General features: G+C 42.6%; 4 protein-coding genes and 1 gene segment (V, D, J or C); 1 reads left to right on the plus strand and 4 right to left on the minus strand.

Annotated features, from left to right (window-relative positions):
* Positions 1–3,830: 3,830 nt before the first annotated feature.
* On the plus strand, positions 3,831–5,197 carry LOC101902292 (T-cell receptor beta chain V region E1-like). The segment is given in 2 exon segments: positions 3,831–4,112; positions 4,387–5,197. Coding segments are annotated over 2 exon segments (384 nt in total).
* A 4,078-nt stretch (positions 5,198–9,275) lies between these two features.
* On the minus strand, positions 9,276–15,412 carry PRSS58 (protease, serine, 58). The gene is given in 5 exon segments (NM_001040509.2): positions 9,276–9,490; positions 9,574–9,713; positions 12,617–12,876; positions 13,319–13,457; positions 15,052–15,412. Coding segments are annotated over 5 exon segments (729 nt in total). The 5' UTR covers positions 15,092–15,412; the 3' UTR covers positions 9,276–9,340.
* A 3,572-nt stretch (positions 15,413–18,984) lies between these two features.
* On the minus strand, positions 18,985–32,824 carry LOC780846 (uncharacterized). 2 transcript variants are annotated; one of them, XM_024990916.2, is made up of 6 exons: positions 32,673–32,824; positions 26,353–26,481; positions 24,478–24,631; positions 21,689–21,939; positions 19,651–19,787; positions 18,985–19,257 (listed from the first exon to the last, which is right to left on the minus strand). In XM_024990916.2, the coding sequence occupies exons 2-6, from the start codon at positions 26,390–26,392 to the stop codon at positions 19,108–19,110; spliced, it is 732 nt and encodes a 243-aa protein (XP_024846684.1). In that variant the 5' UTR covers positions 26,393–26,481; positions 32,673–32,824; the 3' UTR covers positions 18,985–19,107.
* A 1,615-nt stretch (positions 32,825–34,439) lies between these two features.
* Positions 34,440–38,841, minus strand: PRSS1 (cationic trypsin). The gene is made up of 5 exons (NM_001113727.2): positions 38,773–38,841; positions 37,208–37,367; positions 36,042–36,295; positions 35,219–35,355; positions 34,440–34,684 (listed from the first exon to the last, which is right to left on the minus strand). Exons 1-5 carry the CDS (start codon positions 38,810–38,812, stop codon positions 34,535–34,537), a joined length of 741 nt encoding a protein of 246 aa, NP_001107199.1. The 5' UTR covers positions 38,813–38,841; the 3' UTR covers positions 34,440–34,534.
* A 23,193-nt stretch (positions 38,842–62,034) lies between these two features.
* LOC615026 (protease, serine, 1 (trypsin 1)) lies at positions 62,035–66,074 on the minus strand. The gene is made up of 5 exons (XM_002687008.6): positions 65,836–66,074; positions 64,300–64,459; positions 63,629–63,882; positions 62,807–62,943; positions 62,035–62,279 (listed from the first exon to the last, which is right to left on the minus strand). The coding sequence occupies exons 1-5, from the start codon at positions 65,873–65,875 to the stop codon at positions 62,130–62,132; spliced, it is 741 nt and encodes a 246-aa protein (XP_002687054.3). The 5' UTR covers positions 65,876–66,074; the 3' UTR covers positions 62,035–62,129.
* Between the last annotated feature and the right edge of the window lie 4,876 nt (positions 66,075–70,950).

Consider the following 70,950-nt stretch of genomic DNA (forward strand, 5'->3'; position numbering starts at 1 on the left):
AGCTGCTGGGAGCACCTGAGTAGCAGCTGGGGTGCAGCTGGGAGAAAGCACCTTTCTCAAGAGGACAACCGTACCACCCACCCTGAGCAGGGCAGGGAAGGTAAGGAGCTAGGCAGCCATCTGGAAGGAAGAGGCTTACCTTGGCCCTGGATAGGAACTGGGCCAAGAGCAGAGCAGGAGCTTGGGGAGGCACCGAGCTTGAAGAGCAGGAGCCTGGGGAGGAGATAACAGGGGTGTCAGAGACATGCTGATCCCAATCGCATTTGGGGATTAAGGCGAAGGGAAAAGGGAGAAGGGGCTGGGAGACAGGACAGCCAGGCCTGTAAACCGAGATGGGCCCAGGATCCCTTTCCCTGCAATCTGCTCACTGGCCAGAGCACTGGCCTGGGGAGAGCCAGTAACCACTGCAACGGAGGGGATCCCTGCTCCTGGGTCCCCTCTGTGTGGCTTTTCATGAGGCTTTTCTCTACTCTTTCTCCCCTTTTCCCCGAATTACCATTTTCTCCCCTCTCCCAGCCCACTTTCCTCTCATCGTCTAAACCCCAGAGTGACTCTTATGGGAGCAAACATCAGGATTAAGTGCTTGAGTCTTGTGAGGGTGAGCACATATCTTGGCATGCCTGTTAGCCTGGTATTCAAGAGGTGTGATTTTGGCAATGCTTCCCTAAGCTCATTTCTCTCCTTCTCTGGAGTCCTGATGCTGGGAATAGGTAAGGGGGCTGAAGGCAAGAGTGACTCAGCACAGGAGATCAGAGGAGTGGTTACCTGAGAGAAAGGACATCAACAGCACGGTGATGGATGCTTACCAGACTTGTGATCACTTTGCAGAGTGTTCAGGTGTTGCATTATAATGCTGTACATCTGAAACAGGTCTTCCCAGGTGGCTCAGATGGTAAAGAATTTGCCTGCAATGCAGGAGACCCAGGTTCAATCCCTGGGTCAGGAAAATCCCCTTGAGAAGGGATGGCAGCCCACTTCAGTATTCTTGCCTAGAGAACTCCATGGTCAGAGGAGCCTGGTGGGCTACAGTCCATGGAGTCTCAAAGTGTTGGAAACGACTGAGTGGCTGACACTTTCAGGCCTGAAACTTCTGAGAAATGGAATATTTCCTGCCATGTTGGTAAACAAAGGATGTCACAGTCATCAGAAATTTCAGCCACCACCATATGGTGAGCTGGTGAGCTCCAGGCTACTCAGAAAGAATACCTTCTATCTAGCAGCCTTCAGACTATAGCTACTTCCTACCGTGAGCCCTGAAGAAACTCAGGAAGTGAAAACACAGGATACTGGCCCCAGATAGCTGAGGTGGACTTCAAAAGAATGATTTCCAATACAAAGAAAAGTGCTCAATTCCTTAACTCTAGATAGCTGGTTTTCTTTAATTAACTATTACCTATTGATGCTCAGTGGAGAAGGCAATGGCACCCCACTCCGGTACTCTTGCCTGGAAAATCCCATAGGCAGAGGAGCCCGGTAGGCTGCAGCCCATGGGGTCACTAAGAGTCAGACACGACTGAGTGACTTCACTTTCATTTTTCACTTTCATGTATTGGAGAAGGAAATGGCAACCCACTCCAGTGTCCTTGCCTGGAGAATCCCAGGGATGGGGAAGCCTAGTGGGCTGCCGTCTATGGGGTCGCACAGAGTCGGACACGACTGAAGCGACTTAGCAGCAGCAGCAGCATTGATGCTCAGACTACCTGAACTTTGTTGCAAAACTCCAAATACCTTGGCTCCCTCCCTTGCTTCCCCCGCAGCAGTTCTCAGGGTTACTTGAGATGTACCCTCCTTGGCTTGAAGTCATAAAAATTCCCATCAAATGAACCATAACTCTCAACTTTTAGGTTGTGAATAATTTTGTAGTCAACAGTTAAATATAAAAAAGGTAGATCCTTCCCCAACAACAAAAAAAGGGGGGAATCAGCACATGTTACTTAGAATATAGTGCAATTCACATTTTGTGCACATTTAGATTATGCAAACTTGAAAGTGTGATATAGAAAATATTAATGAAGTTACTTTATACATGTTGTTGGTGTTGAGTAAGTAAGTTGTATCTATCTCTTTGCAACCGCATGGACTGCAGCATGCCAGGAGATTAAAGACCAATATGGGTGTGTGCTTAGTTGCTCAGTCATGTCCAACTCTTTGCGACCTCATGGACTGTAGCTCACCAGGCTCCTCTGTTCATGGGGATTCTCCAGGCAAAAATACTGGAGTGGGTTGCCACGCCTTCTCCAGGGGATCTTCCCAACCTAGGGACTGAACCCAGGTTTCCCACATTACAGGCAGATTCTTTACTGTCTGAGCCACCAGGGAAGCCCACAAAGACCAGTAAAAGTGACTATAATTGTCATATTTTTATTGAATTGGAAGTGTACAATTGCAATATTAGAGGTCAACTCCTACTAAGTGAGTCTTAGTAGGAGCTCTATTCTAAGAAATGTTCATGTATTAACCCACTTACTCCTATGAACTAGCTTCCAGGATTATTTCCATCTTACAGAGAAATGAACTGAGATCCAAGGCCATGCTGCCAGAAGGTGGCAGCACTGTGATTTGCTGGGAAAATACAATCAAAAATAAGACTGACAGTTAAAGTCGTGCAGTCGTGTCCGGCTCTTTGTGACCCTGTGGAATATACAGTCCATGGGATTCTCCAGGCCAGAATACTGGAGTGGGTAGCCTTTCCCTTCTCCAGGGGATCTTCCTAACCCAGGGATCGAACGCAGGTCTCCCAAATTGCAGGCGGATTCTTTACCAGCTGAGCCACAAGGGAAGCCCTAAGAGAAGCAATAACTATTCCTCAAATGAGAGGACTTGGCAGTCCGTTTTGGTAATCCACAGTCCATGCTGAAGTCCCTTGGGAATTGGGGTGTCTATCTGTGTTTGCTAATCGGCTTTACCAAGGAAAAATAAATGTCATGGTATTTTTCTATTTTTTTCGCCACCCCCTGTGGCATGTGGTATCTTAATTCCCTGACCAGGGATCAAACCTGGGTCCCCTGCAGTAAAAGTGCAGCATCTTAACCACTGGACAGCCAGGGAAGTCCCTATATCATATCTTTATGAGGAAATCATTTTGCAATGTGGTGCCAGGCATCTGCTGTAGACCAAGTTAGGCTTATCTTCTTTGATTATTTTATTCCAAAGAAATGGTTGCAGGTCCTTGAGAAAGACATGCCTGGGTCTTAATACTGGAAAGAGGTGATTTAGCTTTTAAGGATTGTATGGTATGTACATTTCAAAGAGACAGAGAAAGAACTTAGAAGTTTTCTAAATAAATGCTCTAAGAAAATGGAGGGGAAGGAAGTCTGTTCCCTTATTTTCTTCTGTTTTGTTTGTATTTGCTTTTACAGAGGAAAACACAGGTCATCAGAGATGAGTGTTCCTTACCTACCACCAAAGTTGCCCTGCAGGAGCCTCTATGTATATAGGAAAATGTCTGTTCAATCTACAAGTTTGACTTGGTTGTTGTTTAGTTGCTCAGTCGTGTCCGACTCTTTTGAAAACCCTATGGCCTATAGCCCTCCAGGCTCTTCTGTCCATGGATTTCCCAGGCCAGAATATTGGAGTGGGTTGCCATGCCCTCCTCCAGGGGATCTTCCTGACCCAGGGACCGAACCTGTGTCTCCTGCATTGGCAAGAGGATTATTTACCACTGAGCCACCAGGGAAGCCCTGTGACTTGGTTTTATCGAGTTATTTTAATTCCTTGTGAAGATTTGAGACACAGATTCAGTGTCATGTTTCTAGGAATCTCTCTGCAAAGCAGCTGAGAGGGTGCAGGTCCAGGTACACTCACCGAGGCCCCCGGGGTGAGTGTGGGGAGTGTGTACGTGTGTGTGAGTGCGCTCTGGTGTGCTGAAACAGGAAACTCCAGTTTGAGGTTTGAGCTTCAGTGAGAAGATGAGACAAGATACTGAGTTTCCTGGAAAAGCCACTCCCTTTTGAGTGTCAGGCCCGGAGAGTCTCAGCCTCTAATCAGGCTTCCCAGGTCAGCATCTGCTCTCCTGCCTGGTGGCCCCATCCCCCTGCCCTGCTGGAGAGGCGAGGGAATGGCCCCGTTTCCCATCCTGTGGGGCTGGGTGCTCCTGGCTGCCGTGAGTACAGGTCAGGGGCCTGGCAGAGACAACCAGTTGGTGGACTTAGGGAGGAAAAGGGGGCTGGGTCACGGGGGTGCCTGTAGGTGCAGAAAGTTCTGCTCCCTGACTCCAGCCTTGCCAAGAGCGCCCTGCAGTCCCCTCACCCTGTGAAAGGACCCCTTCTGCAAGAGCCTCCTCCGGCACTACTCATGGGATCCCTCTTCAGGTTTTGGCTGCAGCTAGAGATCTGGTGGTGACCACTGCCCCCAGGAGCTTCAGCCTGGCTGGCCTGTGTGTTTCAGATGCAGCCACGAGCTTGGTGGAGCAAAAGCCCAGGTGGGTCCTGGTACCTCGCAGACAGGCTGAAACCCTGCGGTGCATCCTGAAGGATTCCCAGTACCCCTGGATGAGCTGGTACCAGCAGGATCTCCGGGGGCAACTACAGGTGCTGGCCAGTCTGCGGCGTACCGGGGATAAGGAAGTCATAAACCTCCCTGGAGCGAATTACCGGGCCACGCGGGTCAGTGAGAGCGAGCTGAGCCTACACGTGGCCAATGTGACCCAGGGCAGAACGCTCTTCTGCACCTGCAGTAAAGACACAGTGAGACACCCTAACTGGGAAAATGAATAAAAACCACCCTCTGGGCGCCAACCACAGACCCAGCCTCCTCCTCCTCTTCCCCCTCTGCCCTGATGGCCCTCCCCAACCTGGATCTTCCCTTCTGGCCTCTTTACTACAAACAGACTCTCCCTGTGCTTCAGAGAACACTCAGCCCAGTGAATTCAAGCTCGATCCATGGCCCCAGCAGCCACTTGTGACTCTGGGGAAGACTTCTTCTCCTTGAAGCTTAGGTTCTGTGTCTGCAAAGTACTGATGCTAACTCCCGACTCAGAAGGGTGCTTCTTGGATTAAACAACCCAGTTCAAGCGAAGCCTTTAGGAAAATACAGAGTCATGTAGGAAGGACTTGATCACTGTTGGCTATTCTCTCCACAATGGTGGTATTGTGCTAAGTTGCTTCACTCATGTCCAGCTCTTTGTGACCCCAAGGACCATAGCCTGCCAGGCTCCTCTGTCCATGGGATTCTCCAGGCAAGACTACTGGACCGGGTTGCTGTGCCCTTCTCCAGGGATCTTCCTGACCCAGGGATCGAACCTGGGTCTCAACGTCTCCTGCATTGGCAGGTGGGTTCTTTACCTCTAGTCCCACCTGGGAAGACTTAATCACTGTGAACTATTTTCTCCACATGTATAAGAAGCATATTGCATTTTAAGACCAGTATCAATGCCCAGAGGAAAGAAGGACACCCAAAGAGATCCTGGGAGCTCAGAAAAGAGGTAGAGTGAATATCTCAATGTATGACACACACACACACACACACCCCTCCACCACAAACACTGCTTGCGTAAACAAGCATGCACACGTTTTCCCAATTAGATCTACATTCTCTGCACTCAGCACCTCCTGAACTTCTCACGCCTCAATCTCCAGTTGACCTTTTTAAAAGCAAGATCCACAGAGAGGGCCTGACCTAGAAAGAACCAGGGTCTGGGTTCCAGAGTGGAGGGCTCACCAAATATTGACCTAAAGCCATGGCTCAGAAATGGATCTGCAGCCTGAGGAAGGGTACTTGTGGACTGAGGGCAGAACAGCAGGCTCAGCCCCAGATGAATGGCCGGGAACCACAGGGAGGGGTGTTATGAGAAAGACGCCGGTCCTGAGACCCCTGCAGAGAAGGGAGACTGGACTGCCGTTGACCCACCCCGCTTCCAGCTCAGAGCTTCTCCATCCCAGACAGTGTGGTCCACACAGCAGGTGACTGGGGTGCAGGGTGGGCGTGAGTGAATGCGGAGGCATTTCAAAGGCAGCCCCATCTCTGATGGCACAGTGGGTGGGTGGTTTGCCAGGCAATACTACCAGCACCTACCTGCTCTTTCCTCGGCGCTTATGGGGAGTGAGAAACTTTCTCCACCAGGGGGCGCCATCTGCCCGCGGATCTCCATGACCCGCACAGAGGTCATGACGGCAGCCTTAGTATTGGTCTTCTCTCAGCCCTTCTCAGGTGTGGTGGTGAACACCTGCCTGGCTCCAGAAGACAAGGACGACGAGGAGGAGGAGACCGACAGCCTGGCATTTGGATACCCGAGTCCTCTCTCTTTGGCATTTTGGTTGAATTTTGGTCAGAGCAGTTGCCAGAAATCCCAAAGTGAGATAATCAAGGTGCCTAGTACTGCAGTGAGTTTTCAAAGGGTCTGGAGTGATGGCCTTGGGATTCCTCAATCCCTGGCTCCCCATCTTTAGCTTCCAGTGGATGATTTTTTTTTTAATTTAAAATTTTTATTATTGTCTTGTTCAGTTTCATCAAGAACCACAGCTTTGTTTTCTTTTGGTCACACTGTGATGGCATGTAGACACTTCCCTGATAAGGGATCAAACCCATACCCCTTGCATTGGAAGCATGGAATCTTAACCACTGGATCTCCAGGGAAGCCCCCAGTAGGCAATTTTATTCTATTCCAGTTGTCATAGCTGATGACTTTAAACCAGGGCTTTTTTCCCACCCTGGTTTCCTACTGAGCAGAACTCATTTTACGGTTTCTCAAACCCTCCCATCCTTGAAGGAAATACACAGAGGAAAGAAACTCTAAATTCTATGAAGTCTTTGAAAGCCTCATCATTGCAGTAGCTGCTGTTTATTTCTGTGCACAGGCTCAAGCTCTAGCCTGATCTTCACCTGGCTTTTGTATGATCCTGGCCCATCCAGTCACAGCTTTGGGGATCATAGCTTTTCAGCCTGGACAATGGTGTTTATAGGAAGTATCCCCTTACTAATCAGCATGATCTTCAGATCCTAATGTCTTATTAGGATCTGAGGAGGCTAATAAGTGACACCCCTATTTTCTTTACAGAAATTCTGAACAAAGTGAGAGAGATAAAGGAGGAGGCAGATGAAGAGGGAAATTTCTAGCAACGTGACTTACAGAGCTGATAGAGAATATGGCTCAGACACGTGACAACAGCAGGCTTCCTAAGGCTGTGACTTACAATTAGAAAGACTTATCCCACCCTTCGGGATACTGAGTCATAGATGCCATCCTATTTTCTCTTAAAAATCCAACATGCAAATGAACAGAGAAGGCTTGAAGAAGAACTTTGCAGGGGTCACATTTTCTCCTCGTATCATTTAGCTCCTACTAAAGAACTTTTTTGCATTTTAAAGTGTAATAGCTTGCTAAATGACTGAAGTGACTTAGCAGCAGCAGCAGCAGCTTGCTAAAGGAAAATAGACAATGTCAAGTTACTCATTTCACCTGCTTCTCCAACTCCTAAAATGGAAATGAATGACACAACACGGTAATGTTTTGAGCCTTTAAGAGGATTCTTTCAAGGACTCTCCATTAAAATGGGATCCCAGGAGAGAAGCTGACAGTCAGGTCAAGCTATTTGACTGATAGAACCAAAAGTAAGCCAAAACAACCCCAACAGATTTGATAGCAGTGGAGTGATGTGAGTCAATAAGCTGAAGTATTCCAGCCTCCTTCTTCACTTGCAAACTTGTTAGTTATATTAACTGATTTAATTCCCTTTGAGCCAAAGAGAGCCTGGGTGCCCTAGAGCAGGGGTCCCCAATCTCCAGATCTCCAGCCGATGATCTGAGGTGGAACTGATGTAATAATAATAACAGAAACAAAGTGCACAGTGAATGTAATGCCCTTGAATCATCCCCCAACCATCCCTGGGCCCTGGTCTGTGGAAAAATTGTCTTTCGTGAAACCAGTCCCTGGTGCCAAAAAGGTTGGGAACCACTGCCCTAGAGAACGGATCCTGTGCTAAGACTGAGTCTTCTTTTAAGCCTATAAAAGAAGAGCCCCTATTTACTTGGTGACTTAGGCAGGCTAGGTTGCTTCAGTCATGTCTGACTCTTTGTGACCCCATGGACTGCAGCCCATCAGGCTCCTCTGTCCATGGGATTCTCCAGGCAAGAATACTGGAGTGGGTTGCCATGCCCTCCTCCTCTTGTGATATTAAAACTCCTCGGAGAGATGCCATGAAGGAAGAAGTAGAATTGAATTCTTCTCAGGAGCCAGAAGATCAATCAACATTATCTAGTTCTCATTCCTGAGATCAAGATTAATGTGAATTTCTTGACAGTGGCTGATGCTCTGCCCTGGTAGACACTTGGAAGGAGCAGAATGGGGACATGGGGATAAGCTATTTGAGGAAGAATTAATGTACTACAGTTTTTCAAGGTCAGTTTGGAGGAGGAAAATATGGTATCCCTGAGAATTCTCACCAAAATACTCTCACTGCAGAAGACTTGAATGAGCAGATAGACAAGCTGACCTGTTCTAAAGTCCTTCTTCATTGTTCTCATTGTTTTTAAATGGCTCCACAAGCAAAGTGAGCAATGGAACCAAATGGAGCATGTGCAGAGACTTCTTGCAAAGACCTAATTTGCAAAAATGTCACTGACCCATCTCACTCTTAACATAATACGGGTCAAAGGCCACTCCCCATGGAAATCGATCAAGTAAAGCTCTCAGGTGGTAACTGGAGCTGCAGAAGTGAGATGAAAAGAGAAGAAGGAAGGAAGAAAAAGGCAAGAGTGTTTAACCGGGGGAGAATGAAGCTCCTGGGGCAGCTGGCATCATAGAAAGAGTACACTGGGAAAATCCATCCTGTGTTCTCTGTTCATCTGCTGTGTCCTAAACCCCAGTTACCTTTGGTATTAACCTCTCAGAGCTAAGTCCCTACTGAGAATGCTGCAAAATGAATGTCCAGAATCCATGTCTGGTGCTGAGAGTTGTGTGGGTAACACATGTCCCCCCTTAAACCCTCTTTCCTTCCTGGGAATTCTATTTAGTTTAATCCTTCTCAGACTTCCAGCTGGCATGTATAACTTGCCCAAAGCACATGTGATTGAATCAGTGCAAGTAGTAGGTGTTTTGTTACCCAAAATGGCAATCAAGTAACCTTTTTAAATTTTTTTCCCCAGTAAGGCAATGATCAGTTCATTAGCGAGAACACAGTCGCCACTTCATAAATTCCAAGAGGTGTGGAGTTTACCATCATCGTCAGTAGGGGAGGAGGAAGTGCTGCCATGCATAGTCACATACAGGGAGGTACCAGCCACCCACCCTGTGGGGCAGGAGTGAGACAGACGTGTGGGATGCAATTCAGGACACCTGGTTAATTCTGAGGCTGGATTTAGGAATGGGTGTTGTCACAAGGTCTAGAATTCCTGCCATGAGAACTCAGTTGTTCTGGATGGTATTTTCAATCCAGGGTATGTAGTTAATGATCCTGGTATAGATGCCCACATCGGCTCTCAAAACACACCCATCCGCAAACGTCAGGATTCCTTGAAGTATGCCATTGCACACCGCTGGGGCAGCTGTGACTTCCTGCCAGGGAAAAGGAGACCGAGTTATTTTTCGGGCAAAGGACGCAATAAGATGGGGACATTAAGGCACAGAGAGCACACTACCTTGCAGGGCTGCCTCCGTCCTGGCACAATGCCCACGCACATCATACTGTCTCTGATGTGCATGTATTTATAGGCTTTGAGGCACTCAACTTTGGAGATTACAGATATATTCACATTCTGCAGTGAGTCAGGGTCCTTGTCTGGAAGAAAGAAAGAAATAGAACTTCCTTAAGAGTTATGAGATACCAATCTTCCTTCTTTCCTTTCCTTCGTTTTCAACATAGTTCCTTTCCTGGTAGAAACAAAAAAGAGTTCAAACACAGAGAAATCAAAACCGTGGCCACTAAGACAGTAGGAAGTGATCAGATTAACAATTTCTCATGATACAAAGCGTCTATTTATAAAAGAGGTTAAATTCTTGGAAGTTAGATGGGAATACAAGACATTTCTGCAATGAAGTGAAATAAATTACTTACAATTTTTTCTGGCAATTCAGACATTTTAAAAGCATCCTTTACGTTGGAATTTTTATTTATTCAGTTTAATTTTATTTTACTTTTTGAGCTTTCAGGTTTATGATTTGTCCCACAGTTTACACTCATCACCTATTCCGTTCTAATTTTTCAGTTGAAACACATTGACATGAAACACTGCATAAATTAGGTATACAGCATATTGATTTGACACATTTGAATATTGTAGTATTGAGTCAGAGGTAGATGCCCCCCCCCACCCCCACAATGGTAAAATGATAGGAGATTCATTCTCTGTGGACCAAAAACTCCAAGAGGAGAATAGTAGGGCGATTAAGGGAGGAGGCTGGGCCACATATGCATAGAAAGTTTCCTTAGAGGTCAAAGTGGAGTGATATCAAGGGATGCTCTACCCATAGGCCTTTGTGGTAGAATCCATCTTGGTTAAGTGATGCATGTCCACACGTAGGAGAATCCTGAGATATACCAAATATGGACTGTGAGCCTGGCAAATCAAAATGATTGGCCTCAGGGAACCTGGAAAAAACGCCCCATACAAGTGATTTAACTTGCCATGAGGTCTCAACTCTCTCTTTCCCCGTCTGAGTCTGCCTGTGTGGCTATGAACACGTACTGTACTCTTTCCTCCTAACACTTTACTTGTTTCACTACTTTCTGTCTTTGTGGGAATTCCCTTCTGGAAAACTGAAGAGCCACGGTCCTTGTCACTGACCACTGGTCTAGTGGCTAGAATTTGGTGTTCTCACTGCTGCAACCTGGCCTCACTGTTCAACCTGGCTGGGAACTCAAGCCCCACTTCAAGCCACTGGAGGTCAAGACCACTAGAGATCAATATGATTGGCCATAGTCCCCCTCTATCACCTCACAAAATTATAATTTCTTTTTTTCTTTTGTTTTGGTGGGAAAAATTAAGATCTAATCCCTCGGCAAGTTTGATTATAATACAATGTCTCTATCTATATTCACTTTGTGTGCTTAGCTGCTCAGTCTTGTCCAGCTCTTTGCAATCTCATGGACTGTAGTCTGCCAGGCTCCTCCTTCCATGGGAATTCTCCAGGCAAGAATAGTGGAGTGGGTTGTCATGCCCTCCTTCAGGGGATCATCCTATACTGTGTATTAGATTTCCAGAACTTATTTATCTACTAGTTGCAAGTTTGTACCATTAGACAATGTCTCTCTTATTAATATTTTGAGAGTCTGAAGGAATTTAGAAAGATCTAAGCCTAGTTTTTCATTCATCAGATCAAACGTATCCAGTATCTGCTTAAAAAAAATCATGCAAAAAGTGGTTTCTCTTAAATCCATAAAACTTTGATTTTAAACCAGGTCTCCTCATTTCTAATTCAAATTATTTCCTTTATATCAATGGTTCACACATATTGTGAACTCTGAAGATCCATAACAAAATTTTTCCAACCTGCAACAAAATGAGAGAAATAAGAACAAAGAAGTTTCTATGCACATGTTGTGTGTTCTTGCCAAGGATTCTTCTTTGGGAGGAAGTATATTATTTTGAGATTTTGCTTTTTAGGGGTGTGTTTATTTGAGTATCTTTATTTGAAAATAATATATTAATTTTTTAAAAGAAAATGAGATTCTTTGCCTTATTTTCTAGTCTAGCAATAACTGTATAGCTCAACTTTTCTTTTGGAAAGGCCTTTTTAAAAAATGCTCACTTAACTACTTCATGAGCCAGATCAAAATAAACTGCATTTTTTGGTAAGTTATGTCTCTTTTTAATTAAAATGACATAACACAGATAAATAAAACATACTGCTTAACAGAAAAGCGTTTGCCTATTTCCAAAACTCAAGTTGTCTCTCAAAGGACAAGGAATTTCTACTTTTTTTTTTCTTTTACTGGAATACAGTTATTTATAATGTTGTGTTAGTTTCAGGCATACAGCAAAGTGAATCAATTATACATATATCCTTTCTTTTTAAGATTCTTTTCCCATATAGATAATTACAGAGTACTGAGTAGACTTACCTGCGCTATATATATATAGATCCTTATTAGTTATCTATTTCATGTATAGTAGTGTATATGTCAATTCCAATCTCCCAATTTATCCCTTCCAATTTTCTGATGAAGTGAGTGAATATTCATTTTTAAAATGTTACCAGTTAAAAATCTTAAACTTTTGTTGATCTGTATCACAATTTTGCATAAAGAAGTTCTGCATGATTTAGCACAATATTGTGTATTTATCTTGTGTTTACTACATAAACATAATTTTGCTCTATTTCAGGGCTTTAAGTTTCTTTAATGCCTGCAATGGTTTGAAACCATCTAATGTAGTTTATGCCTCATTTCTGAATTAAGAAAATTAAGGCTTCAAAGGTAAAGTGACCAATGAGCTGTCATACAGCAAATGAAGCCCAGAATACAAATGTCTTCTTCCCACAAACACATCTATCAGATATGGAAGCAAAGATGTAGAAAGATACAGAAAAGAGGTCAGGACTCCTACAGTGAGACTCTGGAGAAGGGAAAGGAGATGAAAGGATGAATGGAAAGGTTAGAAGAAAGCTCAGTGGGAAAAATGGCAGGAGCTAAGGAAGAGTGGAAGTCGGAGGGGCGCGTGTCTGGTTCTGAGAGCCACCCACAGTGGTCACACAGGTTGTAGGCCCAGGTGGAGACGATGCACGTGTCATCTTCAGCGGCAGGCTCTTTGGGCAGGCTGACTATTTTCACGTAGTTGTTGAGTTCAATATGGGTTTGCAGCTTGATTAACATGAGGTTGTGCTCAATAGAAGTGATGGAAAATTGTGGGTGATGAATCATCTTCTCATAACCAACCACTTGTACATATTTTTCTTCATCTATATTGGATGGTTTTGTAACTCCCAGTATTAACTGAAGCCTCCTAGAACAATAGAGATGTTTGTGAGAAGACTGAACAGACATGGATTATCCATCCTTCTGGACTTTTATGGGGCTTTCCTCGTGGCTCAGATGGTAGAGAATCTGCCTGCAATGCAGGAGACTTGAGTTCAATCTCTGGGTTGCAAAGATCCCCTAGAGAAGGAAATGGCAACCAACTCCAGTTTTCTTGCCTGGAGAATTCCATGGACAGAGGAGCTTGGTGGTCCAAGCTCCATGAGGTCACAAAGAATTGGATATATGACCGAGCAATTAACACACTATAGGCCTTGATGAGCTTTTCCACAAAGCCTTTTCTCTACTACTGAACATCCCCAGGACATCTCTCAAATCCCATTTAACTGAGTGGACCCCAGGGAGGATTCTGGTCTGTGCCCAACCTGAGAACTCAAAGCATAGGGTGATGTTGGAGGCTTCTTACTCACGGTAAGTTACAGTTTGCAGCTGTGATCACCCAAAGAGGGTGGATCAGGACTCCAACACAAGGCAAGTAATCAGACTTCAAGTAGATCAGGTAGGGGGGAGTGATGTCGTCTTTGTAGTTTGGATCAAAGGTCAAAGCAACTGGACAGAGACACATAGAGCACAAATTCTGAGATTGTTTTTCAGGTATTATTTGAAAAAAACAAAGGAAGAGAACTCAATAGACACATTGCCCCACCCTTCTCTCCAGGAATTTTATCTGTAAGTTGAATATGTAAACTGGATCAGTTTGTTCTAAAACATGAAGAAAATGATAAAAACATATTTATTTCATAAGATGAAAGGTGTTTTCCCTTTTAGTTGTCATTATGTGCTCTTCAAAGTATTGATCAAATACAACCTTCCTTAAATACCTTCCAAGATTCAGTAGGCATATGACACATCAGGTCATGGAGAACTTCCTATCTTTGCCATGTTTAGAATGCTTTGGCCAATATTATCCCTTTCTCCTGAAAATGCAAGGCTGAATGATAACGTTTCATTTGAAGAACAGAGCAAATGCTAACAGAGTCTGACAAGGGAGGTAACCATTCATTCAACGAATAAATATTGAGCATCTAGTATGTGGCAGGCTCTAAGGGCTTGGGCTACATAGTGAACAAAACAGAGATATGCCCCTGCAGTCCTACATTCTGATGAGTGGAGACATTCAGTAATAGTAAATACAGGAATACATCAATGGTATAGTATGTTGAGTGGCAATTAGTGCAGGGAGCAAGGGAGGGGAAGTATCAGAGGTGTACATGCATGTGGGTATGTGGGAGCCATTGTGCAGTATTGCATCAGCAGTTGGGAAGACCTCAGGGCCAATGTGAGAGGTCAGCGATGTAATGAAGACGTGGGAGTTAATCGGGTGTCTAGGGAAAGGAATTTCAGTGAGAGAATATGTCTGGAGCAAGAGTCCTCAGGCCTGTTTAAGGCACATCAGAGAGGCCAGGGAGAGAGGCAGGAAGGAAAAGAGGCCATGAGGTGATACAAGATTTTGTAGAGTGTTGTAAGGACATGAACTTGTCTCCTAAGTGACACATGGAATCGCTTCAGGGTGTTGTGTAAAGGATGATAATTTCCTTACAGAGAAGTGTGGCATGTAGGTTTATAAAGCAAAGAACCCTGTTAGGAGAATGATTTGGTAATAAAGACAGAAGAGGGTGTCTTGAGCCATAGCGATCCATGGAGGTGGTGACATGTGATTTGATTTAGGAAATGTTTAGAAGACAGAGACAGCAACAGGTTCCCAATCAGGTTGATATGGGATATAAGAGGGGGTTCATGAATACTTCCAGGGTTTTTGTTTGAATGACTGGAACCATGTCTGGACAAGACCTAAACCCCTGAATGTTCTGCTTTGTCCATTAGCTGGACCCCTGTTTTCCACCCTGGACTCCACTTTTCATTCGCCCATACCAAGCATCAGTCCTGTTCGCCACAGGCCCAGAGTCAGGCCCCTGTCTTCCTTAGAGAGTCTAGGGTCAGGTTTTAGGGTCCATGCCTCCCCCAAAAGTACTCAGGCAATCACCCTAAGGCAAAGACACAGGAAGAAACCTGGTGGGGAATGCTGAAGAAGAGTCAGTCCTGTGCTTGCAGTCTGGAACCTTGCTCCTGTCTTCACCCATCTTTCGTGATTCCCTCAGGATTTCTCTTGGGCAATTAAGGAGAAAGATATGCAGTTACTCACCAGGCAGGTTCAAGAGAGCCCACAGAAGGATTAAATTCATAATCATGTTGAAAGCCTTTTCAAAAGATGAGGTTCAGTGCCTTGAAAAGGATGCCAAGGAAGGAGAGAAGAACACTAAGATGAAGCTGGAAGCGGTTCTAGACTTGGAACAACTGTCCTCTGAATTCTTTCAATTGCAGGATTGAGTTCCAAAAGAGTAGGATGTGGTGCCAGATATTAGAGGTCCCTCAACAAAGACCAGATGACTTGGTCTTCAACACAGTGGAGAACAGATCTGGAATCCAGCATTTCTCTCCCCCTTTTCAGGGAAAGATGCACCTAATTTGAGAGATGCTGAAATTCACAGTGCTCCCTGCTGTGTAAGTCTCTGACACCATGTCTCTCTCTGAACTACAGACTGGTTCCTCCTACCTTTGTGATGCTAACCCTCACCTGTGTGACACTGACATTTATTTCCAGTGACCATCACCCCACCCTCGGGGGCTGATCTTGACCCATTTCCCTGACACTAAACTCCTCATTGAGATACGTGAGTCCTTTCTTCCATGTCACTACTTGTCCATTTATTTTCTCAGCCAGCCGGTGATTTACACTATGTGTCTGATGTGTGCGGGCTGTATGCTGATGTAAGAGGTACCCAGATGTGAAGACACTGCCCCAACTGCAAAGAGTTATAGACTAGTGGGAACAACAGGTCTATAAACAGGCAATTGCGAAACAAAATATTCAGAACTAAAAATCTAGATATACCCCTCTCTAGGGAGAAATATTTGCCAAACATGTATCTGTTAAATGATTTGCATCCAAAACATACTATGGAATCTGAAAATTCAACAACATGAAAAACAAACAGCCAGGTTAAAAAGTGGGCCAAAGATCTGAACAGTTTACCAAATACATTAGCCTGCCCAAGCTGCTATAATGAAATACCACAGACCAGGTGGCTTCAACAACAGACTTTTATGATCTGTTACGTAAAACATGAAGAAAATGATGGAATCAGTTGTAGTAATTCAACACGCATGATCAAGGTACTAACACATTCAGTTCCTGGTGAGAGCTGTTATTCCAGTTTGTGGCCAGCAGCCTCTCACTTTATTATCATATGATCTTTTCTGTCTATAAGCAGAGTAGTAGTAATAGTGCTCAGTTGCTCAAAGAGTGAGCTGCTCATGGGGTCATGTCTGACTTTTTGCAACCTCATGGACTATAGGCCTCTAGGCTCCACTGTTCCTGGGATTTCCCAGGCAAGAATACTGGAGTGGGTTGCCATTTCCTCCTCCAGGGGATCTTCCCAACCAAGGGACCAAACCCGTGTCTCCTGCATTGGCAGGTTGATTCTTTACTACTGAGCCACCTGCAAACGCCCGGACTGAAAGTTACATGAAGTTAACTGAATCACTTTGCTGTAGGCCTGAAACTAACATAATGTAGTAAATCAAGTATGCTGATGCTGCTAAGTCACTTCAGTCGTGTCCTACTCTGCGATCCCATAGACGGCAGCCCACCAGGCTCCCCCGTCCCTGGGATTCTCCAGGCAAGAACACTGGAGTGGGTTGCCATTTCCAAATCAAGTATAGATCAATTTAAAAAGAAAAAAGTAAAAGAAGTGATCAGATGAGCATTTTATTAAAAACTCTGGAACAAATAGAGATGTGATTCAATAAAGAGTGCTGGGAGCACTGGAGTCAGAGACAGGAAGCAGGGTGTAACTAGAGACAAGCCCACTGGAGAAGACAAGCAAACAGAGGGGCTTGTGGTTTAGATGGACCAAAGATTACAAGAAAAAGAAGCGATGTTGAATTAAATGGGGTTAGTGTCCAAAGTGTCCAGAGTCGGACACGACTGAAGCGACTTAGCAGCAGCAGCAGTGTCCAAATTTGAGAATTTGGTTTTCCTGTATGTGCCAGGATAAGCTGTGGTGTTCATCATAACCCAGCCATTTTTTTTCTGTTTTGTTATTGTTTTATTTTGTTTTGCTTTGCTTTGATAGGAGAAATGCATCCACACTCAGAGGGTATCAATATAAAAAAACCAAACCGTCTCAGCAATCTCTGCAGATACAGATTCACCATGTCCCTCATGAGATGAACTCCAAATCTCTTTACTCTTTGCAGTCTTTTTCTCCTCTGGGGTGAGTCTCTCTGCTCATCTCTCTGTTCCTTTTTCCCTTTTTAACAGATAATCCCATGTCACGCTGTCCTTCTCCTACATGTAACTCCATGCTGCTGCTGCTAAGTCACTACAGTCGTGTCCGACTCTGTGCGACCCCCAGAGATGGCAGCCCACCAGGCTCCCCTGTCCCTGGGATTCTCCAGGCAAGAACACTGGAGTGGGTTGCCATTTCCTTCTCCAGTGCATGAAAGTAAAAAGTGAAAGTGAAGTCGCTCAGTCGTGTCCGACTCTTAGCGACCCCATGGACTGCAGCCCACCAGGCTCCCCTGTCCATGGGATTTTCCAGGCAAGAGTACTGGAGTGGGGTGCCATTGCCTTCTCCATGTAACTCCATAGCCTCTCATATGTAACTCCATAGTCTCTCATATATCACTCGATCCCCTATTTTTAGGTCATTTGACATCTTGTCAATTCTGTAATTTTAGGTGTCTTGGTCTATGGGTTGGGGATGCTGTACATTGCCACTTTATGCCAGTGTGAGAGATGCACTTAACATGGATCAAAGATCCTCCCAATAGCATAGAAATTTACTTAAGTCTGCACTTACTGCCTATAAACACAGAAACCGCCTCATTGTTTCATTATCATCAGAGATCCAGATCTTTGCTAGAAATGGCCACCTCTATTTCCTTCAAGGATCTCAAATATAGCATGCCCCACCTTGCTCCTGATCCATTACAGATGGAAACATTACTTCTCTTTATATTACCATCTAGCGTTCTTGCCTGGAGAATCCCAGGAACAGGGGAGCCTGGTGGGTTGCCGTCTATGGGGTCGCACAGAGTCAGACACGACTGATGTGACTTAGCAGCAGCAGCAGCAGAACCACCATCTACCTTGTTGTTCAAGTTAGAAACAGGGGTGATCCCTGACTCTGCCCCTTCTGTTTCTACTCAGTCACTGTGTTTAAAGCTTACAGACTCTGTGTTCTTACATCTCCCAACTCAGACATTTGATGTTCTATTTACCATGGTGACTTTAATGACTAAGCCTCTGATGCCTACAAGATAAAAAAAATCTAAATTCCTTTACCAAACAGGTCAGGCCTTTTGCTATCTAACCCTTACCTGCATAAATAATACTTTTCTATCACATTCTCTCTTCCCTTCTATGAACAATTTATTTTCCACCTTTCAGTGTTACTTATTTACATGTATTTTCCAAAACATAATGGTTTGTATGCTTTTCTTTTACCTAACTATACCTCAGTTCTATAATACTCTCCTCTAATTTGTTGGCCCCTTGATGGTACCTCCTGTGCCTCTGACACCCTGATTTTTTCCTATATTCTCATGGAACTTATTGCTCATCTCCACTGTAGTAATTATCACCAGGTAATAGAACTGGCTAATTGATGGCAAAGTCTGCATTATATCTACTCTTGTACCCCTAGCATATGTGCATGCAGGCATGCTCAGTTGCTCAATGATGTCCAACTCTTTATGATCCCATGGACTGTAGTCCTCCAAGCTCCTCTGTCCATAGGATTATCCCAGCAAGAATACTGGAATGGGTAGCCATTTCCTCCTCCAAGGGATCTTCCCCACTCAGGGACTGAACCCGCATCTCCTGTGCCTCCTCCATTGCAGGTGGATTCTTCGCCACTAAGCCACCTGAAAGCCCCAGGCATATGCAGTACCTACCAAACAGCAGACATTTCAACAATTTTTGAATGAACAAATGGTTGGGAAAGTTGTTAGATTTCTCATCATGTTTACAGTTTATATGATAAAGAAATAAGTTTTTAGTGCCACAGCGTTTTAGCATCATTTCTTTTTAATAAATTCTGGTCAAGAACAAGAAACATAATAAAAAGGGTTGTAGATCCAGGGTGGAAATCATGAAGATACTGCACTGAGGGGATGGAGGACCAGAGACGCCTCAGTAGCTTTCAATGATGCTCATGATCCATCTTGAATAAGAACTGATTTCTGTGAAGAATCCTTCATTTCCAAGGGTGACACTTCCTTTTGCCCAACTCAAGATTCCATGCACCCTCCCACCGCAGATGGCCGGAGCTGCCGAGACTTCCTGCCAGAGAGAGGGAACAGGGGGTCAGCGTTGCTTTGTTCCTCATCTAACAAGGATTTATTCTAAGAAGTGGCACATTGTGATAGCAGAAGCTTCTACCAGACTGGAATCATTTTCTTGAGAGGGGAGAACCCTCTCTTCACATCCATGCAGGTCTCACCTCTCTAGGCTTGAATTTGACCAACCTGAGTGCAAGTAGGAGGAGAAAGGACAAGTGACTCTCCCCGGCCTCTCTCCCACTCTAAAGGAAGGCAGGGGACTGGATGAGCAATCCACAGACTGAGGAGGCAGAGGCAGACCGCAGGCCTTCTGCTTGGATCCCGTTTGGTCTCCTACGGGCACCTTTCCCCGAGGGCCCCTTGCTCTGCGCTTGTCTGGCGGTAGCAGAGATACCTTAGCATCAGACAGGGTCTTTAGAGGCTGCCCCACACACAGAACGTTTGCTGCCATTCTTTCGTCTTGCATGTTCTGGCACTCATCGTAGGGACGAGTATATTGGTTTATCCAAGTCAGTATGTCAGGGTCACTAACTGCGGGAAAGAGAGAAGTCCAGGGTGACTCTCCTTATCACATATACTCTTGTGATCAGCCTCTGCTCTGTGAATACATTGTATGTATTTATAGTAGGTATCAGACATTCCATCCTTCTTAGAGCCCCTTGTTCAGTATCTCTGTGTCTGAGCAGTGGATTCAAAGCGTTACATGAGCCTTACATCAGATATCATCAGATCTACAATTCTATCTGTACTGCACATAACTTGGAAAGCTTAAAAAACCCACAGGAAAATTATGAATGCTTGTGAGGAGAGAGAGACAGAAAGCTGTTGTCCATAAGAAACCTTCCTTTTGGGGATCTATTTCATCATCTTTACATTTAATCATAAAGGGAGAAAATGATTTTTAATGTGTTTTAAACTGCATTTTTTATAGTGAGATCATTTATAAGTGGATTATTTATAAGTATGTATGTATATGTATAAATATACATATATAATTTCCCCTAAGAAGTAACATTGCTCATCTTACTTATTGCAGTTGTTACTATACTGTTAACCTCAGGATGTAAGGAGTCTAACCAACACATTATATAATTTTAATCTCTGGTGGAGAGTAATAAGGAGAAAGGAAGCAAAAAATCAACTAGAGATCTCTCAAGTTAAACCTAGCATTACTTATAAAGCAGAATATTTTAGATACATTTCCAATCTAATGTTTTAAATCAAATCAGACCAGGAAGTGTCAGGTCAGAAAATGATGAGAAGAGTTATGTTCAGTTTTAACTTTTTTGGAAATCTAATTGAAATACTTAGAACAAGTTAGGTGAAAGTAACCTACTTACTTGAAATAGTGAATTCTTAATAGATATTGGGAGGCTGGCCCTAGAGAGCTTATGGAATTGATTTGTCACTGTGATTCTGACATGACATGCAGAGCCTATGTGATGAAACTTTTTGTAGTTTTATTTTGTTTTCAAATGGTGTGTCATAAATTACTTTGTAAAATGTGAAGTAGTTACTTTGAATAAGATTTAAAAGCTTCAATTTGTTCAGAAAATATATTCACTTAGATTCTCTAGAATGTTGCTTCTAAATTGAAGTGAAGTTGCCAAATTTCATTGGCACTGAGAATACAAAAGTTACCTTCCCAAAACAGACTGAGAGACCAAAACAGCATCCTGCTTTTTATTTGTTTTTATAGAACATATGAATTGTTCTGTAACCACAGGAGAAAGGTTTAAACCTGATTACTAGCCACAGCTTGCCTTAGTGAGTAGGCTTTAACAAGCCAATCAGTGTCAGTCTTTAACGTCAGCATGTTAGACTCCTCCAATAGATAGCAGAGTGCCAACCAATCAACAACACTCTCACCCAGGTAATCAAGCCTCCACAGATGACATCAACTCTCTTCAGCCTCTGAAAGTCCTCCAAACTCTCAACGGAAAGCTTCCCACAAACCCCGTATAAGCACTGCTTAGTGCTCTGTACTGCTCACTGAGATGGTGTCTGCTCAGCATTGCTCTTCTATAATAAGCAATAAGTTCAGCTTTATCATTTCAGATATCAAGTGGTGGTTCCAGTATCCTCTGTTAATGAAAGGGAGGATAATGGTGGTATAAGGTAGTATAAGCTGCATCCTTCATGTATGTGTGTGCTGTATGCTCAGTCATGTGCGGCTCTGTGACCCCCATGAACCTGCCAGGCTCCTCTGTTCATGGGATTCTCCAGGTAAGAATACTGGAATGGATTGTCATGCTCTCCTCCAAGGGATCTTCCCAACCCAGGGATTGAACCCTCGTCTCTTGCATCTCCTGAACTGCAGGCAGATTCTTTACCACTGAGCCGCACCTGAGAAGCGCTTCAGGTATATCCCTCCTCATTTTCCCCAGCACCAAAACCTTCTCAGGATGAAGAACACAGAGTCAAACACTTACGGTTTTTGTATTTACTCCAGGTCCAGGTTGGGATAAAGCAGGATTCATTAAGTGATAAGGGTTCCATAGCTATGGCTATGGTTCCCACTTGGGTGGTGACTTTAGCAGCCTCAGACAGTTTTATCATCATCAGGTCATTGCTCAGATATTCTGAGTTGAAGTCAGGGTAGGGCACAGTCATTGAGTAACTCTGGGTCTGCTCGTGCTTATTTTTGATGTTGGGTTGATAAATTCCCAATCGGATTTTAACACTATGGAAGGAAAGAAGGCAGGGAGATTAAAAAAAAAAAACAAAACACAGGGGTTTACAGAATGTCAGAACCACAAGAAGTGTCATAGGTGACTTTCTTTAATCATCTAATCATCTTCATTTTATTTCTTAGACCTGAGAACCCAAGTGACCTGCCTTGGCCTGTAAAATAGTAGTAACAATAGTTGATAGGATTGTTGTATTAGATTCAATGTAGATACATAAAATCTGGCATGGTATCTGTCACCTAGAACGTACTCAGTGGAATCTAGTTGTTGTCGTTGATGATATTAATGATCACAACGACAACCTGGATAATCTGAATGAATAGGTAACAGATATGGCACCAGAATCCATTATTCCAGAGGTCTTTGCCTGCCCTCCACTGTCTGAAACAACTCTGGAGCAAGTATATTGTACCTGCTGTTTCTGGACAGTTCTAGGCCCTTTCCAGCTCCTTTTGGGCCCATATCTTTGTATTTATTGCAATCTGCCTACATTGATTATAGATTCAAAAGACTCTTAGCAGTCTAACAGGACTCCCACTGACCACTTTCTACGATATTTCCTGGACAAATTCAAACCCACCCCCTTCGATTGCCAGGAGTCTGGTCATGTAACAGACACAGGAGCCACTGCCTGCCAAAAGACAGTTTGTGCATTAGGTCTGGCTGAGAGAAGAAAATCCAATGTTTCAACGCCAGTTCTTGGAGTGGATGGACTGTATTTCCTGCCTATATTTCCTTTGTATTTCTCACTGACACAAAGCAGGGGTTAGATCTGTGTTTGAATGAACTGTCTTGAACAACCAGATGGCTGAAAACTCTGAGTTAGAAGTGACCCTTGTACATTCCTGAAACTGCGACTAGGTTCCAATTATCTAACACTTTGTCACACACAACAGAGATACAGGTTTGTAAAGGACAGCATCATCTCATGCAGAGCTTCTTCATTCTTCTTCTCTTACCTGTATCACATGGCTTCTGCCTAACACTTCAACCTCAGCCTGTGAACACCCACTCCTACTCATGAGATTCTCTGTACACTCTTCCCTCTGCCTGGAATTTCCCCCAGAATTAATTCAACCTGGTTGCATCCTCCTCTTCGTGTAGGTCTCATCTCTTCAAACAGACCTGATATGATCACCCTAACTAAAGTAGGTATCTTGTTTTATTCCTGTATTTTGCAGCTTGGTACTCCTTTCAATGTTTTATTTTGGAACTTTTATTTGCTTTGACATATTTCCTCTACCAGAATGTGAGCTCCATGAGGGAAGACTAATTACCATCTTGCTCCCTTGCTGCTTTTTCAGTTCATTAAGCAGTCCCTGGAATATGGTAAAAGTTCCAGAAGTATGTTGGATGAAAGTTGAAAGTGTTAGTCATTCAGTTGTGTCCAACTCTTTGCGACCCCATGGACTGTAGCCTGCCAGGCTCCTCTGTCCATGGAATTCTTCAGGCCAGAATACTGGAGTGGGTAGCCATTCCCTTCTCCAGGAGATCTTCCCAACCCAGGGATCGAACCCAGGTCTCCTGCATTGCAGGCAGATTCTTTACCATCTGAGCCACCAGGGAAGCCCTCAAGTAGGTTGGATGGATGTCTATTATTTATTTTCCACGAGAAAGAGACATCTGACATCTTCCTCTTCATCTCCTCCTAAACTGCCCAAATGTGTATCTTTTTCCCCACTGGGAAGATGACTCTCTCTCCTCCTGGGTCTTCTGATTCCCTGGGATGCTGTTAGAACTTGCTAGGATGCCTCACAAGACCTGCTTTTAAAATTTATTTATTTATTTTTAAGTGAAGGATAATTGTTTTACTAATACTGTGTTGGTTTCTGCCATACATCGACATGAATCAACCATAGATATACCTATGTCCCCTCCTTCTTGAACCTTCCTCGCATTTCCCATGTCTCATCCAAACTCAACTGGGTTGAGGTCCCTGAGCCATATAACAAATTCCCATCTGTTATCTATCTTACATATGGTAGTGTATATGCTTTGATGTTACTCTGTATTTGTCTCACACTCTCCTTCCTCCCCTCACCCCTGTGTCCATAAATCTGTTCCCTATGTCTGCCTCTCCATAGCTGCCCTGCAAATAGTTTCATCAGTACTGTCTTTCTAGATCCAATAAATATCCATTTATGTACGGTATTTGCTTTTCTCTTTCTGACTTCCTTTACTCTGTGTAATAGGCTCTAGGTTCATCCACCTCATTAGAATTGACTCAAACATGTTCCTTTTTATGGCTAAGTCATATTCCATTGTATATATGTACCACAGCTTCTTCATTCATCTGTTGATGGACATCTAGGTTGCTTCTATGTCCTAGCTATTATAAATAATGCTGCAAGGAACATTTGGGTACATGTGTGTTTTTAATTTTGGTTTCCTCGGGGTATGTTTTAGCAGTGGGATTGCTGAGTCATATTGTAGTTTTATTCCTAGTTTTTTAAGGAATCTCCATACTGTCATGAGACCTGCTTTTGTTTAAATAGATCCCCCCTGGCTCCCAAGAGCAGAGAAATACTTACGGAGAGGGGCAGTGAGCAGCGGTCAGTACCCACTGTGGGTGAATGAGTGTCCCCACACAGGGTTCTGGGAAGGACTGCAGGTAGACCATATAAGGAATAGTAAAATCTACTTCATTCCTCTTCTCAGTGTTAGAATCTGCTGCTAGAATGACTCCTAAAGAATCAGTGGGTCACAGGTAGAGAGATACGGCAAGAGGTGAGAGTTGGCCAGGATAGTTTTTCCCACCCTAAGGTTTTCAAACTAAAATAGTCTTCTGTTGCTAAGTCGCTCAGTAGCGTCTCATGGACTGCAGCCTACCAGGCTCCTCCATGCACGGGATTTTCCAGGCAAGAGTACTGGAGTGGGTTGCCATTTTTTCCTGTTTTATTTTAATTGAAGGATAATTGCCTTACAGTGTTGTGTTAGTTTCTGCTGTACAACAACTCGAAGCAGCTATAGGAGTACATACGTCCCTTCCCTTTCGATCTTCCCTCCCCCCCACCTCCATCCTGCCCCTCCAGGTCATCGCAGAGCCCTGAGCTGAGCTCCCTATGCTATACAGCGGCTTCCCACCAGCCGTCTATTAATATTCACACATGGCAGTGCGTGTATGCCAATGCTACACTCTCAATTCGTCCCACCCTCTCCTTCCTGTAGTGTCCACAGTTCCTTTTTCTGTGTTTGCCTCTCTATGCCTGCCCTGCAAATAGGTTCATCTGTCCCATTTTTCTAAGGGAAATCATGCATGTCACCCAAGCTTTACTGCTGCTGCTACTGCTAAGTCGCTTCAGTCCTGTCCGACTCTTCGTAACCCCATAGACGGCAGCCCACCGGGCTCCCCCATTCCTGGGATTCTCCAGGCAAGAACACTGGAGTGGGTTGCCATTTCCTTCTCCAGTGCATGAAAGTGAAAAGGGAAAGTGAAGTCGCTCAATCGTGTCCGATTCAGCAACCCCACGGACTGCAGCCTACCAGGCTCCTCTGTCCATGGGATTTTCCAGGCAAGAGCACTGGAGTGGGTCGCCATTGCCTTCTCCAACCCAAGCTCTACACACTAAGAAAACTGACACGTGTCTTTGCTTGAGTTGGAGGTATACTGAAGTCTGTGAAACTAACGCAAAGGCGTATCTGAGGCTGATCATAAACCCTGATTGGCAGTGCTGTGTATAATGAAAATGTAAAAAAGAATTACTACTTAAAAAATAGTATTCTAAATTCACTTTTGCCAGGAATGAAAGTAAAAAGTTAAATCCTACCTGACTTTGGTGCTGAAAGGAGTGGAAGAGCTTGGGGGAGGGACCTGAGGCTCTCACAGCCCCTGACTCACCCCTCTTCCCAACCTGCACTTACTTCTCCAGAGTCCATCTGCCCAGAGAAAGGGAAGATGTACTTTTCTGCTCTCTGTCCAGGAGTCCTGGGACAGTGCAGGGCACTTATAAAGACACATGCTAACTTGCTCACAGGTGCAGAAGAAGCTTAGAGAGACCGTTGATGGGGTGAGCCATGCATCAAGAGTGGTACCTTTCACTTCCGTTAACAGTTAATCGAAGGAAATGCCCACCACCTCCTCTCTCTTCAGTTTTGGCCAGCTACTTCCCTCTCTGATCCATGTGCATGCGTGCATGCTCAGTTGCTTCAGTCGTGTCCGACTCTTTGAGACCCTATGAACCATAGCCCACCAGGCTCCTCTGTCCATGGGATTCTCCAGGCAAGAATACTGGAGTGGGTTGCAGTGCCCTCCTCCAGGGGATCTTCCCAACCCAGGGTTCAAACCCACATCTGTTATGTCTCCTGCATTAGCAGGTGAGCTCTTTACCACTAACACCTCCTGGGAAGCCCCAACCTCCTGCACATCACCACATCACTCCCTAAGCAGCAACAAGACCTAGACTCACCAGCCGTGCTCATGAGCATGAAGAAGACACAGCACTTCATGACAGTCTGGGATCTCGCCAGCAGCAGACAAGTCAGATCAGGCTCTTGGCTGTCTCAATCTTTAGTCCAAATAGCCTCAGCAAGAACAACTGAGGGAGAAATATTACTTTGTGGGGGTATGGAAGGAGCAAGGATGCTAGAACAATCTTCAAACTAGCCCTTATCAAAATCCAGTTAGAAAAGGCACAGCTGGGAGCTGGCTCTGATGTGGGTGAAAGAGGAAGGGGCAGACAAGTCCAGCCCCTGGTGCCTCTCTGACCCTAAAGGTCTCAGGAGTCATGATGTACCTGCTGACATTCCCCTCCCCTTTCTGTGACATAGTCATTCTCTGTTGTCCCCTCCTCCCTTTGTGACTGTGAACCTTATTCCCTGCCATGACTTGTCATCTCCGTTTCCCCAAGAGTCCCTCTTCTCTTCTCAGAGACTCCTCAAACATTGGGGTATGAAATAAAGTTAACAAGGCATCCTCCCCTTCCCGTTTCAGTGACGAGGATGCTGTGGTCTCCATGGAAGTTAGCAGCAAAGTTGGGACTTGAAACTGAGTCTCCAGATTTCCTCTGATGTGTTGAATTGTATCTGAGTCCTGTGCTCCCAGAAAACAGTGGTAGGCAAAAAAGTTTTGGCTTACCACAAAGAATGACCCTTCCCCACGTTAGTTTGAAGAGACTCTGCCCACTCTTTCTCAGGGCTCCCATAGGACTTTGGATGACTTCTTTGTTGACCTGTGACAAGGTCAATCACAGGCCTTTCCCCTTTTTCACCTGAACCCACTGACATAGCCAGACATGGACCCTCCAATTCCCCAGTCTGTCTCTCATCAATGATTAGCTGAGCTTGCAACTGTTACCCCCACCCCACAACAAATCTAACTACAACTAGAGATAAACACTTCCTGTTCAGCTGACTGAGAATTCCCTGATTGTAATACAACCTCAACTGTTCACCTCTCCAGCTGTGACTTGTATATATCTCCCTACAAAAGTCTTAAGGTAAAATCATTCTGCCGAGACAATCTGATCTTCAAATACCTCTTATTACAATAATCTGAATAAAATAAATGTCCTTACCTGTTCAGTTTTTGTGTTGGACACTTGCTACTCTTTTTCATGTTATCCCATTCCTTTTTATAAGTTAGCCTTAACTTTCTGACTGCCCATCCAGAAATATATAACTAATAACGGGTTCAATCATGGATATTGGTCTATAGTTTTCTTGTGTTGTTTTGGCTTGGGTGTCAGGATAGTGCTGGCCTTGTTAGAATGAGTTTGGAAGTGTTCTCTCTCCTTCAGTTTTTGGAGGAGTTTGAAAAGGGTTGGTGTTCATTATCTGAATGTTTGGTAGAATTCTCCAGTGAAGCTCTCTGGTCCTGTCTTGTTTTCTGTGTTGAGAGGTTTTGATTACTGACTTGATGTCTTTACTCGTTATTGGCCTGTTCAGATTTTCTATTTATAAAGTGCTTAGAACAGTGAGTTCTAATGGTAAATAGTAAGGCTATATAAACACTTGTTAAATAATAATAACCTTAGGATCCCCATATTTTTCTGGGGACACCTTTTGCTCTTTATGTCCAAATATTGCTGTTAAGTCCTTAAAGCTTTGTAAAGTTTCCATATGTATTAATAGTAGTGAAGAGCATAGACTCAGGAGTTAGTTCAGGCTTCAATTCCTGGCTTTAGGACTTTTTAGCTATCTTGTCATGATAAAAGCATCCAGCCTCTTTAAGCCTCAGTATTCTAATCTATAAAATGGAGGAATATTAGTACGTACATCATAGGATGGGCATCTTGGTTGCTCCCAAGCTTTAGTGGTTATAAATTAAGCTGCTATATACATCCATGGGCAGGTTTTTGTGTGGGGACACATTTTCAACTCCTTTGAGTGAATAGCAAGGAGTGTGATCACTGGATCATATGATAAAAATATGTTTAGAAAGTTTCCACAGCTTAGATGGAGTATAAATTTTAAAAAGTGATTAGACTTTTAATAAATGAGTATTTTTAAGACTAAATGAGTATTTTTGAGACTAAATACTTTTGTATTTGCATTTTTTTCAACAAGGTAGACATTCTTTCTTGACTTTTAAAGAGAAGACTAAAATCATAACCAAGATAGTAAATATCTTATGTATTTTTAAAGTCTTTTAAAATTTGATTTTGAAACTAAAGTTACTTGCCATAAAATAAAATAATTACAATCATTTTCATTTAAATAAAGAATTAAACTTCTAGGGGAAAAGAGGCTTCTATTTACTTTATTAAAACAAATATTCTTAGATAAATTCATCTTGAGTATCCCTTGAAATTCTTTGCTTGTTAATGGGAAAACCAGTAGATTATGGAATGTGCCAATTTGGAGTGAATTTACTTTTACCCTGCTTTTATCCCATATGAAATACATTTACATTAAGAAGCTAAACTTTCAAGAGCAAAGATTACTTTTACAGCGCTATTGAAGGTCCTAACCATGAAGCTGGCAGTTGAGAGCCAATTTAGTTTTCAGAGCAAGTGATAAGTAGAATAAATGTATCTGTTACTGTAATGAGACACAGCAAGCAAAAAAACTTTTCCTAATCTCAGACGGTTACCTCTTTGTTGTTGTGCATTGCCTTATTTTTGCTATGAAATATCATGTCTTTCTGGATTTTATTGAATCGTGAATTAGGTATCTGTGTGTTGTAAACATAGTCGGGTGAGAGATACCTTTTCTGACCCTACAATATGGATTTTTATTTTAAATTGTAGTATACTTTCATAGGCCTTTTGATGTTTTGTTTTTTTTTAATTACACTTTGAAAGCAGACTTTTGTTTTCCATCTGTCCATTCTTTGATCCTGTTTTCCTTCCCTGTGGCATTTGCATTGATTAGCATTATATTCTGTAGTCTCTATTTATTGTTTCCCCAGTGAGAATGAATACCCGTGAAGGCAGGGTTTTAACTGTTTTGTTCCCTGCTGTATGTATCTTTAGTGGATAATACATTGTTAGGCATGTCATAGACCCTCAATAAGTTTAGTAAGTGGTTGGATAAATGAATAGATATATTGTCTCCACTGTACAACATGCCAGGTTTATTTAATCAATCTTCTATTAATGAGTGTTTAAGTTATTTCCAGATTTTCAGGGTTATGTAGAAAAGTACATCAATAAGCATCCGTGGTTACTCTGGCGGGGATTGTGGCTGCCTCAACATTCACTCCACCACTTTTTGGATAGCTAACCTTAGAATTACTCAGTTCAGTTCAGTTGCTCAGTCATGTCTGACACTTTGCGACCCCATGGACTGCAGGACATCAGGCTTCTCTGTCCATTGCCAGTTTCTGGAGTTTACTCACACTCATGTCCATTGAGTTTATAGTCCTACTCTCACATCCATACACGACTACCGGAAAAACCATAGCTTTGACTAGACAGATCTTTGTTGGCAAAGTAATGTCTCTGCTTTTAAATATGCTGTCTAGGTTGGTCATAACTTTTCTTCTAAGGAGCAAGCATCTTTCAATTTAATAGCTGCAGTGACCATCTGCAGTGATTTTGGAGCCCAAAAAATAAAGTCTGACACTGTTTCCCCATCGATTTGCCATGAAGTGATGGGACCAGATGCCATGATCTTAGTTTTCTGAATGTTGAGCTTTAAGCCAACTTTTCCACTCTCCTCTTTCTCTTTCATCAGGAGGCCCTAACCAAACATATACCAAGTAGACCATGTTTATTGAAAAATGAAAAGTCTACTCCTTGCTTGGATGGTGTGCCATGTAACTTGATTATAAGTTTCAACAGCATAATCTCCTTCAGTGATTGGCTCAATTATGTGCAAGTGACCAAATTCAGTTAAGGAGACACCTACGACATTTGACAGGGACTCCTGGGGAAAAAGCTGCTTTCTCCCTAGATACAGGCAAGGGGGCTGAGGTGATTAGGTGAACAGGTGTATACTGGTGGTGGTTATGGGTAGGATAAAAAGACATTTCACAGGGAACAAGAAAATCTTGAAATTCATTTGTTTCTGTAGGGAAGCCTGAGATCTTTAGATAAGATAGACATAAGGTAGCATTAAAAAAAAAGTTACGTGTGAAATTATTTTAGGCCATAAGTAAACATAAAGTCAATTCAATAAAACTAAGGAAACACACAGGGCAGATTAATTATAACTGAACATTTAAGAGCCTTGAACTCAAGGCTAAGGAATTTGGGCTCCATCCTAGTGGCATGATAAGGCAATATTAAGACCTCAGGACTGCTTGGTACAAATGTGCCGTCCAGAGGTATACAAAGGCGTAGAAAATTGGTAGAAGTAATATACATCTTGCCATAGCTTCCTCTTCTAAGATACCTGTTATGGACTGCATATTTGTATTCCTCACCACTAAAATGCAAATATTCAAAGTCTAACACCAAAGGAGATGTTATGAGAAGGTAGAGCCTTTGGCTTTGTTGCTGTTCAGTCGCTCAGTCCTGTCTGACTCTTTGCAACCCCACGGACTGCAGCACGCCAAGCTTCCCTGTCCATCAGCATCTCCTGGAGTTTGCTCAGACTCATGTGCATTGAGTCAGTGATGCCATCCAACCATCTCATCCTCTGTCGCCCCCTTCTCTCCCTGCCTTCGATCTTTCCCAGCATCGGGGTCTTTTCCAATGAGTTGGCTCTTCACATCAGGTGGCCAAAGTATTGGAGTTTCAGCTTTAACATCCGTCCTTCCAATGAATTTTCAGGGTTGATTTCCTATAGGACTGACTGGTTTGATGTCCTTGCTGTCCAAGGGACTCTCAAGTGTCTTCTCCAGCACCACAGCTCAAAAGCATTAATTCTTTGGCACTCAGCCTATTTTATCATCTAGCTCTCACATCTGTGCCTGACTACTGGAAAAACCATAGCTTTGACCATAGGGACCTTTGTAGGCAAAGTAATGTCTCTGCTTTTTAATATGCTGTCTAGGTTTGTCACTGCTTTTCTTCTAAGGAGCAAGCATCCTTTAATTTCATGGCTCCAGTCACTGTCCACGGTGATTTTGAAGCCTGGGAAAATAAAGTCTATCACTGTTTCCATTGTTTCCCCATTTATTTGCCATGAAGTGATGGGACCAGATGCCATGATCTTAGGTTTTGAATGTTTTGGTTTAGGCCAGCTATTTCACTCTCCTCTTTCACCTTCATCAAGAGACTCTTCAGTTCCTCTTCACTTTCTGCCATTAGGGTGGTGCCATCTGCATATCTGAGGTTGTTGATATTTCTCCCGGAAATCTTGATTTCAGCTTGTGCTTCATGCAGCCAGGCATTTTGCATGATGTACTCTGCATATAAGTTAAATAAGCAGGGTGACAATATACAGACTTGATGTGCTTTTTTCCCAATTTTGCACCAGTCCATGTTCCATGTCTGGTTATAATTGTTGCTTCTTGACCTGCATACAGATTTCTCAGGAGACAGAAAAGGTGGATTGGTATTCCCATCTCTCTAAGAGGGAAGGAAGGCTTAGATGAGGTCATAAAGGTGGAGCCCCCATGATGGAATTAGTGGTCTTACAAGAAGGCGATACTGTCACCGGACACAAGTCCCTATGCCCAACGCACAATGAAGCCGAACAATATCAAGACATTGGAGTATGGAGAAGAGAAAAGTTTATTGCAGGGCCATGCAAGGAAACAGGTGGCTTAAACAGGGAGTTTGGCTTAAACCCCAAGCTCCCTGAAAGCTGTCAGCAAAGCCCTTTTATAAGAAAGGTGAGGGATGGGGTGTGGTTAGTATAAACATCTTGTGTCAGAGCCTTTGTTCTTAAGGTAGGATCATGGTCAGTCACCACATTGCTGTAAATCTCCACCAAAACAAATGTTATTCTCTGTTCTGACAAGAAAGGGCAAGGTCTCAAGGCTCTACTTTTGCCTGCCAAGGTCCAGGCCCTGGCTAAGAAAAAGGGGTGTCTGTCCAGGTCGGTTACCTGGAGTGTTCAACCAGCATCCAATCTGCATCTCCCCACTAGTGCCCAGGCTCAGCTGATGAGACAGAGCCCACCTGGCTCCCTTGGGATCAGGTCCCCAGACCCTGCCCAGCTGTCATTACTGAGTGTGCCAGGTGCCCAGGACCCAGCTGGCCCTCGGGCTCCTCAGGCCACCCAAAGTTGCAGGGTGGGGTGTGTACCATGGACCCATGCAGACAGCCCCAGCCTTTAGGTTGCAGAGGAAGTGATGGGAGAGAGACTCTTCCAGCCAGGGGGTGGCCGCAGTGAGGGTTCCGCACTCTGCAGGACACAGCCCCCAGTCTGTCCCCCCCCAGTCCACCCAGCTTACCTGCCCACTCAAGGTGGGAAGGCCTGGAGGGGCTCGAGGAGAAGGTCTCCACCTACCCCTTACCACACTCTCCTCTGGAAGGACCACAGCACAGACAACCATTGGCCAAGGGCAACTTCCACCCACCAGGTGAAAGGTCTCCTTCTAATGATCTGGTAGTAATGGTTGCTTGGTAACAGGGTAACAGCTGTGTGCTATTGGCTGCATTCCACTCACCCCTATTAAAGTACCAGAGTCAGCTCTGTCATATATGTGAGGATACAAAAAGGCAGCTATCTACAAGCCCGAAATTGGGCCCCCTCCTGTGTCACCTTGATCTTGGACTTTCCAGCCTCAAACACTGTAATTAATGTCTGTTATTTAAGCCACCCAATCTGTGGTTTTCTGGTTATAGAGCACCAACTAAGATAACACCCATCCATCATCGTATCATGTGATCCTACTGGGGATTACAAACATTTTTACCTTTCAGACCTCCTCTTCCTATTCCAATGCTTTTATGTTTACACCATATTGTATCTTTTTTCCTGTGTGTGTGTGCCAAGTTGCTTCTGGCTGGCCCAACTCTTCGCGATCCTAGGGACCATAGCCCCCCAAGCTCCTCTGTCCATGAGATGCTCAAGGCAAGAGCACTGGAGTGGGTTGCCATGCCCTCCTCCAGGGGATCTTCCTGACCCAGGGATCCAACACACATTTCTTATGTCTCCTGCATTGGCAGGCAGATTCTTTACCACTAGCGCCACGTGGGATGCACCTTTTTTCTTGATTCATATCAAATACACATAGGAATCATGTGTTGAGACCTGTACTCCTAGTCATTCTCTAAATGATCCAGGGAGCAGTGTTGAAGGGCTAAAGGAGTTGCCTGTGCTTCATCTTGGGATAAGCCTGAAAATAACAGAGAACAACACCCTTGTAAGCCTAGACTTTTATGACTGCAGAGTAATAGATCAATTTTCCACAAACTTATCTACATTTTCACCTTTTAAAAACATTATAGTTCAAAATGGTACATATTTTGGGCTGGAGTTTTGGGGGGTGGTCTAGTGTGGGAGAAGGGTACAGATTGCTGGCAGGAATCATGCCTGCTGGAGCAATAAAATTGCTTATGGAAAAGAAGAACATCTTGGAGAATACAAGAAATAGGTAGGTGAACCCTTGGAAAATATAGGATCTGTTATTTTTTAAAACATTCTCCATCTAGCCTTTCCCTTAACCTAGTCTCACAGAGTTTCAGGTAGATAAGAAATGAAGGAAGAGAAGGAAGTCATGACAATAGCAAAGCCTTGGGAAAAAAGACAGCTGGGAAGGAAGGTTCAAGAGGGAGGGAACATATGTATATCTATGGCTGATTCATGTTGATATATGGAAGAAAACAACACAATGTGTAAAGCAATTATCCTCAAATTAAAAATAAATAAATATACAAAAACAAATAAAGACAGCTGGGGCTTCATCTCAGCCTCATAGCTAGTCCAGTGATTCTGGGCAGTTGGTTTTAATGTTTTGCATTTAAGTGTCATTATCTGTGCAACAATGTGATGTAGCAGAGACTGATAACCTTATCCATCTTTATAGCCTCAATATTCACACAGAGGCTTGCATATGGTAAGTGAGCAGTAATTTATTTTGATGCGGCTGAATGAATGACTAAATCACCTTTCAAATTCCATCTTCATATAATAGTTCAACTCTATGTCCACCATCTTCTCAACAGCCAGATTGAAGGGAAAGTATGTAAAAATCAACCAATTTCACTTGAACATATTTGGTTTTATAAATGATTTTATTTAAGTAGTGCGTTCAGGATGGGAGGAAGGTGAAGCTGGCTAGCAGAGAGGGTCATGAAGAGATGAAGCTATTTAGTTGGAGGCGATGGTCTGCTTAATCCAGCTCACGTAGTTGCAGACCTTGGTGTAGACACCAGGCTTGTTTTTCTGAGCGCAGCCAGAGCCCCAGGAGACAATGCCCTGGAGCTTTCCACTGCAGACCACAGGGCCACCGGAGTCACCCTGGGTGAGAAGGAAGAGCCAGTTACAACCCACAGCTCTGCCCAGAGAGGAGAAAGGCTCAAAGGCGTTCCTCCTTTCCCCGGGGACCACGTTTCCAAATGCTGATTCTTTATGAGCCCAACTCTTTCCCAGGGAAATCAACTCTCATTCTCCACACTGTACTCCTATTCTTCTCCTCCCTCCTTCTCTCTCCCCTTTTTCCTCAACTGCAGGTCTGTGAGGCCAAGAGGAGATGAGGAACGGGAAGTTCGATGCTGCCCATCCAGCCAGGCTCCTTTCAAAGTTCTCTGCTCCTATATCCTTCCTCAGAAGGGCACCAGGATATACTGTTTGCACAAGATCAGTATACCTTTTCCCCTGAACCTTAACCATTAACACAGCAAAAAGAAAACTTGTTATTTTTCCCCAGCCTATCCTGAGCCCTCATGATCAGTCCCAGAGACAGCGTTTCAATGTTCTGAGTTTCAGGAACTGGGAAATGCGGTCGAGATATGTGAGGCTGAGCTGATGGACAAGGGGTGCGAAGCAGCTCACCTGGCAGGAGTCCTTTCCGCCCTCCAGGTAGCCCGCACAGAACATGTTGCTGGTGATCTGGCCTGGGTAGGCACTTTTGCAAGAGCTGTCTGATAGGATGGGAGCCTTCAGACACTTCAGGACATCAGGGTAGCTGGCTGTTGGGGACGAGATTGAAAAGAGAAGAGGATTACCCATACATTCTGGGAAATGTCTTTCTCAATACCTCTCCCCATCTTCCCAATATTCCCATTCCTTCCCTCTAATTGCTAGTAGCTTCTATTTTGGAAGAACAACCATTATCTGGAGGGTCTTCCAAGTGGTTTTAGTCAGCAAATTGTCCTCTCCCTAATACTAGTATCTGGAGAAGGAAATGGCAACCCCCTCCAGTACTCTTGCCTAGAAAATTCCATGGATGGAGGAGCCTGGTGGGCTACAGTCCATGGGGTCACAAAGAGTCGGACACGACTGAGTGACTTCACAACAACTAATACTAGAGTCAGGACCACATATCTTCAACCTAGAGACTTTATTTCTGAAGCAGGGCTGTACTTTGAGCAGTTCCAACCTCAGCCTCTGTTCTACGTACCTCCTCATTCCTTGCTTCTCTGCAAATCACGATTCATATTTTAGCTGCATGTCTGGCAATGTTAGCATAGTGCTTTCTTTCTGTGTTGTCAAGCAGACGGAGCCTACACATTTCAGTTAAATATCCTAAGATTCCACAGAACCCCACTCTCCTCTGGGAACGCTGCCTTGAGTGACATAGGGCTACCTGACCCTGAACCTGGTTTTCACCTCTAGGATTCTCAGACCTGGGGACCGTGTTCCCCGTGAGACTTACTGCCACTGCTTTTGGTGTTGCCCCAGCCAGAGATGAGACACTGGGTGCCAGCAGAGGCACAGGATGTTGGCAGAGAGATAGAGGCTACTCGGCTGTTGAGACTGGCAGCTGATTTCAGTTTAATCAGCATGATGTCGTTGTTTAAGGTGTTTGAGTTGTAGCTGGGATGGACGATACTCTTGGATGCGCTGATGAATTGCTCATTGCCCTCAACGACATTAATGTTGTCTTCTCCCAGACGCACTTGGATTCCGCTGGATCAAAAGATGACAAGTTCTCTAAGTCTGCAGTGTGAGGGCTTCCCCCTCCCCGTGGAGCCCAGTCTTGAGCACAAGCACAGAGGGAAGGCCCTTACAGTGCGCATGCACGCACGCGCACACACACACACACACACACACACACACACCACAAGTCATTGTTCATTCAAGGTAGTGCTACCACGTATGGTGCAGGGTAGAGGATTCCTTAGGTAGGTGTCAGTCCAAGCCTCGACTCACAACCCAAGAGGCTTAAGATGTTGAAACAGCAGTGTGCACTGTGTATGTCTGCAGATAACTAAATCTGATTTGTTGGAGAAGATTACAGGGAGCAGGGGTGATCAGTGTACAAAATGTTCAGAGGAAGAATCCACCCTGAATTGCAGGTACTGTATTCATTAGGTATGGGAATGGGAACCAAATGATGCCAACAATAGAGGAGATGAAAAGGGACATGGTGTTGATTAATCTAGTTGCAATTGTCAATTACTGTACAGAGATGTGGCTGGCCTCATAAATATGACAGTATTAAGTGAACAGAATGAGCTGTGATTATCTTCAGGTTGTACTGGAAATCTCCTTTGTTTGTTTCTTCCATATGCCACTTTTCTCCTGGTTGGGTCATAATGATTAGAGCTCCTACGGTACTCTAGGTATATTTAATCACTCAGTATTTCTCTTCCTATGTCTTTATGGCCCTCATTTGGAAAGACATCAGTGAACTCTCAGGGTATGTTTTTGTGGGTAAGTGCCTCAAAGTGTACAGTGCCTTGGAGTAGGGGGATAGTGAGATCTTGGTATCTGAATGCTCCCCCTTAAGCATGACTCTGTAGTTCACCATGATTGTCTTTGGCATGGTTGAGGATGCCCTGACCTCGGAGAAGAGCGCTGTGAGTATTGGTTACTTACGACTTGTAGCAGTGAGCCGCAGACACCACCCACTGGCTGTTGATGAGGGAGCCCCCGCAGAAGTGGTAGCCAGAGTTCAGGGACACTTGGTAGGGGACAGTATTTGCCCCACAGGTGTAGCCGCCCACGATCTTGTCATCATCGTCCACGGGGAAAGCAACTGACAGAGGAAAGTTGGAAACTCTTTATAGAACTGATTCATTGTGGAATTTCTACTCAGTAGCAAGGTTTTGCAGATGAACCAGAAAAAAAAAAATAAGTCCTATTTTCTTATCAGGCATAATCAAGAATCTGTGATTTTAGCATTACTATTTTCAAAATCTTATTGCTCCATACACTTGACACATATGCTAAATATTTATGTTATTATAACTATTAATGTTTAATGCATGCTTTACATTTGATCAATATACTGATTTCTTTTTTTTACATATGTGATACACACACACATATCAGAGACTCCTTACACAATAAACGCCTTGAAGCCCACTACCTGAGAATATAAAGAATATTTTTGACACAAAGCCTTGCTAAGGAGACATTTAAGTATATGTTCAATAAAGCTTTGCAGTCACCATGGTTGTGTTTATTTGTAGAGTTCAGTGTAGCATAAACACCACAAGAGGTAACAGAAAGCAAACTCTTAAATGCCATCTGAGTTGTTCTGACCTATAAAAGAATAAGGAGTTTTGTACTTTTGTTCCCCCAATTTCTTCTTGGTTCTCACCTAAAATATTCACTAAATAATCTCATAGAACATTATGAAGTTTCTCTCTCCAATCTTTCTCCTCATCCCAATCATGTTTCCAACATTTTAAATTTATTCAGCACTGTAAATTTTGGACCACTGACTTACTATGGTTCCTAAAAACTCTAAATATCTGGGATTGTATGCTATATGCCCCATTGTTCATATTTTCTAAACTAACTTTGAGATAGACACTTTTGATATATAAGTAGGCCTACTGAATTCATTTATAATAATCAAATTTGAGGAAATTTTGTAATAAGTTTGAAGAATAAAATTACATTGAATAGTATAAAAACTGAATAGTCTTTGTGTTACTCCAAAATTTAATTAGTGAAGATGTGGTCAAACCCAGCCCAAAGATTTTATTCATAAGAAATAGAGTGTCTTTGCCTGTTAAGCTCCCTCATAAGAAGCTTTTTAGTATAGAGGAGACTCAGATGAGATATTCACAGCCTCAAGGAGCTCAAGAGTAATCATTTGTTCCAATTGTTAGCTACAAATTCTTTTAAAGATCAAAACAACATTTCCTTAATGTTGACTATCTTTTCTTTTTCACACTTCATAGACCATACCTGAAATTCAGGGCAGATTCTTCCTCTTGATCTTTCTACACTGATCACCCCAACTTTCCATAATCTCCAACAAATGAGATTTAGTTGTCTACAGACATGTGTACTATACACTGTTATTTCAACATCTTAAGCCTCTTGAGTACAAAGATTATATTTGGCATTCACTGTTGGCTTCCAGAGTACAAAGTACAACCTTAAAAAAGTCATAGACCCCTACTGATCACTTATCTGTTAAGACTCACCAGCGGCTCCCAAGAGAGCCAGAAAGATGAAGGTCTTCATGGTTGCTCACCGGTTCTGGACTAGGGACTAGGTTGCAGGGTTTCCATCCACAGCTATTTATATGTCCAGGTTTGTCATTGACATCCATGGCCACAGGTGCCAGGAATGTGATTTCCCTGGAAAATCACAAATCCAAATTTAGAATTCAATTCCATGCCACACTGAAGATAATTCAGCATCCAATTTAAACATCCGCCTGTGTCCACTTTTCCAGAAGGTTATGGGAATGGAAGAAATGAGTCCACCTGGTGGACACTGCTCCCCTAAATAAAAAAGTAAGTTGGAGAAAGATCACAGAACAGGGCTACAGGTGGCTTGATTCCCAGACAAAAAATTTAGGTCCTCGGTTGTCTCAAATGTGAACTTTTACTCTGAGGACTATCTTGAGAGCTACACCCTTGCTGTTTAATTAATATTGCCTGTTTCACAATTATATCATCTGTCTTGTGGTAGCTCTGGCCTTGTATACCCATGTTAATGTTTTGTTATTAATAGGAACACTTGTTGTCCTAAGAAAAGAGCAAAATTTTATTCAAAACCACAATAGTTCAAAATAGAAAAGAGAAAGTGAGCCCAATTTATATTTATCTGAGCTTACTGTTTAATAGGCATATTCTAAATACTTAGCCTATGTTAAATTAGTAAATCTCCAGAAAAACCTACAAGATCCCTCTTATGATTCCCATATTACAGATGGGAAAACTGAAGGTTCACAAAAATACAAGGGACTTTGCTAACATCACAAGGCAAGTCCATGGTAGGGTCAGGATTCCAGCCTTGGAAATCTGGCTTCAGTGTCTATGCTGTCAACCACTATGTAACACTCCCCTATTCCGTTCACCAAAATCTGGAGGCTGAAATGCTACAGAATTCTTGGCCAGTGAAAAGACAATGGGAATTTATTGAGTGCTTATAATGCATCAAACACTGTGGACAGGCCTCCCATACATCAGCTCATTCAGTCCTTACAAACAGCTTTGTGAGTGCTGTGCTCTAAGTTTTGCCATTTTTATAGATGGAGACGTTGTACTTAGAGAAGCTAAGATTTTTTCCACCAATTTTCAGTTCTGTGAGGTGATCCATACAGGATTCAAACACAGCAAGCCTCACTTCATGATGCCTTCCACATGATGCCATACATATAACACAGGAATGATGAAATAAGGTATTTTAAGGCAGGACAGCAAAAAGTAAACAGTTTTACATTCTCTTTGTGTCACTTTGGACTTCTTCCTTTCCTCCTAATGTGCAGTGTGCTTCTGCTTTTCATAGCTCCTCAAAAATGGAGTGGTTGCAAGACAGTAAAGTTGTTTTTTTTTTTCCTTTATTCTGAAGGTAGCAATACAACCCACTCCAGTCTTCTTGCCTGGAGAATCCCAGGGACAGAGGAGCCTGGTGGACTGCCGTCTACAGGGTCACACAGAGTCGGACACAACTGAAGCGACTTAGCAGCAACAGCAGCAACATAACTTCTTAAAAGTTTTATGTTTTTTCCCAGCTCTGTAGGGGTCATGATGTCTTGCTGCTCGCTTTGTACGTGCTTACCTAGACTGTGTATCCTTGGTGAACTTCATGTAAACTATCACCATGTCATTTCAGTGTATGATCCTGGAACTCGAAAATGCGTATAACTGTGCCTTTGATGTCTAACAGGCGGAACAGTCTTCAGAGCTTCTTAGAGTCTGTCTCACTGGTTGTAATCCTCAGCTTGGGTTGTGTAAAATTCCCCTTTTCCCCTCTTAATTTGATTGCTCATTGAATTTTTCTCCATAGGAGAGAACTCTGAATTCTACCAAATTAAGGGATGATTACAAGGAGCATATGAAATCCTGAAATACCCAAGAAATGGATTCTTGGAGCAAGAATTGTCATAATAAATATGGCACAGCAGAGTATCCAGGAGAGGTGAATCTAAGTGAGAATGAACCTCTAGCTGGATTATAGCAAGATTCTTTACCTATACAATGCATCTGAATGGCATCCTAGAATGCTGTTTCTTCTTTAGCAAAGTGTCACTCCTAAAGTAGGTTCTATGTCTTTTTCATTTGAAAGTTTTCTGATATGAAGATAACTTAGTAGAAGGCAGAGTTTCTCCACTCTGGCACTGTTGATAGTATGAGCCAGATAATGGCTGTCGGGTGTTGGCCTGCACACTGCAGGATATTCATCAACATCCCTGGCCTCAAGTTACAAGTAGCACTAATCTTCCTCTAGTTATGACCAAAAGTGTGTCCAAATGTCGCTGAATGTTCTCTCAGGGGTCCATTTCATCCCCAGTTGAGGATGACTCAATGGAGGTAAAATACAGCAGAGCAGCTTCTAAGGATGCAGCCATGGAAAGTGCCTTATTGTCCTTAATTGAACTCATACCCACTGAGTACATTGTACACGAGGCAGGAAGCTACCATTCACTAATTTCTAGAAATCAAGAAATGCTAAGGAGTAAGAGGAGAGCCAGGTCCAGAATTAAAAATGGGGTATCTTCTCATCGTATTTAATTATCTTCCATTTTGTTACCTCTACAACGAGGTGTTGTGTGTTATATTATTCTATATCATCCCTGAAACTTCCCCCCAAACTTCATCAAGGCTCTTAACCCATACGAAAAACACATTCTAGAGAAGAGTTTGCCCAATAATTGGCTTGTGTGCTTCTGTGTCCTAGAGGTCTCTGTATGGTGGTGCCCTGGGCTTTTTGACTTGAATTCCTTCTATCGGGATGGGAAAGAATGAGGGTTGCAAGTTAAGGACAGTTATCTAGGAAGAAAGGCAAATTCCCAACAAAACCCCCTGAGACCTCTCTGGCTGCAGTGTGATGGTTCTTCACTCATCTAAAGCAGTAGCAGGAATATAAGAAAAATGCCAAGTGATGATTTCCAGACTTCAGTAGTTCCCATACAACTTTTCAAACATGTTGCATGTAAACTGCTTACATAGTGCTTGTACTGTAGTTACCTTCTCACTTTCTTTTTTTTTTCTTTTTAATTTATGTTTTAATTTAAGGATAATTGCTTTACAGAATTTTTTTGTTCTCTGTCAAACCTTAGCCTGGATCAGCCATAGGTATATATATATTCCCTCCCTTTTGAACTTCCCTCCCATCTCCCTCCCCATCCCACCCCTCTAGGTTTGATACAGAACCCCTGTTTGAGTTTCCTGAGCCATATAGCAAATTCCTGTTGGCTATCTATTTTATGTATGGTGATGTAAGTTTCCATGTTACTCTGTCCATACATCTCACCCTCTCCTCCCCTCTCCCCATGTCCATAAGTCGATTCTCTGTCTGTTTCTCCATCGCTGCCTTGTAAATAATTTCTTCTTTTTTACTGAAGGAATTTTTATTCTAAAAATCTAGAAATTTTCTAGATTCTGTATATGTGCGTTAGAATACGATATTTATCTTTCTCTTTCTGACTTACTTCACTCTGTATAATAGGTTCTATGTTCATGCACCTCTTCAGGACTGACTCAAATGTGTTCCTTTATATGGCTGAGTAATATTCCATTCTGTATATGTACCACAATTCCTTTATCCATTCATCTGTCGATGGACATCTAGGTTGCTTCCATGTTCTAGCTGTTGTAAATAGTGCTGCAGTGAACAATGTTTGGCTTCCTTAGGGTATATGCCTAGGAGTGGGATTGCTGGGTCATATGGTGATTTTATTCCTAGTTTTTTAAGGGATCTCCATACCATCTTCCATAGTGGCTGTATCAATTTACATTTCCACCAACAATGCAAGAGTGTTCCCTTTTCTCCACACCCTTTCCAGCATTTGTTGTTTGTAGACTTTTTGATGACGGCCATTCTGAACAGTGTGAGGTGATATCTCATTGTGGTTTTGATTTGCATTTCTCTAATAATGAGTGATGTTAAGCATCTTTTCATGTGTTTGTTAGCCATCTGTATGTCTTCCTTGGAGAAATGTCTGTTTAGATATTTTTCCCACTTTTTGATTGGGTTGTTTGTTTTTCTGGCATTGAGTTGTATGAGCTGCTTGTATATTTTGGAAATTAATCCTTGGTCAGTTGTTTAATTGGCTATTCTTTTCTCCCATTCTGAAGGTTGTCTTTCCACTTTGCTTAGTTTCCTTTGCTGTGCAAAAGCTTTTAAGTTTAATCAGATCCCACTTGTTTACTTTTGATTTTATTTCTGTTACTCTAGGAGGTGGGTCATAGAGGATCTTGCTTTGATTTATGTCATTGAGTGTTCTGCCTATGTTTTCCTCTAAGGGTTTTATAGTTTCTGGTCTTAACATTTAGGTCTTTAATCCATTTTGAATTTGTCTTTGTGTATGGTGTTAGGAAGTGTTCTAATTTTATTCTTTTACACATAGCTGTCCAGTTTTCCCAGCACCATTTATTGAAGAGGATGTCTTTGCCCCATTGTATATTCTTGCCTCCTTTGTCAAAAATAAGGTACCCATAGGTGCATGGGTTTATTTCTGGGCTTTCTATCTTGTTCCATTGGTCTATATTTCTATTTTTGTGCCAGTGCCATACTCTCTTGATGACTGTAGCTTTGTAGTATAATCTGAAGTCAGAAAGGTTGATTCCTCCAGCTCCATTCTTCTTTCTCAAGGCTGTTTTGACTATTCAGGGTCTTTTGTGTTTCCATATGAATTGTGAAAATTTTTGTTCTAGTTCTGTGAAAAATGCCATTGGTAATTTGATAGGGATTGCACTGAATCTGTAGATTGCATTAGGCTGTATAGTCATTTTCACAATATTGATTGAGGAAAGTGAAAGTGGAGGGTGAACAAGTTGGCTTAAAGCTCAACATTCAGAAAACGAAGATCGTGGCATCTGGCCCCATCATTTCATGGGAAGTAGATGGGAAAACAGTGAAAACAGTGTCAGACTTTATTTTTCTGGGCTCCAAAATCACTGCAGATGGTGACTGCAGCCATGAAATTAAAAGACACTTACTCCTTGGAAGAAAAGTTATGACCAACCTAGATAGCATATTCAAAAGCAGAGACATTACTTTGCCAACAAAGGTCCTTCTAGTCAAGGCTATGGTTTCTCCTGTGGTCATGTATGGATGTGAGAGTTGGACTGTAAAGAAAGCTGAGCACCGAAGAATTGATGCTTTTGAACTGTGGTGTTGGAGAAGACTCTTGAGAGTCCCTTGGACTGCAAGGAGATCCAACCAGTCCATTCTGAAGGAGATCAGCCCTGGGTTTTCTTTGGAAGGAATGATGCTAAAGCTGAAACTCCAGTACTTTGGCCACCTCATGCGAAGAGTTGACTCATTGGAAAAGACTCTGATGTTGGGAGGGATTGGGGGCAGGAGGAGAAGGGGATGACAGAGGATGAGATGGCTAGATGGCATCACTGACTTGATGGACGTGAGTCTGAGTGAACTCCGGGAGTTGGTGATGGACAGGGAGGCCTGGTGTGCTGCGATTCATGGGGTTGCAAAGAGTCGGACACGACTGATTGACTGAACTGAACTGAAATGAACCCAGGAACATGGACTATCTCTCCATCTGTTTATGTCATCTTTGATTTCTTTCATCAGTGTCTTATAATTTTGTGTGTACAGTTCTTTTGTCTCCTTAGGTAAGTTTATTCCTAGATATTTAATTCTTTTTGTTGCAATGGTGAATGGGATTGATTCCTTAATTTCTCTTTCTGATTTTTCATTGTTAGTATAGAGAGATACAAGTGATTTCTGTGTATTGATTTTGTATCCTACAACTTTGCTAAATTCACTGAATAGCTTTAGTAATTTTCTGATACTATCTTCAGGGTTTTCTATGTACAGTATCATGTCATCTGCAAACAGTGAGAACTTTACTTCTTCTTTTCCAATCTGGATTCCTTTTATTTCTTTTTCTTCTCTGATTGCTGAAGCGAGGACTTCCAGGACTATGTTGAATAATAGTGGTGAAAGTGCACACCCTTGTCTTGTTCCTTATCTTAGGGGGAATGCTTTCAATTTTTCACCATTGAGAATAATGTTTGCTGTAGACTTATATATGGCCTTGTGTTACTGTGTTGAGGTAGGTTTCTTCTATGCCCATTTTTTGAAGAGTTTTAATCATAAATGGGTGCTGAATTTTGTCAAAGGCTTTTTCTGCACCTAATATCATATGGTTTTTATATTTCAATTTGTTAATGTGGTATATCACATTGACTGATTTGCATATATTGAAGAATCCTTGCATTCTTGGAATAAACCCAAGTTGATCATAGTGTATGAGCTTTTTGTGTTCTTGAATTCTGTCTGCTAAAATTTTGTTGAGAATTTTTGCATCTATATTCATCAGTGATGCAAGACTTCACTTCACTTCACTTCATCAGTGATATTGGCCTGTAGTTTTCTTTTTCTGTGTTGTCTTTGGTTTTGGTATCAAGGTGATGGTGGCCTCATAGAATGAGTTTGGAAGTGTTCCTTCCTCTGTAATTTTTTGAAAGAGTTTTAGAAGGATAGGCATTAGCTCTTCTGTAAATGTTTGATAGAATTCTCCTGTGAAGCCATCTGGTCCTGGGCTTTTGTTTTTTGGAAGACTTTTGATCACAGCTTCAATTTAAGGGCTTATAACTGGGTTGTTCATAATTTCTATTTCTTCCTGGTTCAGTCTTGGAGATTGAGATTTTCTAAGAATCTGTCCATTTCTTCCAGGTTATCCATTTTATTGCCATATAGTCATTCATAATAGTCTCTTATAATCCTTTGTATTTCTACATTGTCTGTTGTAACCTCTTCTTTTTCATTTCTAGTTTTGTTGATTTGATTCTTCTCTCTTTTTGTCTTGATGGGTCTGGCTAAAGGTTTGTCAACTTTGTTTATCTTCTTAAAGAACCAGCTTTTAGTTTTATTAATCTTTACTATTGCTTCTTTCATTTCTTTTTCATTTCTTTCTGCTTGGATCTTTATGATTTCTTTCCTTCTACTAATTTTGGGGGGTTTTTGTTCTGGTTTTTCCAGTTGTTTTAGGTGTAAAGTTAGGTTGTCTATTAGGTGTTTTTCTTGTTTCTTGAGGTAGGATTGTGTTCTATAAACTTCCCTCTTAGAACTGCTTTTGCTGCATCCCACAGGTTTTGAGTTATTGTGTTTTCATTGTCATTTGTTTCTAGAAATTTTTTGATTTCCCTTTTGATTTCTTCAGTAACCTGTTGGCTATTTAGAAACGTGTTGTTTAACCTCCATATGTTTGTGTTTCTACAGCTTTTTTTTTTTCTCTTGTAATTGATATCGAGTCTCATAGCATTGTGGTTGAAGAAGGTGCTTGATACAATTTCAATTTTCTTAAATTTACTGAGGTTTGATTTGTGACCCAAAATGTGGTCTATCCTGGAGAATGTTCCATTTGCACTTTAGAAGAAGGTGTATTCTTCTGTTGGACAGAATGTCCTGAAGATATAAATGAGATCCATCTCATCTAATGTATCATTTAAGACTTGTGTTTCCTTATTAATTTTCTGTTTTGATGACCTGTCCATTGGTATGAGTGTGGTGTTTCCTATTATTATTGTGTTACTATCATTTTCTCCTTTTATATCTGCAAGTGTTTGTCTTATGTATTAAGGTGCTCCTGTGTTGGGTGCATAGATATTTACAATTGTTATGTCTCCCTCTTGGATTGATCCCTTGATCATTATATAGTGTCTTTCCATATCTCTTGTAATCTTCTTTATTTTAAAGTCTATTGTGTCTGATATGAGGATTGCTACTCCAGCTTTCATTTGCTTCTCATTTGCAAGGAAGATATTTTTGCATCCTCTCACTTTCAGTCTATATGTGTCTTTAGGTCTGAAGTGGATTACTTGTAGACAGCATATATATGGGTCTTGTTTTTGTATTCATTCAGCCAGTTTGTGTCTTTTGGTTGGAGTATTTAATCCATTTACATTTAAAGTTCAGTTCAGTTGCTTAGTCGTCTCTGACTCTTTGTGACCCCATAGACACGCCAAGCCACCCTGTCCATCACCAATTCCTGGAGTTTACTCAAACTCATGTCCATTAAGTCGATGATGTCATCCAACCATCTCATCCTCTGTCGTCCCCTTCTCCTCCTGCTTTCAATCATTCCCAGCATCAGGGTCTTTTCAAAGGAATCAGTTCTTTGCATCAGGTGGCCAAAGTATTGGAGTTTCAGCTTCAACATCAGTCCTTCCAGTGAATATTCAGGACTGATTTCCTTTAGGATGGACTGGTTGTATCTCCTTGCAGTCCAAGAGAGTCTCAAGAGTCTTCTCCAACATCACAGTTCAAAAGCATCAAATCTTCAGCGCTCAACTTTCCTTACAGTCCAACTCTCAAATCCATACACGACTACTGAAAAAACCATAGCCTTGACTAGATGGACTTTGTTGGCAAACTAATGTCTCTGCTTTTTAATATGCTGTCTAGGTTGGTCATAACTTTTCTTCCAAGGAGCAAGCGTCTTTCCATTTCATGGCTGCAGTCACCATCTGCAGAGATTTTGGAGACCCCCAAAATAAATTCTATCACTGTTTCCACTGTTTCCCCATCTATTTGGCATGAAGTGATGGGACCAGATGCCATGATCTTAGTTTTCTGAATTTTGAGCTTTAAGCCAACTTTTTTACTCTCCTCTTTCACTTAAATCTAGAGGCTCTTTAGTTCTTTGCTTTCTGCCATACGTGTGATGTCATTTGCATATCTGAGGTTATTGATATTTCTCCCAGCAATCTTGATTCCAGCTTGTGCTTCATCCAGCCCAGCGTTTCTCATGCTGTACTCTGCATACAAGCTAAATAAACAGAGTGGCAATTTACAGCCTTGATATACTCCTTTCCCTATTTGGAACCAGTCTACTGTTCCATGTACAGGTCTAACTGTTGCTTCCAGACCTGCATACAGATTTCTCAGGAGGCAGGTCAGGTGGTCTGGTATTCCCATCTCTTGAAGAGTTTTCTACAGTTTGTGGTAATCCACACAGTCAAAGGCTTTGACATAGTCAATAAAGCAGAAATATATATATTTTTTGTACTCTCTTGCTTTTTTGATAATCCAACGGATGTTGGAAATTTGATCACTGGTTCCTCTGCCTTTTCTAAAATCCAGCTTGAACATCTGGAAGTTCACGGTTCAGGTACTGTTGAAGCCTGGCTTGGAGAATTTTGAGCCTTACTCTACTAGCGTGTGAGATGACTGCAATTGTGTGGTAGTAGTAGCATTCTTTGGCATTGCCTTTCTTTGGGATTAGAATGAAAACTGACCTTTTCTAGTCCTGTGGCCACTGCTGAGTTTTCCAAATTTGCTGGCATATTGAATGAAGCATTTTCATAGCGTCATCTTTTAGGATTTGAAGTAGTTCCACTGGAATTCCATCACTTCCACTAGATTTGTTTGTAGTGATGCTTCCTAAGGCCCACTTGACTTCACATTCCAGGATGTCTGGCTCTAGGTGAATAATCATACCATCGTGATTATCTGGGTTCTGAAGATCTTTTTAATATAGTTCTTCTGTGTTTTCTTGCCACCTCTTCTTAATATCTTCTGCTTCTGTTAGGTCCGTACCATTTCCGTCTTTTATGGAGTCCACCTTTGCATGAAATATTCCCTTGGTATCTCTAATTTCTTGAAGAGATTTCTAGTCTTTCCCATTCTACTGTTTTCCCCTATTTCTTAGCACTGATCACTGAGGAAGGCTTTCTTATCTCTCCTTGCTATTCTTTGGAACTCTGCATTCAAATGGATATATCTTTCCTTTTCTCCTTTGCTTTTCGTTTCTCTTCTTTTCAAAGCTATTTGTAAGGCCTCCTCAGACAGCCATTTTGCTTTTTTGCATTTCTTTTTCTTGGGGATGGTCTTGATCCCTGTCTCCTGTACAATGTCACAAACCTCCATCCATAGTTCATCAGGGACTCTGTCTATCAGATCTAGTCCCTTAATTCTATTTCTCATTTCCACTGTATCATAAGGGATTTGATTTAGGTCATACCTGAATGGTCTAGTGGTTTTCCCTACTTTCTTCAATTTCAGTCTGAATTTGGCAATAAGGAGTTAATGATCTGAGCCATAGACAGCTCCCAGTCTTGTTTTTGCTGACTGTTTAGAACTTCTCTATCTTTGGCTGCAAAGAATATAATCATTCTGATTTCAGTATTGACCATCTGGTGATGTCCATGTGTAGAGTCTTCTCCTGTGTTGTTAGAAGAGGGTGTTTGCCATGACCAGTGCATTTTCTTGGCAAAACTCTTTTAGCCTTTGCCCTGCTTCATTCTGTACTTCAAGGCCAAATTTGGCTGTTACTGTAGGTATTTCTTGACTTCCTACTTTTGCATTCCAGTCCCCTATAATGAAAAGGACATCTTTTGGGGGTGTTAGTTCTAGAAGGTCTTGGGGTCTTCATAGAACCGTTCAACTTCAGCTTCTTTAGCATTACTGGTTGGGCCATAGACTTGGATTACTGTGATATTGAATGGTTTGCCTTGGAAATGAACAGAGATCATTCCGTCATTTTTGAATTGCATCCAAGTACTGCATTTCAAACTCTTTTGTTGACTATGATGGCTACTCCATTTCTTCTAAGAGATTCTTGCCCACAGTAGTAGATATAATGGTCATCGGTGTTAAATTCATCCATTCCAGTCCATTTTAGTTCTCTGATTCCTAAAATGCTGACATTCACTCTTGCCATCTCCTGTTTGACCACTTCCAATTTGCCTTGATTTATGGACCTGATGTGAAGAGCTGACTCATTTGAAAAGACCCTGATGCTGGGAAAGATTGAGGGCAGGAGAAGAAGGGGATGACAGAGGAAAGATTGAGGGCAGGAGAAGAAGGGGATGACAGAGGATGAGATGGTTGGATGACATCACTGACTCAATGGACATGAGTTTGGGTAAACTCCAGGAGTTGGTGATGGACAGGGAGGCCTGATGTGCTGTGGTTCATGGGATCACAAAGAGTCGGACATGACTGAGTGACTGAACTGAACTGAATGGACCTAACATTCCAGGTTCCTATGCAACATTGCTCTTTACAGCATCAGACTTTGCTTCCATCACCAGTCACATCCACAACTGGATGTTGTTCTCCCTTTGGCTCTGTCTCTTCATTTTTTCTGGAGTTATTTCTCCACTGATCTCCAGTAGCATATTGGGCACCTACCAACCTGGGGAGTTCATCTTTCAGTGTCCTATCTTTTTTCCTTTTCATACCATTCACGGGGTTCTTAAGGCAAGAATACTGACGTGGTTTGCCATTTCCTTCTCCAGTGGACCACATTTTGTCAGAACTCTCCACCATGACCCGTCTGTCTTGGGTGGCCCTGCATGACAAGACCCGTAGTTTCATTGAGTTAGATAAGGCTGTGGTACATGTGATCAGATTGATTAGTTTTCTGTGATTGTGGTTTTCAGTCTGTCTGCCCTGTGATGGAGAAGGATAAGAGGCTTATGGAAGCTTCTTGATGGGAGAGACTGACTAAGGGAGAAACTGGGTCTTGTTCTGATGGGTGGGGCCATGCTCAGTAAATCTTTAATCCAATTTTCTGTTTATGGGTGGAGCTATGTTCCCTCCCTGCTATTTACCTGGGGCCAAACTATTGCACTATTGAGAAGGCAATGGCACCCCACTCCAGTATTCTTGCCTGGGAAATCCCATGGACGGAGGAGCCTGGTAGGCTACAGTCCATGGGGCCGCTAAGAGTTGGACACGACTGAGTGACTTCACTTTCATTTTTCACTTTCATGCATTGGAGAAGGAAATGGCAACCCACTCCAGTGTTCTTGCCTGGAAAATCCCAGGGACAGAGGAGCCTGGTGGGCTTCCGTCTATGGGGTCGCACAGAGTCGGACACGACTGACATGGCTTAGCAGCAAACTATTGTGGAGGTAATGAAGATAATGGAGACCTCCTTCCAAAGATCCCATGCATGCACTGCTACACTCACTGCCCTCAACCCTGCAGCAGGCCACCACCAACCCATGCCTCTGCTGGAGACTCTTGGACACTCCCAGGCAAGTCTGGGTCAGTCTCTTGTTGGGTCACTGCTCCTTTCTTCTGGGTCCTGGTACACAAAAGATAAAGGTTGGGCTTCCCTTGTGGCTCAGCCAGTAAAGAACCCGTCTGCAGTGTGGAAAACCTGGGTTCAATCCCTGGGTTGGGAAGATCCCCTGGAGAAGGGAAAGACTACCCACTCCAGTATCCTGGACTAGAGAATTCCATGGACAGTATGTCCATGGGGTTGCAAAGAGTCAGACACAACTGAGCAAACACCAAGTAGGAACATTTAAAGTAATTGTTGATATGTATGTTCCTATTGTAATTTTCTTAATTGTTTGTGGTTGGTTTTGTAGATCCTTTTTCTTCTCTTGTATTTCTTGACTATATACATCCCTTTAACATTTGTTGTAAAGCTGGTTTGGTGGTACTGAATTCTCTTAACTTTGCTTGTCTGAAAAGCATTTTATTTCTCCATCAATTTTGAATGAGATACTTGCTGGCTAGAGCAATCTTAATTGTAGATCGTCCCCTTTCAGTACTTTAACTATATCCTGCCATTCCCTTCTGGCCTGCAGAATTTCTGCTGAAAGATCAGCTGTTAAGCACATGGGATTTCCCTTGTAAACCTGTTGCTTTTCCGTTGCTGCTTTTAATATTCTTTCTTTGAGTTTAGTCATTGTTAGTTTGATTAGCATGTGTCTTGGTGTGTTTCTCCTTGGGTTTATCCTGTATGGGACTCTTTGTGCATCTTGGACTTGATTGACTATTTTCTTTTTCATGTTGGAGAAATTTTCAACTATATCCTTTTCAAACATTTTCTCATACCCTTTCTGTTTTTCTTCTTCTTTTGAAAGTGAAAGTGAAGTTGCTCAGTCGTGTCCGACTCTTTGTGATCCCGTGGACTGTAGCCCACCAGGTGCCTCTGTCCATGGGATTCTCCAGGCAAGAATACTGGAGTGGGTTGCCATTTTCTTCTCCAGGGGAATCTTCCTGACTCAGGGATCAAACCCAGGTCTCCCGCATTGCAGCAGACGCTTTAACCTCTGAGCCACCAGGGAAACCTGGGACCCCCATAATTTGAATGTTGGTGTGTTTGATATTGTCCCAGAGGTCTCTGAGACTACCCTCACTTCTTTGCATTCTTTTTACTTTATTCTGCTCTTTAGAAGTTATTTCCGCCATTTTATCTTCCAGTTCACTGATTCATTCTTCTGCTTCAGATATTCTGTTATTGATTCCTTCTAGAGTATTTTTAATTCCAGTAATTGTGTTGTTTGTCTTTGTATGTTTATTCTTTAATTCTAGGTTTTTGTTGATTGATTGCATTTTCTCCATTTTGTTTTCAAGGTTCTTGATCATCTTTCCTGTCACTATTCTGAATTCTTTTTCAGGGAGTTTGCCTATTTCCTTTTCATTTATTTCAACTTCTGTGTTTCTAGTTTATTCCTTCATTTGTGTAGTATTTCTCTGCCTATTCATTATTTTTTTCATTATTGTGCTTGAGGTCTCCTTTTCCCAGGCTTCACAGTTTAATTCTTTCTTCCTTTTGGTTTCTGCCCTCCTAATGAAGGAAATTGCAACCCACTTCAGTACTCTTGCCTGGAAAATCCCATGGAGTGGAAGCTTACAGTTCATGGGGTCGCAAAGAGTCAGACACGACTGAGCGACTTCACTTTCACTTCACTAATGATGGTACAGGGGTTTGTGTGAGCTTCATATAGGGTGAGGTTTGTGCTGAGTTTTTGTTTGTTTGTTTGTTTTTCCTCTGATGGACAAGGTTGAGTGAGGTGGTAATCCTGTCTACTGATGATTGGGTTTGTATTTTCATTTTGTTTGTTATTTAAATGAAGTGTCCTGGACAAGGTGCTACTGGTGGTTGGGTGATGCCAGGTCTTGTATTCAGGTGGTTTTCTTTGTGTGAGTTCTCATTATTTGATACTTCCTAGGGTTAGTTCTCTGGTAGTCTAGGGTCTTGGTGTCAGTGCTCCCACTCCAAGGGCTCAGGGCATGATCTAGTCTTTGTCTCTACTACAGCTTCAGCTGTCCACTTGACACTATTCCAGTCAGCTGGATGGAAGAGGACGTCTGCTGGGAACTTCTGGAAAGGATCTTTTTTCCTTACAGTGGGACAGATGTGCAGAGTACTCTCTGGTACAACTCCTTCACTCTTCCCACCTTTAATGTGGACATGGAATGCTCTCATGTGTGGAACTGCAGCAGCCACCATGTGGCCAGTGTCACTGACAGAGCGAGGCTGACCCACCTGCTTCAAGAGGCAGCAGGTTTGGGCCATCCCAAGCTGGCTCCCCTGGCCTGGACACAGGCTTCCTCATGCTCCATCTAAACCTCAAACAGCCACCTCTACCTTCTCATTTTCAAATTACACTTCTTTTCTTTTCTGCTTCTTTTCTTAAACAAAGATGTTGATACAGTGTGTCTTCGTGAATTTTAATGTAATGCACATCTAAATGAGCACATGCCATTTTAAAAGGCTATTTTTAAGTAAAAGTGGTCACCCATGAATTACCTAAAATCATGCTGAAGAATCGAATGATGCACATAACAGCATGGGACTAGTCAGATGTTTGGACAGCATGAAGGTGGGGGAAACCAAGGGTAGCAGATGGTGGGGGTGGGGAGGTAGGTGGAAGGGGTAGGGAGCAGAGTAGACCTGTTATTAAGTGAAAGAGCTTTGCATTCTAAGTGAAAGTCATGAGGAGAATGGTCCCTGTTGAAGAGGCCAGGGATGAGGCTTAGTATGACATAGCACACATCTATGTATGTGTGCTTGTCATTTCTGTGAAGCAGGTTAACAAATCTGAAGAAAACATCTTTGCATGGTTGTGCAAGAGCTTGGACCCTCAAGATATTTTGTTCTTCTGAGATATTGAACTATTTCTGTGAAGTTTGAACCTAGGGAACTGAGTTGGGTCCCAGACTAAATAAATATTCTTATCCGCATTTTATATGGCTTGGTACTTATACTTCTTTTCCGAACTTCAAACATAGAGTGGCCCAGAAGTATGCATCTGTGTTCATTAATCTGTATTTGTCACCTGTATTTTCCATGCACATGGCTTTGTGGCCTTGGAGGATTACTTAAACCTGTGACTAGGTTGGGTGCTGATTGGGCTCAAGCAAACATATTGATATTTATATTGGCAATAACAGGAGTCATTGGCCTCTAAAGGTAATCTTATGCCCTTTGCTTCAGTGAATCTGCATTTCCTTTTCTTTGGCTTCCCTAGTCACTTTTCCCGGCTAATACATCACCAGTCACTGAGGCTGAGTTGTTCTGGCTCTTTAACACTCCAATGTATAGGGAAATTTTAAATAAGAATGTCTCCCTTGAAAAAATGATATACTAAGAAACTTACTAAAAAACTGAAGGAAGCAATCAGAACAACTCAAGGTTAGTGCATAGCATGTTCTTTTTTACTTACGTGAATTCTAGAACCAGGCTGCATTTTCCTTGAGAATCTCATTCACAGGTCCCATTAGTTTGGGGACCTTTCTATTTTTATAGCTGCATGTGTTTTTCTCCATATTTTATGTGCAAGGTCAGAAACCTTTTCCTTTTCCTGTAAAGGGCCAAATTGTAATTGTTTTAGGCTTTGCAAGCAATATGTAGATATAGATAGATATATCATATCACATATCATATATCATAACTACTCTGCTCTTGAACATGAGCAGCCCTAACGAATAGGTGAATGAGTGAATGCAGCCATGTTTTTTTGTTGGGGGAGGTGGTCTGGACATTAATATTCTCATGAATAACATGAATATCCAGAGGAAAAAAGGGGAAATGGGAGAAGTTAACAATCATTGACCTACATATCAGAATTTTGTTGAAGTGCCAACTGAATTCAATTATGTTTCTGTCAGAATTCACATTGCTGTCTTGTCCCACTTGCAGCAACATCCTACCTCCACTCCTCAAGGTTAGGTTGGTAAAGCAGACTTAATGGAAGGACAATTAATTTTTATCATAGAGGTTCCCAGGTATGTAACCTGAGACCACAATTGCCAGAAGAGCACGTGCAAATGCCATCATGAAATAATTTGGAAACTTTCCTCTTCTGAATATGATGGACTGGTGAGGCATTTCTTAAGAGAAAACATTCTGCTGGATTGGAAGGAATTGAGACAAGGAAGAGAACCAGAGAAAGTTGGAGGTAAATGTGATGGTGAATATCAAAACAAAGCATCATAAATGGAAGATGACAAGAAAGAAGGAGAATTATAGTACACATGTGTGTGCACGCACGCTCAGTCGTGTCTGACTCTTTGTGACCCCATGGACTGTTAGCTTGTCAGGTTCCTCTGTCCATGGGATGTTCCAGGCAAGAATACTGGAGTGGGTTGCCACTTCCTCCTCCAGGGATCTTCCCAACCCAGGAATTGAACCCATATCTCCTATGTCCTCTATATTGCAGGTGGACTTTTAACTGCTGAGCCACCAGGGAAGCCCATTATGGTACATACCACATAGCAATTTTTTGAAAAAGACAATTTTATTTCAACTATATTTATATCCCCACCATGAAAACATTTTCATGATTTGTCTCGGAGCTCCATCATCCCAACCTGTTTCAATGCATCCACCTTGCTTTTATGTGATACATTTCCTAAATCAAAGTAATGGATATCCAAAAAACCAGTAGGCATCTTGAATTCCACTCTAGGAGGAAGACATAGTCCTGGGACATACAATGATGAGCAACTTTTCACAAGTGCTGTAACTTTCAGAACTTTTAGTCACTATCACTTTCCTACTTTATCCTTGTGAGTTACAGCCATTAGACAGGTTTACATTTAGCAAATGTAGCAGAGAAGACAGGTTCACACAGTACAAGTCATGTCAAGCTGACCCCATTTTCTTTGGCATGAGCTCATTAGATTAAAGAATTTAGAGAAAAATTGGAATCTTGCCTGTCTTGTTCAGCAAAGTACTTGACAATGTTTCCATGGTATTTTTGCAGTTTCCATGGTATTTATGCAGGTATGCAGCTGATACATGCTCTTGCAGCTGCACTCCAAGGTAGATTCCCATATGAATCTAGAAAAGTAATTAACAAATTTCTCCTAAATGCTATCTCAGAGTCCATGTGAAATGTGGCAGGAAGTCCCTGAGGCCTCTGACTTGAGATGACAGAAAGCCAAGTAGCTATTTGCTAATGACCCAGAGCTGAGAAAACGCTCAGCCCAGCTGGCGCTAGTGGTAAAGAACCTGCCTGCCAACACAGGGAGACTTAAGAGACACTGGGTCGATCCCTAGGTCAGGAAGATCCCTTGGAGAAGGAAATAGCAACCCACTCCAGTATTCTTGCCTGGAGAATCCCATGGACAGAGGAGCCTGGAGGGCTACAGTCCCTAGGGTTGCCCAGAGTTGGACATTACTGAAGCAACTTAGCATAGCATAGCACACAGCACAGAGCTGAGAAGAATCAGCACAACAGATGACCAGATCAAGGCACCAAAGAGATAATATCCAATGTAAAAATCTCCCTGACTTGTCCAAGTAGCTCTCCAATTATCTAAATCACTTAAGTGCTACTATCAGAATCAGCTTAGACTCACATTTTCATATAATTGCAGTCCTGGACAAACAGGATATAAGGAGGCCAAGCCCAATGTCAGAGCTTCAAGTCACATTAGCCAATCATCTTTCTGGGCTTTTGTCTCCTCTCTGCTCAAGAATCTTACTTGTCACCATTATCTTGTGGCAAAGTCCTCCTTTGATACACCATCGCCAGTACATGGGTTTCTCCTGTCCCTAATATATTTGTGTCAATACCCACTTGGTACCCCAGGTTCTTAGAGAAAGGGTTCAGTCTTGCTGGCACCAGTCTGAAGCCAGACTGTCAACACCAAACCCAACTTACTGCTTCTCTGCTTCCTGATTGGCTCAATTTAGAAAAAATTTCATCGAGTAAGTAGATTTTAAAAGTAAACTAGCACATGCATTGGAGAAGGAAATGGCAACCCACTCCAGTGTTCTTGCCTGGAGAATCCCAGGGACAGGGGAGCCTGGTGGGCTGCCGTCTATGGGGTCACACAGAGTTGGACACAACTGAAGTGACTTAGCAGCAGCAGCAGCAGCACAAAATTTGAATTTGGTTTTCCGCTCTATAAAGAGGACAAGTTTTCTTAAAATATTGAGTTGCCTTTGATAACAGATTTTAAGTTTACTTTCTAAGTGACCTGTTCTATATTTGCCTTTGAAATCTTTGATTGTCACTTTGGTTAAGTGAGTCAGTATTGTTTCATGGTGAAAATTGTGCCATGAGGATCCAGATGACAGGATTGGGACCAGGAAGTGGATATTATGAAAGAGTGTGTGCGTGTGTGTGTGCACGCGTGCATGTGCATGCTCAGTCATGTCCAACTCTTTGTGACTCCATGGACTGTGGCCCACCAGTCTCCTGTGTCCATGGATTTTCCAGGCAAGAATACTGGAATGGGTTGCCATTTCCTTCTCCAGGGTATCTTCCTGACCCAGGAAATGAACTCATGTCTCTTGATTCTCCTGCATTGGTAGGCAGGTTCTTTACCAGCTGAACCATCAGGGAAACCCACATGAAAGAGCATACCATGACTTAATGGAGCAAAGACCTTCTTAACAACAGATGGAAACCATCCGGGCGCAGCAAGAGGCTCCCTCTGTGTGATTAATGGAGAATAAATCTAGCAGTACTTTCATTAAAAGAAAGTTAATGTTCTTTGGTAAGCTTTGTTTTATCTTAGTCTTTATCACTTGAATATAAATTAGTATATTTTGGTGTTTGAAACAGTATTATCTCTGCAGTTACCAGTGGTACAGCCTGAAAGAAAGTCTGAGTTTGTGATTGTGTTGCCCTGATTAGGCTTTGTTGATTGCAGAGTAACAGCAAGCTGAGCTGAAGAAGGGTTCCCAGAGGAAGAAAAGAGTCTCTGGGCCAAGCCTCCCCAACACTGGGAGTTCGTAAGCATCGTATGCAGGTGGTGGTTACAAACACAGAGAAGTTTTGATTCTTGGTAGGGACCAGGAATTTATAGTTTTAAAAAGCTCCTCGGAATTCTTCTAGTGTATTTGGTTTAGGGACCTTATTTTGTGAAGCTCTTCTATACACCTTTCTCCTGAAACTGTCCAATTTGGAGGGATGGCACCATGTGAGCAAAGGTATTTTATTGACACCTGTATGTGAGAGATCAGGCTTCCTGGTGGCTCAGACAGTAAAGAATCCGCTTGCAGTGTGGGAGACTGGGGGTTGATCCCTGGGTCAAGAAGATCCCTGAATAAGGGAATGGCTGCCTGCTCCAGTATTCCTGGGGCTTCCCAGGTGGTTCAGTGGTAAAGAACCCGCCTGCCAATGCATGAGATGCTAGAGACATGAGTTTGATCCCTGGGTCAGGAAGATCCCCTGGAGAAGGAAATGGCAACCCACTCCAGTATTCTTGCCTGGAAAATTCCATGGATAGTGGAGCCTTGTGGGCTACAGTTCATGGGGTTGCAAAAAGCTGGACAAGACTGAGCAACTAACACCTTAACTTTCTTTCACCTCATGTGAGAGATCCGAGGTCTCCCGAGGTAAAACAAGTTGAGAGTGGGGTCCATGCTCCAGAATTGATTCTCTTTACATAGTCATCAGGCTTGTGTTGGCAAGCATAGCCTGCACCCCAGGAAACAATGCCCTGAAGTGTCCCACTGCGGGTTACAGGGTCACTCAAATCACCCTCAAGTGAGAGGAAGAGAATGTCAGAAGGATGCCCATCTCCTTACTGATGCAGGGCTCCAAGCAGGGATGAGGACAAATCCACATGCCAGGCATGTTTTAACCCTTAGGAAAGTCCCAGCAGATCATGCTGCTGTTAATCAAGTCTCAGCGGGCTGGGTGGCACATGCTGTTGGAGAGCATGGGACCCTTCATGCTTTCAGAGAGTTATAAAGCCTGGACCCAGCCCTTTCTCCATTTTTTGTCTTTTACTATTGGATAAAAGTTGGCTTAAAGCTCAACATTCAGAAAACTAAGATCATGGCATCCGGTCCCATCACTTCATGGCAAATAGATGGGGAAACAGTGGCTGACTTTATTTTTCTGGGCTCTAAAATCACTGCAGATGGTGATTGCAGCCACGAAATTAAAAGATGCTTACTCCTTGAAAGGAAAGTTATGACCAATCTAGGCAGCATATTAAAAAGCAGAGACATTACTTTGTCCACCTAGTCAAGGCCATGGTTTTTCCAGTGGTCATGTATAGATGTCAGAGTTGGACTGTAAAGAAAGCTGAGTGCTGAAGAATTGATGCTTTTGAACTGTGGTATTGGAGAAGACTCTTGAGAGTCCCTTGGACTGCAAGGAGATCCAACCAGTCCATTCTAAAGGAGATCAGTCCTGGGTGTTCATTGGTAGGACTGATGTTGAAGCTGAAACTCCAATACTTTGGCCACCTCATGCGAAGAGTTGACTCGTAGGAAAAGACCCTGATGCTGGGGAGGGATTGGGGGCAGGAGGAGAAGGGGACGACAGAGGATGAGATGGTTGGATAGCATCACCGACTCGATGGACATGGGTTTGGGTGAACTCCGGGACTTGGTGATGGACAGGGAGGCCTGGCGTGCTGCGGTTCATGGGGCTGCAAAGAGTTGGACACAACTGAGCGACTGAACTGATGGGATATCTCATTTCTGCACAAAGTGCATGGCAATGATTGCTATCTATAGACACTGAAGAACACTCACCATCCACAGATATGGACTTCTCCAGCCTGGTTCTCCAAACTCTCCAGAGAGGCAGGTCCCCACAAAGGGCAGCAATAAGCCTTTCATGATGGTGATGATAACAACAGTTCTAACATATCTTGAGCACTTACTATGTGCCCTTTACTGTCTAAAGCTCATTATATCCCTAAACTCAAGTAGTGAGCTAGGTTTTTTTTTATCCCCATTTTACAGTGAAGGAAACCACAGCAAACAAGTCAAACCAAGATAGGTGATGACACTGGACAGTCAGTATATAGAATGAGAGAAGTAAGCAAGCTCTATATTTTTAGAAGTTACATAATAGAAACTGAGCTTTGCATCATCCCATAGAGGTCTTAAGAATTGGAGCCAAGGCTAAACCTCGTTTTCTTAACTCTGAATACAGTGCATTCTCTTCATACTCCATTTCCTCCTGTCCAATAAGTTGAGGTTATTTGCACCTGAAAACAGCCATTTTCTGGGGGGCATTGTCTAAAAGTCCATACTAGAATGTTCACTTTGTATCATATTGACTGTGTGTGCAGTCCTCATTGAGAGAGAAGGAAATGAGACACCTTTTTGTGACAAGAGAAAGACCAAGAAAACATTTTCTTTACTTCCCTATCTTTCTGTTGGAGAAGACATAATTCCTGGAGTGAAATAATTTTAGGAGCTTTTCTTTATGAAGGGATGGAGGAAGAAAGGAAAAAGGAAAAACAAGATACTATAGATCTGAGGGATATGCTTAAACTTGGAAATGGTCTGGGGGTGAAAACAGGGTTTTTGGTACAAAGATGTATCCTTAGGCTCTTTGTCTTGATCAAGGAGGAAGAGCATTTTGGCTCTGTCCAGAAGCTAACAGCATCAGGAAGGATGTGACTTAGGGAGACTCCAGCCAGTTCACATGAGAGGCTGTCTGTTTCTAGCCAATAGGCAGATATTTTCAAACTCTGGCAAAATCTTGTAACTTTTTACTTTAATTTTATATGAAGAAGGCCCAAAGCAGACACATCTCTGGTTGCTTATCAAAAACTGAAACCAGGAATACAGTGGAGAGGAAGCTGAGAGGGACAAGAGCCAGTGACATTGACCTGTTGGTACATGTAAGTTGACCCCAGGTCTTGTTTTTCTAGGGACAGTTCTGGTTTATGCATGCTGCCTTGGAGCAACTGTCAACTGTGCCATCTTTCCTTCTCAAAATTGTCCCAGTTTGATCACTGAATTACATGGTTGCACTGGTTACATAGCATGGTCTCAGATAATCCTCAGAATTGGATGAGTAAGGGAGAGGTAGGGTTAGAGTTTGCTGTTATCTGTTGCATGCTCTTTGTCTCTAAAGGGAGTTGAAATGTACAGAAGTAGACCCCATATGGTTAAGAACTACTTTTGGCTTTCTTGGTTTATTGGGTAATGGTAATGACACAAAGAAATATTGAACAGAACTCAACAGTTGAACAGACTCTGCATCACTTGCACAATGAAATGCTTCTAACAGATTAATGCATAAATTCTGTTCTCAATGTGCATATTCCCTCTCTTCAGATTTGTAAAAGGTTATTTCTTATAATACAGAATTTTGTCTAATATCAAAGCTTCCCAGCCTCCTGAGCTATGAAAAATTAATATTTGTGGTGTAAGCCACCTAGTCTATCTTTCTTTGTTATAGCAGCTCAAACCAACTTACATAATACACATCCTTCACCTTATCTCTGGAATGGCAAACATTTCCCGCTTTCAAACTTCTTCCACCTGGTCCAATGATTTCATGCTCAAACCCCATTATACTTTTCCCTTGATCCATACCACATTTGCACAGGAACACCGTGCTCCAAATATTCTCTGGATGACCCAGGCGACAGTGGAGAGTTCAAGGAGCGCTGAAGGACAGAGAACACACCTGTGGCCAAGACTTTTATGTCCTCAGAGTAACAGATCTAATTTTGTCAAATGTATCTGCATTTGTACTTTTTTTGGTTGCTATTCAAAATAGTACATGGTTTGGGCTGGGGTTTGGGAGGTCTACTTTGGGACAGTGGTACAGATTTCTGGCACAAATCATGCCTGCTGTAGCAATAAAATTCCAGACAGAAACAAGAATATCTTGGAGAATGAAAGAAATAGGTAGGTGAAACCGTGGAAAATAAAAGATCTGTGATTTTTTTTTTTTTTTTTTTTTAGGATCTGTGATTTTTTTAAACACTCTCCAGGGTCAGAGCATAGCAAAGTGATGAGACTAAGAACAGCAGAGACTTCATCTCAACTTTACTACGACAAGGCCAGTAACTCTGGGAAGTCAGTCTTAACATTCTACATCTTAGTGTCATTATCTCTGTAAAAATGTGCTGGTAACATAGACCCATACCCTTATTCATCTTAATAGCCTCAACATCCACACAGAATTTGGCATAGAGTAGATGAATATCAATTTATTTTGATGCGGCTGAATGAATGACTAGATCACCTTTCAAATTCCATCTTCATATAATAGTTCAACTCTAAGTCCACCATCTTCTCAACAGCCAGATTGAAGGGAAAGTATGTAAAAATCAACCAATTTCACTTGAACATATTTGGTTTTATAAATGATTTTATTTAAGTAGTGCGTTCAGGATGGGAGGAAGGTGAAGCTGGCTAGCAGAGAGGGTCATGAAGAGATGAAGCTGTTTAGTTGGAGGCGATGGTCTGCTTAATCCAGCTCACGTAGTTGCAGACCTTGGTGTAGACACCAGGCTTGTTTTTCTGAGCGCAGCCAGAGCCCCAGGAGACAATGCCCTGGAGCTTTCCACTGCAGACCACAGGGCCACCGGAGTCACCCTGGGTGAGAAGGAAGAGCCAGTTACAACCCACAGCTCTGCCCAGAGGGGAGAAAGGCTCAAAGGTGTTTCTCCTTTCCCCAGGGACCATGTTTCTAAATGCTGATCCTCTATGAGCCCAACTCTTTCCCAGGGAAATCAACTCTCATTCTCCACACTGTACTCCTATTCTTCTCCTCCCTCCTTCTCTCTCCCCTTTTTCCTCAACTGCAGGTCTGTGAGGCCAAGAGGAGATGAGGAACGGGAAGTTCGATGCTGCCCATCCAGCCAGGCTCCTTTCAAAGTTCTCTGCTCCTATATCCTTCCTCAGAAGGGCACCAGGATATACTGTTTGCACAAGATCTGTATATCTTTTCCCCTGAACCTTAACCATTAACACGGCAAAAAGAAAACTTGTTATTTTTCCCCAGCCTATCCTGAGCCCACATGATCAGTCCCAGAGACAGCGTTTCAATGTTCTGAGTTTCAGGAACTGGGGTGGAGATACGTGAGGCTGAGCTGAAGGACAAGGAGCACGAAGCAGCTCACCTGGCAGGAGTCCTTTCCGCCCTCCAGGTAGCCCGCACAGAACATGTTGCTGGTGATCTGGCCTGGGTAGGCACTTTTGCAAGAGCTGTCTGATAGGATGGGAGCCTTCAGACACTTCAGGACATCAGGGTAGCTGGCTGTTGGGGACGAGATTGAAAAGAGAAGAGGATTACCCATACATTCTGGGAAATGTCTTTCTCAGTACCTCTCCCCATCTTCCCAATATTCCCATTCCTTCCCTCTAATTGCTAGTAGCTTCTATTTTGGAAGAACAACCATTATCTGGAGGGTCTTCCAAGTGGTTTTAGTCAGCAAATTGTCCTCTCCCTAATACTAGTATCTGGAGAAGGAAATGGCAACCCCCTCCAGTACTCTTGCCTAGAAAATTCCATGGATGGAGGAGCCTGGTGGGCTACAGTCCGTGGGGTCACAAAGAGTCGGACACGACTGAGTGACTTCACAACAACTAATACTAGAGTCAGGACCACATATCTTCAACCTAGAGACTTTATTTCTGAAGCAGGGCTGTACTTTGAGCAGTTCCAACCTCAGCCTCTGTTCTACATACCTCCTCATTCCTTGCTTCTCTGCAAATCACGATTCATATTTTAGCTGCATGTCTGGCAATGTTAGCATAGTGCTTTCTTTCTGTGTTGTCAAGCAGATGGAGCCTACACATTTCAGTTACATATCCTAAGATTCCACAGAACCCCACTCTCCTCTGGGAACGCTGCCTTGAGTGACATAGGGCTACCTGACCCTGAACCTGGTTTTCACCTCTAGGATTCTCAGACCTGGGGACCGTGTTCCCGTGAGACTTACTGCCACTGCTTTTGGTGTTGCCCCAGCCAGAGATGAGACACTGGGTGCCAGCAGAGGCACAGGATGTTGGCAGAGAGATAGAGGCTACTCGGCTGTTGAGACTGGCAGCTGATTTCAGTTTAATCAGCATGATGTCGTTGTTTAAGGTGTTTGAGTTGTAGCTGGGATGGACGATGCTCTTGGATGCGCTGATGAATTGCTCATTGCCCTCAACGACATTAATGTTGTCTTCTCCCAGACGCACTTGGATTCCGCTGGATCGAAAGATGACAAGTTCTCTAAGTCTCCAGTGTGAGGGCCTCCCCCTCCCCGTGGAGCCCAGTCTTGAGCATAAGCACAGACAGAGGACCCTTGCAGTGCACGTGCACACACACACACACTTATCTCCTGTGTCCCCTGCACTGGTAGGGTGATTCTTTACCACTGAGCCACCTGGGAAAGAGCTATGTTAGAATACTCTAGACATATTTAACCACTCACCGTTTTTCTTCCTGTGTCTTTACTGCCTTCATTTGGAAGGCCTCAATGCATACAATGTCTGGTGGGGGTGTATAATGAGGTCTTGGAATCTGAACGCTCCCCCTCAAGCATGACTCTGTAGTTCACCCTGATTGTCTTCAGCATGGTTGAGGATGCCCTGACCTCAGAGAACAGGGCTATTGGTTACTTACGACTTGTAGCAGTGAGCCGCAGACACCACCCACTGGCTGTTGATGAGGGAGCCCCCGCAGAAGTGGTAGCCAGAGTTCAGGGACACTTGGTAGGGGACAGTATTTGCCCCACAGGTGTAGCCGCCCACGATCTTGTCATCATCGTCCACAGGGAAAGCAACTGACAGAGGAAAGTTGGAAACTGTTTATAGAACTGATTCATTGTGGAATTTCTACTCAGTAGCAAGGTTTTGCAGATGAACCAGGAGAAGATAAGTCATGTTCTCTTATGATGCATAATCAGGAAACTGTGATTTAAGTATAATTGTTTTCATAATCTTATTCCACCACATATGCTTCTTACACTATTATAAGTATGTAACTTTTAGGTTTTAATGCTTTAAATTTTATCAATATAATGATTTTTACATTTGTAACATACATACACAGACAAATAAGAGATTCCTTACATAATAAATGTCCTGAAGCCCATTACTTGAGGTTATAATGAATACTTTTTACACAGAACCCTGATGAGCAGACATTTAAGTATGTGTTCAATAAAACTTTGGGGTCACCGTCATTATGTTTATTTGTAGAGTTCAATATAGGATAAACACCATATGAAGTAACAGAAAGTAAACTTTTAAATGCCATCCAAGAATGTTCTGACCTGAAAGTAATGGAGAGTTTTATTCTTTTGTTCCCCAAGTGTCTCCTTGGTTCTTGCCTAGATGTTCATTAAATGATTTCATAGAACATTATAAGGTGTGTGTCTCCAATGTTTCCCCTCATCCCACTTGTCTATCTAACAATTTAAATTTATTCAACATTGTAAAGTCATGACCACTGAGTTGTTATGTTTTCTAAGGACTCCAATATCAGAGAGTGTTACATGTACCCTATTATTTGTGTATTTTAAAGTAATTTTAGGAAAGAAATTTCTTGGTATATAGATAGATGAAATGAATTTACAACTATGCAATTTGGGAAAATATGGTAGTAAGTATGAATTGTGTAAAAATTAGCAGTATAAAAATAGAAATAGTAATTTTATATTTCTTTTCATGATTGCATGACATATCATATTATATCAGAGGGATATCATTAGTGAAGATGCGGTAAAATCCAGACCAAAGCTTTTATTCATGAGAAATAGAGTGTCTTTGCCTGTTGAGATCCTACCTAAGGTGCTCTTTAGTATAAAAGAGATGTAATGCTCACAAGACTAGTCCCAGTTCTTAAATGCAGATCCTTAGAAAGGACAAAACATTTCCTTAACATTGACTATCATTTCTTTTTCACTGTTGCTTCATAGATAGTACCTTGATGTTCAAGGCAAATTCTTCCTCTTAATGTTTTCTGCATTGATCACCCCTGCTAACCATAATCTCTCACAAATGAGATTTAGTTATTTACAGACATATGTATTATTACAATGTTATTTCAACATCTTAAGCCTCTTGAGTATAGAGATTATATTCAACATTCATTACTGTCTTCCAGAGTAGAAAGCACAACCTTAAATACATCATAGAACCTACTATCAAAACTTACCAGCAGCTCCCAGGAGAGCTAGAAAGATGAAGGTCTTCATGGTTGCTCACCAGTTCTGGACTAGGGACTAGGTTGCAGGGTTTCCATCCACAGCTATTTATATGTCCAGGTTTGTCATTGACACCCATGGCCACAGAGGCCAGGAATGTGATTTCCCAGGGAAATCACAAATCCAAATTTAGAATTCCATGCCACACTGAAGATAAGTCAGCAACCAATTTAAACATCTGCCCATGTCCACTTTGCCAGAAGGTTATGGGAATGAAAGAAATGAGCCCACATGGTGACATGGTTCCTCAAAATAGAAAGTAAGTTACAGTAAGGTCACAGAACAGGGCTACAGGTGGCCTGATTCCCAGACAAAAAATTTAGGTCCTTGGTTGTCTCGAGTGTGAACATTTATCCTGAGGACTATCCTAAAATCTACACCCTTGAAGTTTAACTAACATTGCTGACTTCACAATATATAATTTGTCTTGTAATAGCTCTGGTTTTATATATCCATGTCAATATTTCATTATTAATAGGAACACTTGTTCCAATGAGAAGAATAAAATCATTCTCATTTGAAATCAAAATAGACCAAGACAGCTAGAAGAAAAGTACAAAAAAGTACAAAGTGAAGTCGTTCAGTCATGTCCGACTCTCTGTGTAGCCTACTAAGCTCCTCCATCCATGGAATTTTCCAGGCAAGTGTACTGGAGTGGGTTGCCATTTCCTTCTCCAGGGGATCTTCCCAACCCAGGGATTGAAACCGAGTCTCCCACATTGCAGGCAGACGCTTTAGTGTCTGAGCCACCCAGAAAGCCAGCTAGGAGAAAGAATGAGCACAATTTATATTTATCTGGAACTGCTATTTAATAGGCATATTTTAAATACTTAACCTATGTTATTTAGTAATCCTCATGACAACACTTTAAGATACCCATTATTATTCCTTCTTAATCAATGGGAAAACACGTACACACAAGTATAAAGGACTTTGCCAAAATCACAAAGCAAGAACACGGTAAGGTCAGGATTCCATCCCAGGAAATCTGGTGTCAGCATTTGTGCTCTTAACAACTGGGTAACACTTCCCTAGTCAGTTCACCCATATCTAGAGATCACAAAAATACAGAATTCTTGGCCAGTGAAAAGACAATGGACTTATTGAGTGCTTACTGTGTATCAGACACTACAGTTGGGATTTTCCACAGAGCAAATCATTCTGTCCCTAAAAACACATTTTTAAGTGTTGTGCTGTAATTTTTGCCATTTTCTAGATGGGATGGTTGAAGTTTAGATAAGGTGTTTTTCTCAAATTTTCAATAGTATAAAGTAGTCAATACAGGGTTTTGACACAAACACAGCCCTTTCACTTCAGGGTCCATGGCTTCCACTGTGATGCCATACACATAATCAAGGAGAACAATCTGAACTCTATCAAAATAAGGCATGACTCAAAGGGGTATATGGAATTCTTGGTAGTGGTTTTCAGTCAATCAGTTGTGTCTCACTGTTTGTGACCTCATGGACTATAGCACACCAGGCTTCCCTGTCCTTTTCCATCTCCCAGAGCTTGCTCAAACTCATATCCTTTGAGTCAGTGATGCCATCCAACCATCTCATCCTCTGTTGTCCCCTTCTCCTCCTGCCTTCAATGTTTCCCAGCATCAGGGTCTTTTCTAATGAGTTGGCTCTTCGCATCAGGTGGCCAAAGTATTGGAGCTTCAGCTTCAGCATCAGTCTTTCCAATGAATATTCAGGATTGATTTTCTTTAGGACTGACTGGTTTGATCTCCTTGCTGTCCAAGGGACTCTCAAGAGTCTTTTCTAACAGTTCAGTTCAGTTGCTCAGTCGTGTCCGACTCTTTGCGACCCCATGAATTGCAGCACACCAGCCTCCCTGTCCATCACCAACTCCCAGAGTTCACTCAAACTCACATCCATCGAGTTGGTGATGCCATCCAACCATCTCATCCTCTATTTGCCATGAAGTGATGGGACTGGATGTCATATCTTAGTTTTTTGAATATTGAATTTTAAGCCAGCCTTTTTGCTCTTCTCTTTCACCTTCATCAAGAGTATCTTTAGTTCCTCTTTGTTTTCTGCTCTAAGGGTGGTGTTATCTGCATATCTGAGGTTATTGATATTTCTCCCGGCAATCTTGATTCCAGCTTGTGCTTCATCTAGCCCAGCATTTGACATGATGTACTCTGCATATAAGTTAAATAAGCAGAGTGACAATGGAATTCTAGAAATTCTAGAAAATGCAAGAAATGGGTTCCTGGAGGAGGAATTATCAAAATTGCTGGGATATGGCAGATGTTTCCAGAATAAGTGAATCTACATGAGAACTAACTTCTACCTAGATACAGCCATTCTACACCAAATAACACATCTGAATGCCATACTAGTATGTCAGTTCTTCTTTAGCAAGTTGTCACTCCTGGAGTAGTTTCTGTGTCTTTCATAGCTGAAATTTTTCTGATATGAAGATGACTTAGTAGAAGGCAGAGTTTCTCGATTCTGGCACTATTGATAATATGCACCTGAGAATTGTTATGGGATGTTGGCATGCACACTGTAGGATGTTTATCAGCATCCTTGGCCTGTAGTTACAAATAGCGCTAGTTCTTCCCCCAGATCAGTTCAGTTCATTTCAGTCACTCTGTCGTGTCTGACTCTTTGTGACCCCCATGGACTACAGCACGCCAGGCTTCCCTGTGCATCACCAATTCCCAGGGCTTACTCAAACTCATATCCATTGAGTCAGTGATGCCATCCAACCATCTCATCCTCTGTTGTCCTGTTCTCCTCCCGCCTTCAATCTTTCCCAGCATCAGGGTCTTTTTAGATGAGTCAGTTCTTCGCATCAGGTGGCCAAAGTATTGGACAGCATTAATGTGGGAAAAGCCAAGGACAACTGATGGTGGTGGTGCCTGTGAGTGGGAGGAGAAGGGGGCAGAGTAGACCTGAAAGAGCTTTGTATTCTAATGAAAGTCACTAGAGAAATCTCTCTGTGGAACAGGCTAGTGGAATACTGGATCCAAGGCAGGTGTCTCTATCCACGTATGCATATTCGTCATTTATGCAAAGTTGGTGAGCAAGTCTGAGAAAGACATCCTTGCATGATTGTGAGGGAGCTTTTTTGAACCTCAAGGTCTCATACTTCTGAGATGCTGAAAACTTTCTATGAGGTTCGATCCTGGAGATAGGAATAAAATTCCCAAACTCAATAAATATTCTTGTCTGCTCCTTCTGTGTGCAAACCTCCTTATCTCAATAACTTCAATGATTTCTCATTTAGGATCAACACAGAACATGCCATAATGTGTGGTGATCTCCTTCTTCAAACTCTTCCCATAAAAGAACCATAAGCTATGTATGGGGAATATACATATTTTTTTTACCCCCAAATGTGGGTTGGTGTCTATACTACTTTTCCTAACCTCACACATACGATGGCCCAGAGGCATGTGTCCATATTAACTAATCTGTATTTTTCTCACCTCTCTTTCCCATGCATGTGTCTTAGTGACCTTGGAGGCACTAGTTTAAATAATCCTCCAGCAAACATGTTAAAATTTGTATTGGCAGGAACAACAGTCACTGGTCTCTAAAGGTAATTTATGCCCTTTCCCTCAATGAGTCTGTTTTTCCTTTTCCTTGGCTTCTTCTGCCATTTTCCTGGTTAATACATCACCAGTCATCAAGGCTAAACTGGGCTGACTCTTTACCACTACAATGTGAAGGGAAATTTTATTAAGGATTCCTCTTCTTGAGAAAAGATGTACTAAGTAGTGTACTAAAAACGGAAGCAAACAATAAGGCAGCAAAATACAAAAGGATCAAGTTTCATAGCATATGCGTCTTTAACACCCTCGGTGCTGACCTGAGAGTCTGCACTAAGCCGAATTTCTAACGCTGCCATAAAGGAAATCACGGTTAGTAAACAGGATGTGAAAGGAACCCTGGAAACCGGCTGGGTTTTCCTTGAGAGTCCTGCTCAAGGGTGGCATTCGTTTAGGGACATTTCTATTCTAGCTTCGTGTGTTTGCCCCCACATTTTGGTTGTAGCATCAGCAACTTTTTTCTGTAAAAGGATAGCTCGTACATGCTTTAGGATTTGCAGGTAGTATGCTGTCTGTCACAGCTACTCTGCCCTTGACCATAAGCCACTCTAAACAGTATGTAAAGGAGTGAGCACCGCTGTGTTGTAGGACAAGCTTATTTACTAAAACAGGCTACAGGCCAGCTTATTTCTGGGTCACAGTCTGTCAACCCTGCTTCAGAAGATAGGGATGAAACCATTAAATGCCCCACATCCACACTTGAAGGCTTAGTGCTGAAGAATTGATACTTTCAAACTGTGGTGCTGGGGAAGACTCCTTGGACTGCAAGAGATCAATGCAGTCATTCCTAAAGGAAATCAATGCTGAATATTCATGGGAAGGATGGATGCTGAAGCTGAAGCTCCAATACTTTGGCCTCCTGATGCGAAGAGCCAACTCATTAGAAAGGACCTTGATGCTGGGATAGCTGGAGGGCAGGAGGAGAAGGGGACAACAGAGGATGAGATGGTTGGATAGCATCACTGACTCAGTGGACATGAGTTTGTGCAAACTCTGGGAGACAGTGAAATACAGGGAAGCCTGGCATGCTGCAGTCCATGGGCTCGCAGAGTCTGACACAACTGAGTGACTGAACAGCAACAAACATTCAGACTTGAAATTAAATGGTGTTCATTTTCAGTGATCAAGTATGACTTGAAATAGTACCATCTAATTTGTTGCCTTTTCTTCAAGCAATATTTTAGGTAGAAAAGAAGAGAGGGGTTGAGAATTTAGAGCCAGAATGTTGGAATGACAGAGAACAGGGCAGGAAAAAGGAAATTCTGACAGAAATAGATCGTTTTACCAAAGAAGGAGCAGTGACAACATATTGGAAAGGAATGTTTAGATCCGGGACCAGAGTTCTAGCCTTCATTCAGTCAGTAGCTTTTTGCCTTTTTTTTTTTTTGGTCCCTGAACTTTAATATCCTCATGGGTAAAATTAATAGCCACAGAAAAAATTTGGTGAGATGCAGAGGTTGACATGATCTTTGATTCACATAATAGAGTTTTGTTGAAG

Source organism: Bos taurus, chromosome 4 (genome assembly GCF_002263795.3).
Source record: "Bos taurus isolate L1 Dominette 01449 registration number 42190680 breed Hereford chromosome 4, ARS-UCD2.0, whole genome shotgun sequence".
In the NCBI taxonomy this organism is placed as follows: domain Eukaryota; kingdom Metazoa; phylum Chordata; class Mammalia; order Artiodactyla; family Bovidae; genus Bos; species Bos taurus.

Coding starts and splice junctions, on each gene's coding strand:
- LOC780846 (XM_024990916.2), bottom strand. CDS start 26,392: ATGAAGTGCTGTGTCTTCTTCATGCTCATGAGCACGGCTG. Junction 24,632..26,352: donor CATGCTCATGAGCACGGCTG/GTGAGTCTAGGT, acceptor CTGATTCTTTAG/GAGTCATTCTAGCAGCAGAT. Junction 19,788..21,688: donor CTGGAGTAAATACAAAAACC/GTAAGTGTTTGA, acceptor TCTTTCCCGCAG/TTAGTGACCCTGACATACTG.
- PRSS1 (NM_001113727.2), bottom strand. CDS start 38,812: ATGAAGACCTTCATCTTTCTGGCTCTCTTGGGAGCCGCTG. Junction 37,368..38,772: donor GGCTCTCTTGGGAGCCGCTG/GTGAGTCTTAAC, acceptor TTCCTCTGTCAG/TTGCTTTCCCCGTGGACGAT. Junction 35,356..36,041: donor CAACACCAAAAGCAGTGGCA/GTAAGTCTCACG, acceptor CGTCCCCAACAG/CCAGCTACCCTGATGTCCTG.
- LOC615026 (XM_002687008.6), bottom strand. CDS start 65,875: ATGAAGACCTTCATCTTTCTAGCTCTCCTGGGAGCTGCTG. Junction 64,460..65,835: donor AGCTCTCCTGGGAGCTGCTG/GTAAGTTTTGAT, acceptor TTCCTCTGTCAG/TTGCTTTCCCTGTGGACGAT. Junction 62,944..63,628: donor CAACACCAAAAGCAGTGGCA/GTAAGTCTCACG, acceptor CGTCCCCAACAG/CCAGCTACCCTGATGTCCTG.